The sequence below is a fragment of the Mesoplodon mirus genome (genome assembly GCF_964341445.2).
Source record: "Mesoplodon mirus genome assembly, chromosome: 9".
In the NCBI taxonomy this organism is placed as follows: domain Eukaryota; kingdom Metazoa; phylum Chordata; class Mammalia; order Artiodactyla; family Ziphiidae; genus Mesoplodon; species Mesoplodon mirus.
This window is the reverse complement of record NC_138985.1, coordinates 26,845,759-26,917,847: the sequence shown is the minus strand read 5'-3', so window position 1 is coordinate 26,917,847 and position 72,089 is coordinate 26,845,759. Positions and strand designations below refer to the sequence as shown.

Here is a 72,089-nt window from a genome sequence, read left to right as displayed (position 1 = left end):
AAGTAACAAATGACCGAGCTAAAAGTGACTTAACAAATAACGAAGTGTATGATCTTACTTCACAGGAAGTCTGGGCACTGGGTAATCCCAGGGAAGTTCAATGATGTCAGCTCTCTTGCAATAATCTGGGATTTTTCTTCTTCAAGGTCACAAGTTGACTGCACCCAGTATCACATCTGAGTGACATTCAGAGAGAGGAAAATAGGTATCTTTCATATTTCCATTTTCTTAAGGGCAAAGAAAACTTTTCCAGAAGTTCCAGACTTTACTTACTGGCTAGAATTGTGCACTGGGTCCATCCTTTGGTGAATCAGTGGTCCAGGAAACAGAATAACCCTAGTTAGCTTGGATCAGTCAGCACTGACCCCATGCAGTAGGAGGAAGTCTCAGCCTGTCCTGGAATACAGGGTGAACGTGAACAAAAATCAGGGTTCAGTGGGATAAAGGCGATGGTGACGGGTCTTGTGTAGGTGATGGGCAGTGTCTCTGGATTCCTCTCAAGCTCTGTTTGCATGTAACCGTGCACACAAGATTCACTCGCTTGTATGTTTCAGAGTAACCTGAAAGCACAGTAAATACCCCAAACGACAGATCATCCTATCCAACTAAATACAATCCCATGAGCTACTACACAGTTTAAAAACCCTTCTCTTTGAACATATTTGGAGTTTGTTCAAAGTACTTAGGAACATATATTACATTTCTCAAGCAGGATCTCCTAAACCTACTGAGTTTAATTGAATCCTTGTAACTAATGACTGAAAACACACGGCACTCCGTGATATAGATTATGGGGGAAAGCTGCTTCCTCATTACTGCCCAAACCTTACTACATGGTGATGGTTGGGGAGGGGAGAAGAGTGCAGTGTTGCTTCTAGAACCCATCATGGTCAAATCGTAAAGTTCACACAATCAGTTTTTACTGCTCTTGGTGTTGGATAATTTCCTTCCAGAAAGATCCAGAAGATTCCCTTTACCAGGTGTTTCCCACTCTTTCCATTTCAGGGAGCCTCTTCAGTTTAAGAGGGTTTTGTTCATGACCGACACGATGGTCTGTCTTCGCTTCTCTTCATGTGGATGATAACACAGATGAAACCAGGGATCACTTATGACGAGGACAAACGTCAGGAGGCTGCCACCCTTTATTTTCATCACTGCCACTCTCCAAACCCCAATAAATTGATGGTGTAAATGATATGGAAGACCATTTTTACCTCTGGCTTTACTCTATTGTCTGAAACTTTCCTGTTCCTGGGCATGGAGGGAAAATGGGGATTTTCTGCTGGAGTGGGGCTGGATTTCCTTCTCGTCCAAGTTCAACTGAGATGGAGGTGCAATGTGAAGTTCTAGGAGATAGTCACGGTACAAGAGCAACTGCACTCATAAATTATTAGAGCGGAGGCCCCAAATTCTAGAAGGAGAATCAGGATGTTCTCAGCAGTCAGAGGAGCAGGGTAGAGGTGGATGTCTGTTGGGAAATGGATCCAAAAATTCATAGCCAGGATATTATGAGCAAGAGAAAGCCCACCAGGATCTAAGAGCACAGGTAGAGAGGAGGGGACCCAGCAACTGATGCTCATGCAGGTGAGTCAGCCTGGCTTAACCAGGAGCAGTTTGGATAAACAGAGTCTTTCAGATCATTTACACCATCTATTTATTGGGGTTTTGAGAATGGCAGTGATGAAAATAAGAATGCATTTCAATAAAAAAAAAATTTAGAGGGGTTGCTTTGGGATCCAAAACTATTTACTCTCAGGGTAATCTGAGGCTCTGTCAACTCCTTTTTTTTCTCATATTTTAACCTCATCTTACTCAAGATTCTTTCTAGATTTGGGGATAATTACTCCACAGGCAGTTAAATTATGTCTTCGGGAATAATGAGTTGATGTGGAATTTCTTGTATTTGCCTACCTATTATTGCTATAGGTTTAGGTGTATATGTCTTGTAGAACATCACAAAGAAACAGTCTGAAGACACTATACATATTTTGAGTTCAGATTACAAATGTAGTCTATAGATTCACATCATATAGAGTGATTAAGCTGTATTTGCTTATATGTACCAGTATTGAAAAGAGTCAGAAGAGTTTTCAAGGGAGATACACACACACACATACACACAGAGTTTAGGTTGGTTTGTGGCTTCAAGTAATAGAACACTTGATTAATAGTGACTTAACCAAATAGAGACTTGTATTTTTCAGTTAACACTTCTCGAGACAGACAGTCCAAGCACTATTTTTTTATCTTTTAGTCTGCCATTCTCAGCATGATGGCTCATTGCCTCAATGTCAAAAGATGGCTGCTCTGGTTCAAACCATCTCTTCTGTGTTTGAGGCATGAGGTAAAGGAAATTGCTGGCACCATCTATCCTTTTATCAGGAAAGGACAGGTATTATTGACCAGAACAAAGTCACATGGACATTGCTAGCTGCAAAGAAAGCTGGGAAAGTGTGTATATTATTTTTCAGACTTAATGTAGGAGGTGGCTAAGGGAGAATGGGGTTAGGAAGGGACTTGGAATAAACCAGCTGATTATGACTGCCACACCTTGCTACAATAAAGGTCCCACACAGGGAAGCTATTGAGTTCTAAAGGCAAGTTTTTATTTAAACAAAACTTTGTCTGGCATGCCGTAACAGCCCTGAAAAAGAGGAGAAACTTAGAATTTCACAGACTGAATTTAGAAACAGTCTGAGAGCTGATGACTATGAATGTGAAAACGTTTTTAAAGTCTAATTTACTTACTTATTTGCCTTCTTATTTTTCTATACCTATACCTATCTCTTCATAAAAGAAGTTCAGGAATCTTATAAAAATACAGAAATTATTACAAAGTAATGCAAGTGAAAAATGGAGCAAAGGAATAAGAAGGAGAACAAATTGGAAGCAAGAATTTGACTAAAAATGCAGTCCTGGTGGAGGTCAACATACACTATGGGTGAACCCAAAATTTGCCTTTAATCTCTCTATCAGAAAGGAAAATCATAGCAGTTGATACATAGTTCACAGGGCATAGAAGGTAAAAACAAACAAATGTTTGGAGGAAGAAATGAAAATAGGGTACTCAAGCCAACTACTTCATTTACTTGCTTAATTTCTCTTCCTTGTTGTTTGCCCTATGTTTCCTCTAAAAGAGACTCTGTGGCGTTTTCTTCACCTGTAGTGGGCATGAACTCTTGCTGGGGTCTGGAGTAAAATCAGTGCAGAGAGTAAGCATCCATCCAAGGGTGAGCTTCTCCCTCTGAAGTCATTGCAGCCATTTCTTGGGACTGAGGTCTTCACAACTGGTTGGAAACATGGAGTGTGTTTTCAGTGCTTCCTTCATTTAGGGACATTTTATTGTTATTGTTGTTATGCACTTGATAAACAATTTTGCTTAATTTTCTTTCTTAGGAGAAAGGAGACAGATTTACTTTTTTGAGAACTTACACAGTGTCAAGTACTGTAGCTCATTCAATCTTCCTGCTGCCTTGGAAGTAGTCTCTTATGGCAGATAGAGAGGCTGAGGTTTAACAAAGTGAAATTATGTGCTCATGGTTAGACCTCATCAATGACAGAGATAGGATTCGAGCTTGGATTTGACTCTAAAGCCTAGGTTCGCCCATTGGACCACTTTAAAGGAACTGCATTTGTTCATAAAATCAAGGTCCACTGTCAGAGTTGGACATCTGAGGTTATGTCATTTACCCTAATTCTCTGCCCTGCAACCAACTTCTCTGAAGGCTGTTCTAGGAAGATTCCTGGACTTGGAATCAGAAGGCTTGCTTACTACTTCCTGATCTTTTACTTGATAGCTAGGGTAATTCACTGAAGCCTCCCAAAGCCTGGTTTACTTATTTGTGGAGTGAGGATGATGCTAGGACCCTACTCACTTCCTGGCAGTGGTGGTGAGAGGAGAGGGATTGGTGTAAAACGCACCCTAGATCCTCTGTGTTGTGCACGTTTTGGAAAAATTCTAAGCTTTAATCACATTCAATGCATTATTTTTTATTTATTACTGTGATCTCAAGATTTTCAAGGATAAATCATACCACATGGGGAATATAGCCAGTTTTTTACAATAACTATATATGGGGTATAACCTTGAAAACTGTGAATTACTATATTGTACACCTATGATTTATATAATATTACTGTAGATAGACTATACTTCAATAAAAAATAAAATTAAATAAAAATTCTTTTCACAAATTCTATTAAAAGATATTCTCTCATTTTGTTGAATTTTGCCTTTCTTTGATGATTAATTGGATTAAATAGTTTTTCATAAGTAAAGAAAAAAAAGAGATTTGTTATAGAGAAAATCTTACTTATCCTTTAGTTTTCCGGCTTCAGGTAACTTTTTAGGAAGGTCTGACCTTTCTGTCTAGGAAAACACTGACTTTGTGAACACACATCAGCTCTTGTTGTGTGAGAGGGGAGTTTGCCTGCTTTATTTGAAGCTCTGTTCCCTGCACCCACTACACTGGTTAATGGGTATCAACAGGGATTTGATGAATTTTAATGTCAAGGATACTGTCCTGTTGAGGAGTTACTTAGAAAATTCCTAAAAAGTGAAAGAGTGAATTTCTCTTACCCTATATCACCTGTCACTGGGGTCGTTCCTTTGGAAAGGGAAGGCTTTTCAGGTCATGCCAAAGGTAAATGGTTTTTGACTCAGACATCTCGCAAGGCTGATCCTATTCAGCTGTAAGAGGAAGAACTCATCCTGGAGAAGTAAGTACAGGAACTGCTAGATAATAGATCCTAATTGACATTTTAGTGCCCCCTTAAAACATGAATTGCCTGTGTGCTGCATTTATTCACACATAAGCACATGGGCACTCATGCCCCTCTGCATGGGCTCACGTGCATGAACATGTACCACTGCATCGGGCACCTCTGAAGAGCCTTCTCTGGGCAGAAGGGTGACTTGGGAAAGCCAGCCCATTCTCCTGTAGACCCCTTTGTTACTAGCAGCGAAGTCAGCCAACATGTAACCACAGAGTCAGGAAGTCTCTGGATCCAACCCTCTGGATTCCCAGTGTTCTGTCTCAGCATAATTCCCAAAATTTAGAAAAAAAAAAATTAGTGGAAAAAATTTTTTTTCTCATAATGAATGGATGCAAACCAAACTCAGCTTATACCTAGAATCCAGGATCATGTTCTTCAACTTGGTTACCTGGAAACAAGACATTTGAAGCAGGGTCCTCCCAGCATGACTGCCTAACCACCAACACAGTTCGGGTACATGTACAAGACAAGAAACACAGAATATGGAAACATTCAAGGGAGATGGTAGGAAAAATTTCTTTTGACTGTGCAGCCAGTCAAGCAATGGAATAAATTACTTGGGGAAACATTTGTGGCTCCCTAAATAGAGGCGTTCAGGAGAAAAGGGAGGTGGAACACACACCCCCATTGTCACTATTAAGCAGCATTTATTGAGTGTGGACAGGGTATAAGGTAGCTTTCCAAATGTGGAGGCACCCCCAGTTTCTGTGGTAGGTCTGGAGAAGAGCTGCATTTCGGGCAGCTCTGGGCTGCGGTGGAGCCCATGACTCATGAAGACCCTGCTGGCCAAATGTGCAGCTCTGTGGCAAGCTGACAAACTCTGAGATGCCTCCTGCTCAGAAAACCATGTCTCAGGCTGGCTATGAACACAGAAACATCAATTACTATCGTGATCATTAGTGGCAACTCTAACAATTAGTACGCTTAGAATTCTACGTGTCATTTGACTTGTTACCATGTTTTAAAACATTACTAATCCGACAAATCTTTGTCTTTATTTGATAGAGAAAATTGTGATTGGGAATAACACCCAAGTCGTGACATCAACTGCCTCTTTTAGAATAGAAACAGGCTGGTTAACAGAAAATGGCATGAATACAGGGAATCTGCTTTTCCTTAGAACCACTTCACTGATGGAAAATAGAGACATAGTTGAATTGATTCATTGTTTCACTGAAAAAAACATGCTCCTGATTCACTTTTTGGTTACCTTCAATACCAACAGACAACCAAACCGAGAATTTGGGGACCTGTTTCATTAACTCTGATTTCACTGGGGCCTGATTGGCCAAACTGTGCATTGATCCATGAAATAAAGAAGCACTTTTCATTGTATAGAAGAAAGGAAAACATTTATTCCTCCCCAGCATTTGATTACTGGCTAGTCAACTTAGCATCCCCACTTTCACTGCATAGGTAGGGCTTTCCAACAGGGCTAAAACATTGCTCTTTTCCCTTCTTTCCTCTACTTTTCTGTCCCTTTCACCTTTCTGCATCAATCTTGGGACTGTCACTTCCAGAGAACAAAGGGACAGATACTGACACATTGAATCCTGGAAATATCACCCCCTTGGTAAAGCTCTCCTGGTTAGAAGTGGAAGTAACTCTTCAAGGGTGTTTTGGGAATCATAGGTTTTCATATATGCCATTGGTACAGAATATCACAGAATCAGTCCTCTTAAGAAGAACACTTGCCAGTTTCTAGGAATCACTACAAACTTTCCTTCCAGGGTACTTCACCACATCACAGAAGTCAGAGAACAGAGCCAAAGAATCCACACACTCTGTCTGATTGCAAACATCAAATGTGATAGCTCTCTTTGCAATGGAAGAGGAAAAGGAAAAAAGAAAATACCAACATAAGAACTATGCAGTTGAAAAAAAGAAAAATGCCCATGCTATATAACATTCAATGGAAAAGTATTCTTCCTACAACTATTTACTAATAGAAGAACTTTTTAGAAATCTGGCATTCTAAAGCAGTCTAAGAAAAAGTAACCTGGAAAGAGAAGGCGATGTGACAAAAGGCAATAGATTAACTTACAAAGAAATAAAGGATGAAAAAATAGCTATGAGAGATAAAAAAGACTTGTAAAGAAAATAAAATTGCAATAACAGAATTAAAATCTGTACTAGAGACTATACAGAACACGATCCATATTAAATAAACTTTAACACTGATGTGAGTGACACACTACAGTAGCTCTTCCAGAAAGAAGAAACATACCAAGAGATGAACACTGAGAGAAGAAAGGTATGTGGCTCATAAGATGAAAAGCCAAGCTAAGAATTAAAGATGTCTCTGGAGAGGAAACCAGACAAATTATAAGAAAACGTTCTTGAGCTAAAAGAAACACCAGAGTATGCAGGTTGAAAAGTTCTAAACAGGCTTCAGGAAATATTAATAAAAGAATCATCTATCATTGCATCATGATGAGTTTTTGAGATATAAAGATAAAGAAAAACAAAATAGAACAGAGCTTATAAACACCCATGAAAATCAAGAAGATAGGAAAAATCTAACTTTGAGAACAACAAAAAAATCAAGTGGGCTTCAAACCTCTCCGGTAGCAAATAGAAGGCTATGAAGTAAGAACATCAGTAGAGTGTTAAGATTAAGAGATTATTGCCAGAGAATCTGATTCAATCAAGTTTTTATTCACACATGACAACCCAGAAAGACATTCTCTGATATGTGCTATGGTATGACTTATAGGTACATAATTATGGTGCATAGGTACAATTATGGTGCAATTATGAATGAACGCTGGTGATGAGTATATGTAAAACATATTGTTTTAAAAGTGATTGAAATAGCTTTTTAAGACATTTACTTAAATTCCCACAAAACCCTGGGAAACAAGAATTTGATGAGATTTACGGCCTCTATATTTAGAGAAACTAGGATCTAGCTAGATTAAGTAATGCCAATTAGAATCTCACTAATACAAATGTCATCAGGATTCCTATTTTCTGCTTCTTGATGCAGAGGGTACTAGTAATCAGAGTAGCATTACCTCTTTCTATTTTTGATTTAATTTTAGGAAGTTTCTGTAATAAGAACAAGAGAAAAAAGAAAATTGGCTTGAAAGGTTGACCATGCTTAAAATATGTTCCTCTTCTCTTTCCCAGGTTTAGGTTAGTGCCTATGTTTCATTAGATGCTTTCTTTAGATTCCAGTAACAATCTTGTCAACTACAAGAAGGAAACTCCTTCAGCAATGGTGGGTTCTTATTTTTAGGTCCTAAGTATGTGCCAGGCACTGTTCTGGGCACTAGGGCTTAAGAAACAGAGAACTAAACCAAACAAAACCACATGTTCATGTCTCTGACCGTCAAGAGTTAGAGGAGAGGCTTTTTGGAGAAACAGACCTGCCTAGACTACAGCCAAGGCACCCATTCCAGTCTGGTAATTAACATGCCAGCTGTGATCATTAACATAGTTCAACTTGAATATGAGGGTGTAACCCAGGATCACGAGGAATGAGGAAAGCCAAAGGTATGAAAGATGAACAAACAGAAAAACTGCTGATGGAGAATACAAATTATTCAGGGCACAGAACAAAAAGTGTCTTTTCTAAGGGCGCTTTTAAAAAGTGTCCTTAGGACTATTTTAATAGAAATTAAACCCAAAGACATAAAGGAAACAGAGACAATACAAAAGCTTTTACAAATTAAAAATATAAGTTAAACAAAAGTAAAGGAAGGGCTGGAAGATGAAGTTGAAGAAATCTCTAAGAACACAGAGCAAAGATATGGAAAATATGAAAGAAAAAAGAAAGAAGGAAACAATAGGAGCATTCACCCAAAAGATCCAACATCGGATTAATTAACAGTCATGGGCTGTGGTGGCACCATTTGTTTCTATTGTGGTGGTAGTGGATGTTATTGTTTATGTATTAATAAAAAAATAGCTAACATTTGTTGAGGGTTTTCATTGTGCTGGACCCTGGGCTAAGGTCCTAACACACAATGTCTTGTTTTATTATCCTACCAATTTTTTAATGGAACAGTGAGGCTAGAACAGAGAAGTATTTAGAAGGTAAATTATTATGATGAGGTTATTGATTATATTTAGTTGTGGGGAAGAGAAAATAGTCAAGGGGTAACTCTTGGGTGATTGGATGGCAACAACTGAGATCAGAAATGCAAAAGTAGTAACTGGTGTTGAGGACCAAGTAGATGTGTTCAATTTTAACACGTTGAGTTGAAGGTACCTAAAGGATATCCAAATGGGTATGATCTCTAGATGGTTGACTATGTGAGTCTGAGGTTCAGAGAGAGATTTAGGAATCACTTACATAAGAGTTAAAACCAGAGTGGATGCAATAACTCAAAGAGAGTCTGAGTGTAGACAGAGAAGAGCCAAAGGTCAAGGAGAAGGGAACCCAAGAGAGAGACTAGGAAGGAACATTTAGTGAATAGGGATCCTAGGACCAGAGTGTCAAATAGCCATGGGATTAGAGAGGTCTGGGGAGGGAGTGTCCAAGGACAGAAACATATGCACAGAAATTTTTGATGTAGAGGATTATTGGTAGGTAGTATTTGTCAGAACAGTTTTGATGGCATTCTGGGAACAAACCAGATCAGAGCTGAAGAATGAATAAGAAATAAGTTCATCAAGTTCTTTATCTTCTTCATGTGTGAATAAGGTCTATGGCAGCAGCTATTGTAGGACTAAGAGATAATGTCTGTAGAGTATTTAGCAAAGTGCCTGGCACATAGTACATGCTCAACAAATGCAGAAGATATGCATATATACATATATATATATTAATTTTTTAACCAGTGTGTTATAGTGATTGAGTGCATGAGTTTGGGATCTGGATAGACATGGGTTTATAGTCTACTCTGCCACTGTACAGCTGTGTAAACTTGGACCAGTCACTTTGTTTCTGTGGATGTCCTTTCTTTCACCTATAACAAGGGGGATGGAGAAGCATCTACCTTCTAAAATGATTTCTAGGTATTATCTATCACATTTTTCCTTTTAGTAGTGATACATTAATTTCTGAATATTTGTATTCTGTCATCAGGGTGAACTCTCCTATTAGTATGTGAATTGATATAATTAGGGTTTGTCTGGTTATATAAGCATGGATACAGTTTGGCTTAACATTGGTATGGGTTAGTTCTTCCTAGCCTTCTCTTTTCCCCACATGAAAGATAGAAAGCCAGGTCTTTTGTACATCTTTGCTCTGGGTACTTCTGCAGGGCAGACACTTCCTAAATTTGGAAAAGGCAGTGATGAGTATCCAGAATAGGAAGGGAAGAGAGGACATGGCAAAGGGCAGAGTAAGAGAAGTGGGTGGAGGCTGGCATTCACATTGCAGGACCAGTGGAGACTCACAGGAGGCTGGGTGGTGCACTGAGAGAGAGCAGCAAAGTCTCAGTCCTTCTGGGACCTTGTGGCCCAGATACTGGTATCTCAGCACTAGCCAGTGGGGACCTAAGGGCTCTTTCCTTTGGCTAAGGAAATAGAGAATGTCTATATGTAGTGGACTCCAGAGAAGCAGGGCCTGAGGAGGGAGCAGCCGGTCAAGGACTATGTCAGGGCTACTCTAGGAGAAGGGACCAACAAGGCAGGAGCAGTGGCCGGAAGAGGGCTGTGGCCCATACCATGATAACTGCAGATGGAAGGACTCAAAGATGACCTGAAAGCTCCCACAAGGGAATGGGTCAGGGTTAAATATCTGCCAAGCCCAGAGTTCATGAGGCCAGTTTAGTTTTCTCTCGCTAAGTTTTATTAGTGGTGGTACAGGCTCATCTCTAGAGATAGGAGGTGGAGGACTTGTCATAGGTGAGAAAAGAAAATAAGGAATAGTGTAACGGATGTGGGGGATGAAGAAGGGTAAAATACAGTTAAAAAGCAGTAAAAAAGATAAAGGCTGCACACTGTGTAGCATCTTTCTAACCCAGTTAATTCCAAAGCCAGGGAACAAACGGAAACCTAAGGGACATTCATCAAACAGAAAGGGATGTGCTTCCAGCTTAGCAGAATGGGCCCTGGCCTCAGGGTCACATTGACAGCTCCTGCCCATAGCTCCAGAAACCATCAGCACCTAACGCTCCAACTAAATGTCTAAGACTAAGATTGAAATAGTGTTCAGGGAAGTAGAGAGGAGGAGAAGTGAAAATTCACCTACTGTTTTGTGAGGAACCATGAAAGCCACGAAAGAGCCGAAGCACTCTTGAAAGAAGAACAAAGGTGGAGGCATCCCACTTCCTGATATCAAGCTATATTGCAAAGCTATAGTAATCAAAACAGTATGCTATTGGCATAAAAACAAACACATAGATCAATGGAACAGAATAGAGAGCCCAGAAATAAACCCACACATATATGGTCAATTAATTTACAACAAAGGAGCCAAAAATATACAATAGGGCAAGGACAGTTTCTTCAATAAATGATGTTGGGAAAACTGGACAGTCACATGCAAAAGAATGAAACCAGACCCCTATCTTACACTATATACAAAAATAAATCCAAAATGGGTTAAAGACTTGAACATAAGACTTGAAACCGTAAAACTCTGAGAAGAAAACATAGGTGGTAAGCTCCTTGACATCGTTCTTGGCAACGATTTCTTGGTATGACACCAAAAGTAAAGGCAACATAAGCAAAAATAAACAAGTAGGACTACATCAAACTAAAAAGCTTCTGCACAGCAAAGGAAGCAGTCAACAAAATGAAAAAGCAACCTATAACATGGGAGAAAATATTTTCAAATTATATATCTGATAAGGGGTTAATATCCAAAATATTTAAAGAACCCATACAACTCAATAACAACAATAAAAATCGGATTTAACATGGGCAGAAGAACTGAATAGATATTTTTCCAAAGAAGACATACAAATGGCCAACAGATTCATGAAAAGGTACTCAACGTCACTAATCATCAGGGAAATGCAAATCAAAACCACAATGAGATATTACCTCACACCTGTTAGAGTGTCTGTCATCAAACACAAAAACAAAAAAACAAGACATAACAAGCGTTGATGAGGACGTGGAGAAAAGGGAATCCTTGTGTACTGTCGGTGGGAATGTACAGCCACTATGGAATACAGTATGGAGGTTCCTCAAAAAATTAAAAATAAAATTACCATATGATCCAGAAATTCCACTTCTGGAATTTATATATACAAAGGAAACAAAATCACTATCTCAAAAAGATACACGCACTCCATGTTCATTGAAGCATTATTCACAATAGCCAAGACATGGAAACAACTTAAGTGTCTACTAACAGATGAATGGGTAAAGCCAATGTGGTATATATAAACAATGTAAAATTATTTTGCCGTAAAAAAAGGAAATTCTGCCATTTGCAACATATGGATGTCCTTGAGGACAACATGTTAAATGAAATAAGGCAGAGAAAGATAAATATTGTATGATCTCACTTATCTGTAAAATCCAAAAAATCACCCAAACTCATAGATACAGAGAGGAGATTGGTGGTTGCCAGAGGCGGGGTTGGGGATGGGTGAAATGAGTGAAGGGGGTCAAAAGGCACAAACTTCTGGTTATAAGATAAATAAGTTCTGGGGATGTAATATACAGCATGAAAATAAAAATAAAGTTAAAAGAACAACATTAAGTTGGATAAGGATATGAATGGAATAGAAAGCTCAGCAACAGATCACTGGAATTAAGTATAATGTTCATACCTGTACACGTTCAATATGTGATAAAAATGGCATTCCAAAAGGGCAAATGAATAAATGATACTGGTGAACGCTTTGGAAAAGAAATTTTAAGTTCTAGCTCTTCCTTCTATGTATGCCAAAATATATTCCAGATATTCTGGATTAAAGAATAAAATGCAAAACAAAACTTAGAGAAAAGTGTAGATAAATATCTACTTGATTTTCTGATGGAGAAGAAGCATCACCAAAAAGTAGAAGATTCCTAGATTAGTCTATGTAAAAATGCAAATTCTTTTTTGGTCAGAACACTATACAAAAAATTAAACAGCAAAGAACAAACAGGGAAAAATTAAAACAATGGGTTTAAGACAATGGGTTAGGGTCCTTAATATTGAGTTCTCATTAATACTAAAAATATTTTAAATACATACATATATATAAATTTAATACAATTAATTTTATTTAAAATATAAAACTATTGATATATGAGTTCTTATAGATAAAAAATATAAACAATAGGCAAAGGACATGAACAGCTACTTACTCGAAAGAAAATTGTGAGAATAGACAATAAAATGTTTTATTTTAACTAATAATTTAAAAAATTCAAGTTAAAACAAACCATATACCATATCTGGGCTGGGGGGAAAGACTACAATAACCTCCAGGCTAGATCATGGGGCAAGAGCTATGCCCTTACACTACTGGTTATAAATAAGTAAAACCCTTCAGGGGAGAAATTTGGCAAAATATATGACGATCTGAAATACATCTGTACTCTTAGATCCAATAACTGAACTTCTAGGAATTTATCCAAAGGAAATAATCAGAGACGCATTCAAAAATGTAAAAATATGTCTGTAATACTATTTATAATTGCAAAATTTTGTAAATGACTTCAATGAACAATAATAGTAGACTGGTTTAAAAATAAAGACACATCTCTATGCTAGATTACTCCCCAGCCATTAATATTTTTCAAGGACTAATTGGACCATTGAAAATAACAAATGAAAAACATCATCGTGCAAAATTATATTTACAATCTGATCTCAATTTTATCTTACACATATTCATGTGCATACTCTTGTGTTTATATATGTATATATGATATATACATATATAAACATATACATGAGTATGTGTAATCATATAGATATAGATATATAGGTATGTATGTATGTATAGCAACATTTTAATAATGGTTATTTCTGGTAGGGATGATTATATGTGATTTACATCTCTTATATTCATCTATCTTTTCCACATTTTATGCAAAGAATCTGTGTTACTTTTAAAATCAGGACCGATGCTATTCAAAAAGCACCAATTTTGGTATTGGGTTCCCCTTATTGGTACCTTCATGAGCTTTCTTTCTGTCCTGATGCACCAGAAGAGGGCGCCTCAGCCTCTTCCCACTTGCACAACAGCTGCATCACCTGGTAGGTCAGGGATGCTCCAGATTCTAACTTGAGGAGTCTCACTTTCCCTGGAGGTCACATTCCTTTTTCTGGGTCTCCCAGAAATTTGTATAGAAGAAGGAGATGTTGATTTGAATGCCCCCTGGTTTGTTACAAACATGACCCAGTGTTGATGACTTGTGCTTGTCACCCCTTTGCCCTAGTTCCACCGTGGCAGCTGCTAGAAATCAGGAGCCCCTCCTCACTAGGAGAAGATGGAGGCAAAGCATGACTCTATTCCATGGCTTTGCCTTCCCGGCCACAAACAGATCCGTGGAAGTGGCCAAATTCACACCTACAACCTAATAGACTTAACTCAGTACCTGACCCCTCCTTTCCTTCTTGAAAAGGACCTGCTATTCTTCATGGTATCAGTTAGGGGGCAGCAGATATCCTGGCATTCTTTGCTGTCGAAAGGAAGCTTCCAATTTGGAGATCCTAAAGTTGCTGTGTAATGTATGACTATTTTACCTATGGAATATGGTCTGGCAGTTCCTTCCTGCAACAGCTGATGGTCTTTGGGAGCCAAACCTCTCACCTATTAGAGTGCTTATAATTCAACACTGAGCAAAGGTGAACCCAAGTAATAAACTACCCAAGTAATAAAGTGTACTTACTACACTCCGCTTCATCGAGTCAGTTTCATCACTATCTAAATATTACAGAGCCCCAGCCTTCTCTTTTGGTCTATCATTCTGCCTGTCACACACGCCTAAGTCAGCTTTATTTGGACTCCTTAAAATACCCTCATTGGGCTTCCCTGGTGGCGCAGTGGTTGAGAGCCCGCCTGCCGATGCAGGGGACACGGGTTCGTGCCCCAGTCCGGGAGGATCCCACATGCCGCGTGGAGCGGCTGGGCCCGTGAGCCATGACCACTGAGCCTAGGCGTCCGGAGCCTGTGCTCCACAACGGGAGAGGCCACAACAGTGAGAGGCCTGCCTACCGCAAAAAAAAAAAAAAAAAAAAACCCTCAGGCTGGGACTGCAAGTAAAGGGAGGAGTGGAGACATTTATAAAATGCTTCTTCAGGGGCCCAAGTTTAAGAGGATGAAGTATAACGCGGCCCTGATAAAAACTTTTTTTTTCTGATGCATACACATCATGGAGATGCTCCTTTTTAACTTACGCAGAGACAGTGGGCACCACTTCCCAGCTTGATAAGTTTGTCTGTTCAAAACATTTTAAAGAAACCACAGTATCTTGAGCCTGAGGTCTTGAGCATCTTCAAACCAATGTCTCCTTTTGACTTTAGTCACGTGTCTTTTTCAGTTGTCAGAAGTTCCTTATCGGACAAATAAGACGTGGGGAAACCGGGCCACAGAGAGGCGGACTGACTAGTAATCGTCAAGCCAGTGATATGGCCCAAACGTGCAGTCGGGGCTCACCTGGACCAGTCTACCCTCTGCCTTCTCATAGCACATGTGCCCATTTTTCCAGTGGTCTACACGGCAGGATCCAGAAAGGTCAGTTCAGTCAGCAAAGCCTCTTAGAGAAAGGAGAAGTAACACTACTAAGTAGCACTTACTCTCTGCCGGGCACGTTCTCCATGCCTTGCAGGCATTAACTCACTGATTCCTCACAAGAATCCTATGAAGGAGATACTAATACTACCAGCGTTCATTGAGAACTGAGCTAGCGAGAGGTAACTTGTCTAGCATCCCGCGGCTCGAAAGTGTCGAAGGCTGACTTTGAACCCAGTCTGTCTAGCTGCAGGGCCCACACACTTAACCACCACCTTTGAGCACAGCTTCCAATGGTGCTTTTCACATTTCAGATCCTTGGGGCGCAGAGCCTATGCCCTTGGTTACCATGAGGCCATGGGGAGCTGCATCCACCCAGATCCTTCTGGTCCTCTTCAGGATGAGCTGTCCTCTGCTGTCAGAGGCTGGAATAAGCCAAGAGTTATTGGGATGCTGTGGTTCTAGAGACCACCCTCATCTGCATCTTAAGACCAGGAAGAGGTGTTTTGAGCAGGACCTTCCTCCTTGGGACAAGGACCCTGGGTGAGATCTGGCCTCTCTGTGCCTCCATCTGAGAGCTTAGCTTTTCTATGGGAGTTTGGATTTGAAGGTTAGGGATGATAGCTCAGAGGAGGAACGTGTGAAATGGTAATCTCTTTCACATGACACTTGAGAGATGTTATAATAAAGCTGAGTAAATCGGAACATGAGTTAGCCGGCCCTTTGCCTAATGATGTCACCCACTTTCTGCTTCCTCCAGCCTATGATTAATAAAAGGGGGATTATTACAGTAACTCACTCCTAGTGGGCAGTAGTGACTTCAGCACCAGCTGAGCAAACTGACTACATTTAGTCGTGCGTGTGCATGTGGGCATTTTTTTTTTCCCTGTGACTAACATGAAACTAACAGCATCTAATAAAACAAAAGCTCCTTGAAAGTTGGGGAACTTACTGGGTGAACTCTTTTCTACAGGGAGCACCATTTTATTTATCCTCATTTTATACTCAAAGGATGCAAAAGTACAGGATTGGCTTCGTGTTCCCATTCATTAAGTGATCACAAAATCACCCTGGCCTGTTGGGAGAGAGGTGTTCTGAAGCCTTTTTCCTTCCTTTTCCTTCCTTTCCTACAATGGCTCTTCCTTCCTCTATCATTCGATATCGTCTTTAAAGAGGAGCTCGATGAATATCAAAAAAAAGGGACAGTGGCCATAAGTTAAATTTTGAAAGTTTAAGGCTAGTTGTAGACTCCAGAGATTTCAGTGAAACTCTCCAAACACTGTGCTTAATTATAGTTTGCTTTTCCAAGCTGATAAAGACTAACAGAAGTCCTGCCTGCCAAGGCACCTTGCAAACTTGACCTTCCTAAAATTAGAGTGGGGCACCGGTAAATATTTACTAACCAAGCCAAGGCACTGCCAGAGCACACTGCCAGTTTCTATGAAAGAACACTGTGCCCAGAACAAGGGCATTCCCATCCTGCAGGCCTGGATGGGCCTTGGAGGTGCTCTGATAGAGGGGCAGAACCTTTGGACTCTTTCTATTAGCACACGAGGGAGGCGGCAATTCACTGATAAAAAGAAATACACACAGGACTGCCCCCAGCCTTTTCCGTGTCTTCCCTCCAAAGCTACAACTTGGGAGCAAGTTGTGGGGCATCTTTGTGGAGAGACGACACTGGATTAGGATCAAGATTTCTGCTTTTGTCAGTCCGATGGCATCCATAGGCTAAGCCTATATGTCCTCAAGTCAGCAACATGGAACTTTTAACCCAAGGGCATCCAGGTAAGAACCACGATTAGGACAATCTGTTATCCGTTCTCTTGTAAGTACTTTTCGTGGTCTTCTGGGGCAATAGGAAGATCAACCAGATGTTTCCTGATTGGATTAGAACTGAGTTTTGATAAACAATTTGGAAATATATGTTGGTCAGGAGGGCCTTTGAGGGCATGTTTATTCCATTTGCATTAGTGTTGGGTTTTTTTTTTTCCCTCTTTTTCAATATCTATTTTTCTCTAGAGGTTAAAAATGCTTATTTCTCTCTCTAGATTGAGTTTTTCACAAGTACTAAATGGGTACTTCTTGGGAAGAAATGCGGGCTTTTCTGAATCATTTGGTTTTTCTGAAGCATTTGGCCTTTGGTTCTAAAATAACCATTTACCTGAGGAGACTGTGATTCGGGCGTTGGAGTTGATGAGATGGCTTCCGAGTGTCTAAGACATTCCCCTCATGCTTTGTTCATCTCAGCGCAATCTCTTACGGACCCTCTCCTCTCTAGATGATCCAGGTCACTCAGGGACTAAACGATAAGCCTGGGAAATTGGCCTCATCATACGGACAACAGCATTTCACATCTAAGCTAGTTAGATCCAGGCAAATTCCCTTTTGTGGGTTTCACCAACATTTGTTGATGATGATGATTATTTTCCTTGATGTGGGATCCTTCACAACACTTCCCCCAACTCTCACAAGAAAGCAACACCTGAAGGGCCGTGGCCTTCCTAAGGAAGTCTGGAGAATATAATCTTGCTTGGAACATGCATTAGGATTTAGCAAAGCATTCTGTTTTCTCTCTGTGGATATTGATTGTGTGTCATTCCCCTGAGGTATTAAACAAATAAAATCAGCCACATCATATTTGTTTGCTCTGGGAGCAAGGCATGGTAATCTCACTTTTGCGAATTTAACTTCAGGGAATTCACTAGTGCATGGATTTCTCTGATACTGAATTGCTCAAATGAATAACTCATTCCTCATTCACTTTTTGTTTTCCATGATCTGTTGCCTCCTAACGACTTGGGTGGAGGCCAGCTCATCTCATTTTGTTGCTGGTCACCAAGATTCTGCTTTGGACTAGAACACAAAGCCACCAGGGAATACATGGAGGCCACACTGGAAAGTTGGTGAGGACGCCTGAGAGGTACCGTCACTGTGTCAGTATCTGCTGTGTGGTGTGGGCCTCCATTAATCAGGAAGCACAAGACACATGAGGAAGCAGAATCCCTTGAATTATTAGTCTCTTGCCTGGTTGCTAAGGCCCCTTGGGTCATGGATGGGAAGGAAAGTAGGTGAAACTTTTAAATGGTAACTCTAAACAAGGGTGTCTCAACCGCAAAGCAATTAACATTTGGGGCTAGTAATTCCTCTCTTGTGAGGGTTGTCTTGTGCATTGTTAGGATGTTTAGCAGTATCCCTGGCTTCTACCCAGTAGAGGCCAGTAGCATCTCCCTTCCCAGTTAGGCCAAGCAAAAATGTCTTCAGACATGGCCAAATGTCTCCTGGGGAGCAAAATCATCCCAGTTGAGAACCACTGTTGTAGATGGAGAGATAGCAGTTTGTTTACTGGGGTTTTTTGTTTTTGTTTTTGTTTTTGCTTTTCTTTCCTTAGTCATTTTAGTTCTAGCATCTGGGTTCCCTTGGTTCAGATAAGGCACTTCCAAATACTCTTAAAACAGAGCAGTTGCGCATAGCACAAAGCCTTGTGGGATATTCTGGTGGTTCTCAGAGAAGTGGGAGGCTTAGGAATAAGAGTTTTGGATTAACTATTTCTGACCCTGTTGTCTTCTAATGAATTTTGGAGGATTTTTAAAAATTGTACTTTACTGAGGTATAGTTGATTGACAGTTTCTGCTGTACAGCACAGTGATTCACTTACACGTATATATACATTCTTTTTTCATATTCTTTCCATTATAGTTTATCATAGGATATTGAAGTATACGGTTCCCTGTGCTATACAGTAGGACCTTGTTGTTTATCTATCCTATATATAATAGTCTGCATCTGCTCATCTCAAACTCCCAGTCCATCCCTTGGAGGAATTTTAATGTTTCCCTCTCTCTCTCTGTTTAGCTGTATTCATTCATTGATTTGACATAAAAGCAAACAGCTTCCTAACTCAGTTTGGAATGTGAAATGCTCATCCTTCATTGTCCCAAATCTCTCTACCTAACCTAGATCCCAGGCAATGGGCAGGCTCCAGCTGTCCAGGAAACAGGCAGGGGTTGCCAATCTTGTATTCAACCCAAACCATTTGATGAGACTCCAGAAATCTCGCTGCAGCAAATATCACTCTGGATCCCGCCCACGTTTTCTGGATCCCGAGCTGCCTCTCGAGGGAGTCCACTCCCCATCGGGGCAAGGTTTTCCTGCCTTGAGCCCAGAATAACACGTCAGCTGCTGAGAACACCTCGAGTCCTTTTGATTTCTCCTTCTAGTCACGTTTTATGTTCCGTTTCCCAGACGGGATGAACCAGAAATCATGCTTTTGGGGGAACAGATTTTTCACAGGAAGGAACTAAAACACCCTGAGTCGTCAGCAGCCTAGTCAGTGCTCTGAACCCCCCAGCCTCGTGCCATTTCAATTGAATCAGATGACAACTTCCCAGTCACCTGCTTGGGGCGTTCACGCCTCCTGGTGTTTTTTTTTTTTTTTTTTTTTTTTTTTAAACAGAATAACAGCAAGGCTAAAACCACAGAGCCATGAAAAACGGGCCCCTTTTCTAGGCCTGTCTCCTTGTTCCAGGAGTAGTGAGTAAAGAGACCAATTAATAGCATGGATGGAAGCCGAAGGACAGACGGTTTGCTTGAGAAGAAAAAATGAACATTCTCGCTCCTTGATCTATGCCAACTTTGTACGGGGACAGCTGTTGCCACGGGTAAACGCCACTATAGGTTAGCCGTGCCCCAAGGTGTGTGTCACCGCGGGCCCCAGGATGGCACCGGGACGCTGGTCTCTCCCCCGCTTACACCACTGAGCCCTTATCCTTAAAGGAACTTTGGTTTTTGACCAGCTCACTAATTGTGACTGAAAACACCAGCTTTCCCAGCAAGGCACAAGCCCTGGAGTTTCGCAGCAGCAAGACAGGCCCTAATTGCTCCATTTACATAAAAGTAGAAACATACAACTTCTAAATATACATCTCTGGCACATCGCGCCTTTTGCAATTACAGTAAAATAAGGTACCACAGTTTCCCTCCCGGCTCCTCGAAGCAAGCTGCTCCACCGGGTTCTCCAGGGGCCGCTCCTCCAGGCGAGAACAGAGCCCTGCAAAAGGCTCCAGCGAGGAGTCGGGGAGCTTTGTGAAGTCGCCAGTAAATCAGGCCGCCTGCACTAGGTGAAAAGCGCGGTGGCAGCGGGCCACCGCGCTCGCGCACTGGCTGGGAGGACCCGGCTCCGCGATCGGAAAGGGGACAGAGCTGGCGGGGCAGGAGCGCTCCCCGCGCGCGTCTGTCCGCCCCGGAGCCAGCCCGCAGGTCCCGGTCCCGGTCCCTGACATTGGCCGCGCTTTCAACCCTGGCCCTGATGGCTGGGTTCAGAGATTCCCAGCCGCCCTCACTGATCAGTGATTTTTCACCCCCTCCCTCTCTGAATTCTCTAGCTGCCAAAAGGGGGGAAAAAATCAAGAGCTGCTCTTAAAAGAAGTTGCCCTTGCTGGTGCTCGGGGTAAAAATAGAGGCGGCCGCTTGCGCACTGCTTGGCCCGGACTCCGGCCCCGCGAGCCGGGCCCGAGCAGCGGCCGCGATCCGGCGTGATCCCCGGGAGCTGCCAGCAGGTGTTGCTCAAGGTACAGTAGCAGGCCGAGCAGCGGGACCGCAGGGCCGGGGTCGGGGAGCCGCGGGGGGAGGGGGGCAGGAAGTGAAAGAGAAACCAAGCCGAGGAAGGAATGGGAGATGCGGATCAGGAGCTGGGCGAACCAGCTCCCCCGCCCCTGGGCCCTGGAGTCCGGGACGGAAAAGATCATTCCGCCATCCAGAATAGTCGACAGAAGTTATTTTAACCTGCCAACTTCCCCTCCCACTCCCACCTCATTTCCACTGAGTGAGGAGGCATTTCCAGCGTGGCTCAGCTCTGAGGCTGGGGATTCAGGTGGAGAATGACATCACAGCTGGTGGGCTGACCTAGGCAGGTGGGCCCTTCGGTGGCTTCCGTGGCCAACGCGATCTGAGTCACCCGAGAGAGGGTGTCTCCTCTGGTCGGGGTGCCGCAGATTCCTGTGACACATGTTCAGAGAGAGGCACCGGGGCATCTCAGAAATCGTATCACCTAGTATTTGCTGAGCACCGTGCTGGACCCTGCAGTGGAGTATTGTGGACCCCACTTTATAGATGAGGACACTGAGGCCTGATGTTCTTTGCTTAGTAAGCAGTGGCATCAGGGTCTCATCCGGGTTGGTTTGTGCCCCCAGACTCATAAACATGGTGGTATTTCCAGGACACCAACGTTCATGTTGGGGGGAGGGGTGCGTTTAGATGCCCGGCCGGACTCTGCTGTCCTGGACTGCTCATGCGAAAAGCATGGGGAAGTTCCTTTCTTATAGAGGGGCTGGGTCCGTCCAGTTTGAAACTGATGGGCAGCTTTGGAGTTAACCAACACTGATCCAGTTTCTATCTTTCCTTCTCAGATTCCCTCTGTTCCTGTACAACCTAAAGATTTTATTTCCTACTTCATTTCTGCATATGCAATTCTTATAATACTCCCCCCACCCCAATACCCAGATCAGCACCCACACTTTCTCTGTGTTTAGCCAAGACAGACCCCCTGAGACAGACTTCTGGTGTCCTAAAGGAACCTGCTTAAACTACACATCAGGAGGCCAGAGCCTCTATATTTTGCTTGTGGGCACAGTGAAAAGTTTATTTTATGCATGTTAAATCCTGCATACAAAACAGCATATCTGGTCATATGGCTTTCATTAGCTCCCAATTTTGCACATTTTATTCAACTTGTCATGAGTGCCCAGCTTAGGCTTCAGCTATACTCCTTCAAACAACCATTCCCCAGCATTCTTGTCTGAGGAGTCCTTTCTCCTGTGTTATTTCCCTGGCTTGCTAACACTGCCTTCTCCCTCCCCCCAAACACCCCGACCAACTTAACTCCTGTTTCAAGAAACGTTCACTTCTTTTCATTAATCTCATGTTATACTTGTAACAATTTAGAAATCATAGGACTTGACGTTCTGGTAAAGAAGAATGATGTAGTATTCTTTTTTTTTTTTTTTTTTTTTTTGCTAGTTAGACTGGGATTCTAAAGACTGGGAAGGATACACATAAAGTTCGCTAGCAGAGAATGACTATTTCCAAAGTTCTTGGTGATAAATGATTTATAAAGCAGGCATTCAATTTCAAGATGGAAAATAATAGTGTAAGTCAGCAGAGGGGAGATTATCAGCCTGTAAGTATACATATTTTCCTTTTCTTTTTCTCAATACAATATCTTATTTTTAAAAATTAAGTTATTCAAGATGGAAAATAATCATGTAACTCAGGGGAGGGGAGATCATCCCATATAGGTATACATATTTTCCTATTTTTCCCCCTTCCTGAACTATCTTATTTTAAAAAGTAAACTCGGAATCTCTCTGAAGAGCACTGTGAATTTTTCTTCCCTGTTAGGAACAATAAAATACTTTGTAAATAGAGGCAACTTCATGAAGTAACAGATGTTTTATGTGAAGATATAAAACCAAGCCTGAATATAATGAGAAGTGTGTGCATGATTGGTCAAAGAAAAGTTGAAAGTTGGAACCTCAGTGAGATAGAGCTGTTGGATTCCGGGATTTTTCTAAAAGGGAGTCCAGTCAGTCAGAGGTTTTTCACTGCCTCAGTGATCACCCAGTAGTGTCACAGCAGCCAAGAAAGGCTTTCCATTAGATAATGAGTTATGAAATATGTCTCACACTGGAAAAACCAGTCATCTGCTGATGTCATGTTGCTCCTAACCAATCCCAAACAAAGCCCCAGCCCTCTTCTGCTTGACTGGTACCCGTGTGTGACTGTACAAATAAGTAGTACAGTATAAAACTGCTCAGTGCCAATAGCATGAAGAGGAACTTGGACAGCTCTTACCACATGAGACAAGAGTCTGCTGGTGAGAGGACCGGAAAGGTAATGCTTTTTCACTCTTACTTCTGAGCTCTTTCCACGTTCATAGTCAGGATGGTGAGCAGGAATTTACAACTTACTGGCACTTCCATGCAGATTGTGGTCTGTACCTTTTTACATATTCAAGCCAGTTAGTAGAGCTTTTAATAGTAGAGCATGCAAATAGATTATGTGTTTCTACAACCCAGTTCAGCACCTCTATACAAGGACCTGTGCCAAAGAGAAAGCTGATTTTTAAGTTACATTCACAAACAGCAAATTCAGGGAACACACACAAACTCACATACAGAGAGAGTTCAAATGATGAGTTGCTCTTATCTAAATGCAGCTATTGGGACTCTCAAGTTGTTTGTCGTCATGAAACTTTGAGTTCTAGTTCAGCCTCTCTTGTAAAACTTAATTGGGCTACAAAATGCTTTGGGTATTGCATATGTGACGCCAAATAGGTAGATTATAAGTCTTCTATTTCCAGGGTATTTTATTAAGTGACGATTAACACAAATGCTTCCCCATTCTCTTTCACCATCCCCCAATTTAAAAAAAAATTAGACTCTTTAGGGAAGGTCAACAAAATCTTAACAATAATACCAGAGTGTAATTGATGGTAACAGAGAAGGTCTCGAAGGCAGATGCTTCAGCAAAGGGGGGCAGGGTATCCAATTCAGAAAAGCATTGTTACCTGTGCAAACTGTAATTGTAACTTAGTATCACACTGGCCTCACCCTCTTCCCCTTGCCCTCAGCTCTTATGCTTGCAAGTAATGCTGTTTATTAACTTTTCCCACCCAAAGTGCATTGCTTGACTCTAATGCTCTGAACACACTAGGTGTCAGATATAAGCTGACTGTATCTACAGAAACTGAGAGGGCTTATGTGTGGGGAAAAAAAAAAAAACAAAAAAACCCGAGAGGGAAGGAAAGCTTTAACAGATGGACCTCTTAAAGATACTTCTGCAAGATAAAAGCAATAAGACAGAAAATGAAAAAAAGGGGGGAGCAGGGGGGAGGAGAATTTTAAAAACTCAGAGAGGCATTGTTTAAAAATTCACATTTTTCTTTTTCCGTGAACACTGAAATCCATGATGATTTCATCTGTGCTGTTCCTCTGAGAGAAAAAGAAGCCATCAGGAGGCCAGTCCGTGAACAGACTGGTCCGGGATGGGGGTAGGGGCAGGCTGAACAAACTACCACATGACAGAGAAAATAATTTGCCAATATATTTTAGAGATTCTTTCCCCCTAGGACCAGTTATTCAAGTCACAGGAGTGCACTATTTGTATAAAATAATGTGGGAAAGGCCAACGGAATTTTGCATTTTGTCTGTGAAGTCAGGGCCAGCGGTGGTGAGCTGTCATCCGGGAGTGTGTGTGCGGGGCAGGAGGGGCGGGGGCTAAAGAGAGGGGGACAGAGCTTCACATGACAAGAGCATGTACCATGCTGCCTGCCTGCCTGTGGACCTTTCAGTGCCCGGCTGCATTTTGCAGTTGGGAAAAGTAGAGTGTATTATGTGACCCCAAACAAAAGTTCTATTGCACTCCCCTCTGATAGCCTGCCAGTGTTGACGGCCCTGAACGTTGAAATATGAATGAATGGGGGAAAAGGAGGGTCTGCAGGTTCCCTCTGGCCAGCACGATCAGCCTGCCCCCCAATGACCCCTCCTTCTGAGCCCCACCTTCCAGGCTGTGGCCGGGCAGGATGGAGGGGTGCTGGGGGCAGGCTGTTTCCGTCTGGTCCTCCCTGTCGATGGAGACAGGCCATTGATTGGGGCTTTGCTTTCCCCTGCAAAAGAGGAAGAAGGTGAAGCAAGGGGACTGGGCAGAGAAAGAAAGGGGCAAGAAGCAGCAGCAGCAAATCAGGAGAATTTCTTGCAGAAGGGAAAGTGGAACTCCAGAGGAGATCGGTGATATTTGAAGAGAGGTGTGTGTGAGGGAGCAGTGAGTAGAAGGCAGGCAGCCTGTCAGAAAGAGCTGTCCCTCCCCTTCCTAATCACAGCCTTTACTCACAGACAAACTCCCTCCCTCTCCCATTCACTCACTCACTTAGGGCCAATCACTCCCTCTCTCTCCCTCTCCCTCTCTCTCTCTCCCTCTCTCTCTTTCCCTCCTTCCCTCCCTCCCTCCCTCTCTCCCTCTCCCTCTACCCCTCCTCTCCCTCTCTCTTCTCTCCCCCTCTCTCCTCTTTCCCAGTCTCTCTTTCCCTCCCATCCATTCTCTGTCTCTGTCTGTCTCCCCCCCCACCCTGTCTCTCCCTCCCTCCCTCCATCCCTCCCTCCCTCCCTCCCTCCCTCCTTCTCTTTTACTGGGAGACAGTCAGAACTCTCCTCCCTGACAGCTACAAACCTACAGCACTGACTGCATTCAGAGAGGGAACCTGCAAACAAAACTTCACAGAAAACTTTTTGTTCTTGTTCCAGAGAATTGACTGAAGAGGAGAAAGAAAAAAAAAAAAACCCAAAAAGGAAAAAAAAAAAAAAAACCTGTGCGTGAGTAGGGGGGAGGAAAAGCAGAGCCTTTAAAAAGGGCAATCACAACAACTTTTGCTGCCAGGATGCCCTTGCTTTGGCTGCGAGGATTTTTGTTGGCCAGTTGCTGGATTATAGTGAGGAGTTCCCCCACCCCGGGATCCGAGGGGCACAGTGCAACCCCCGACTGCCCGTCCTGTGCGCTGGCCACCCTCCCAAAGGACGTACCCAACTCTCAGCCGGAGATGGTGGAGGCCGTCAAGAAGCACATTTTAAACATGCTGCACTTGAAGAAGAGACCCGATGTCACCCAGCCGGTACCCAAGGCGGCGCTTCTGAACGCGATCAGAAAGCTTCATGTGGGCAAAGTCGGGGAGAACGGGTACGTGGAGATAGAGGATGACATCGGCAGGAGGGCAGAAATGAATGAACTTATGGAGCAGACCTCGGAGATCATCACGTTCGCGGAGTCAGGTGGGTGCCGGCCCTGGGGGGATGGGGCGGGGGGGGGGGGTCACGTTGCTCTGACAGTCCTGGGAGCAACTTCTTGCCCTCCAGGGGTACCCTGCCGGGCAAGGTCAGGAGTTATTAGGGGACGGCAGGGGAGGGCGAGAGGACCGCACAGAGCTGGGCTCCTGGGCTGAGCCCCGGCAGGAGGTGGCTAGGTCACACTTGCGTATCTCAGCCCGTCGCCCCGTCGCCCCGGAGGAAGCTCTCGGCCGGATCTGGAGCAGGAAGCCGCTCTGAGAGAGGCTCCCTCGGCCTGCCGGGGAAACCAGATCAGAGCAGCCCGGAGGAAAGCCGGGGCAATTTTCGGGTGCTGGCCGGGGGGAGGGGGGGCGTCGGGGGGAGCCTGGAGGCTTCCGGACCCCATCCCAAGTTTTTACTGGGGGGAGGGGAGGGGCGGCGAGCGCGGGATCGGGGCGGCATGGCACAGATGAAGTCATTGTCTTAAAAACAACCCCTTTTCTTTAAAAAAAATCCAATCAGGGGCCACATCCGAGAAGCAGGGCATATTAGTGACAGTCATTTTGACCTTTAGAAATTTTGCCTGTAAGAGCACAAGCATCACAGTCTAGGCAGCGAAAAGCAACTTTGGGGGGCTGGGGGGTTAGGGAACAGATGACATTGAACCAGCAGTCCCTTTCGGAGCACTGACTTTTGCTCTCTGAACCAAAAAAAAAAAAGAAAAAAAAGAGTTTTGTTCTCTGTAAAGTTACTAAGAGCTCTCGGCCAAGGAATGCAACCTTGACAAAGTGTTCTCAGATACTAGCTGAGCGCTCCCTCAAACCTTAAGAGGAAGAACTTTAATAAATAGATTCTCATCGTTGGCTCAGGACCGAGCTAACCTGTTGCTGAAGAAAAAAATTACCTGTCAAAAGGGCGGGCTGGAGACCCTGGGGGTCAGGTTATTTTTACAGTTAGGTGACCCAGATCCTTTTGCCAGCCTACAAGCCCCTGCATGCAGCCCAGGCAAACAGATGTGTTAATTTCATGTTACTTTCATGGTAATGCCAGGCTAAAGAACGGTCTCCCTTGCCAAATCCATTTGAAAGGAATGCCATTGTTTTGTTTGGTGGAGCATATGGCCACTAAAGTATGTGCCGGGACTCCCAGCATTGCTGTTTAAAAGTTTGCCGCAGTAGTATAAACAATTAAGGCAACACTCAGAATTTCCAGTCCTGAAAACCTGTTGACTCAGATGTTATATTTCCAAGAAAACCATGAGAGACCTGGGCATCCTTCTGGGGGAGATAGCTTGCAGGCTTGCTGCCTTCCCCTCGTAGGAAAAGCCCTGGTGTCCTGCGGGTAGTTTAGCTGTCTCACCAGAAGCTTCTTTCTTTTCAAGAACGTCTGACTTCCTTCGCTTAAAGCTTTTTTTTTTTTTTTTTTTTTGATGCAGCTGCAAAGGACATGATACTTTTGACTTTACCTTGTGAAGCTTATTGAGTGAAAAAAGGCAGGTTGGAGTTTTTGAGTTGCCACCTAGTTTTTCTCAACCATTCCTGGTGTCCTGAGCAGGGAATGGATTCCAGTGGTCTAGGGACTGCTTCTTCTGCCACAGAGGGACCCTATATATGTTTCTATATACCAGTTGCCACACAGAATGGCCTTAATTGCAGCTCTTCCTCAATTGGCTTTTCCCACATCATATGACTAGGTAGACCTCTGCCTTTGGCCACTTTTAACTCTACGCCTGATGCTAGCAATATGCCCACTTTCTGACTTCTCTGACTTGTGTAGCAAATCACTCTCTTGGCATTGAGAGATTTTGCAGTAAAAGAATTTGACTTTTTACCTCCTTCCTTACTTATGGCCCTCATCTCAGTGCCAATCTTTTTCTCAGTTATATGAAATCTCGTCATTTTTCAAAAGATCTTTTCTGGTAGGTGTTTAGTTTGAAAGAAATTGAGCTACTTTTTGAAAAGGTGGATTCATTTGACTCACATGTTGACTAAAGTTTAAGGTCTGTAATGCAAACGTCCTCCTGGTTGAGTTTACAAGTTGACTTTGGGCGAGCCGCTGGATTCTTAGAAAAGGTTTATGATGCGCTTGCTCGTTCTTCTCGTTTGAGAAGTTTCACGCCTCAACTTTAAGTCGATTTTGTATGATTTCACAAAAACGACTGCTCTGTGGACAATCTACTCTCCAAATAGAGTAAGTACCATGTGAGTATTTTGCTGTTCTTTTGCTGACCCAGGGAAGAGATTTATCTTCGGGATGATTGTAGTGAATATACGAAAATGTCTTGTTACTTTGGGAACAGTTCAACCTTAGCAATGCTCAAACGACGTCAAACGTCAAGGTTCTGGGGGTTAGCAAAGGGCATGCATTTTTCTTTTCTTTAGAAACTGTTCTGTACAGCATAGAATCCAGTCAGTCAGTCATCTGTCACCTGCATGCATGTCACAGATGTTCACCCCTAGATGCATCCTTCAGCCTCAAGATTCCTCATTTGGGGATTCCTGTTTAATTGTGGCCTCTGCTCATCAGGATGGTTGAATAAGGCCAAGACATGGCCACTGCAGTTGAGGAACTCCAAAAACTCAAGTGCCAGGAACTTGCTGAACTGAGTCTGTCCCCTTGTGCTTAGGTGGAAAGCACCCCATCTTGGTAAAGCTGATATGAGTTGTTATTGACTAAGCAGCGGAAGCCTTGCCCTCAGGCTCTCTGACATGTATTCCCACAAACAAAAATGATTTTCAAGTCTGTCACCCCAGATTGCTCACCAGAGGTGACTGTATTCTTTGCAAGGCTGGCAACAGAATCCTTTGCTGTTTACTTTAACACCTTAAAGGAAAGGAGGAAGAGATGGGTAGGGCCAAGCCAACTATCACCATAATTGTCACTGAAGTCAAAATCAGTGGTCTTCTTGACCGCTATCTTAATTTCTCTCTCTTTTTTTTTTCATTTGTGACAATAGCTGGTCAAAGTACAATAACACTGTATCCTTGAGTCCTCCTAGGAGGCCAAATTTATACTCTGATTCTGGTAATGAAGTTAGCAATTGATAGCACTTGTTGAAGAACGGATAGGGGAAGAAAGACAAATCAAGCACCAAGAAATAGAAAATGCTTACATAGCCCAGCCATGTGGGTTTGAAAGCAACACATAAAGCTCCTCCCTTGGAAGATAACTAGGTACAGAAGATTTGAGTTAGAAATGTACACAAATGTTCCCAAACAGGGGTCGAAGGCAGCTTGCTGGGATGACTATTTTCCTCCACCCCAAGAAAGCCGTCTCAAGGTGGAGTTGACTCCCATTACCCCACGCCAGTCTTCTGAACTTGCCTGGGAATTCACCCTCACTGGAGGGTGTCTTTAGGGGTTACACACTTTCTTCGCTGAATAATGGGAAATGATCGGCCACAAGAGGGCGCATTCCAAAGACTTTTGCTCCGTAACCAGTTAATCTTTTAGGGAAACACAATTTCACCTACTGGAAGCCCTAGCCTGAATCGCCCTAATCTTGGTGATTATCAGCTACCCCCTCCTACTTATCATTCTGCAGGAAAAGTTAGGATTTTATGGGTTGGGAGGGACATGACTACTACCTGTAACATTTTAAATGAGACAGAAGGAAAGGAAATGGGAATTCTAGTGATACATGTGAACATTCCGGAGCTCTATGGAAGACAGAGGAATGATAAATTTCAGAAGCAAACAAAGCAGAGCGGGGAGAAATGTGACCATGAATCATCAGCAATACTGCTTTGCTCACACATCTCTCCCTAATACGGCCGCCTGGGCTTTTACAAAAAAAAAACCTCTTCCGTCTTCCCTGATGTGGTCGTCTAGTTGTCCTGTCTTATCAACGGTTTTCAACAGCGACAAATGACAAGTGACTTCGAACAGGGAGGAGAAAGTCTATTTATTTAACACCTTGTGGGAACAGAGCTTACGGCTTTGGAGGATGTGTTTGTTTCTGAACCGGGAGTGTTAGAGAGAAATGGTTAGGAAAAGATGTGAAAAGAGATGTGTTAGTGGTTTGGGCCCGTGGAGGAGGTGCACTGGAGTCTGGTTGTGGGTAGAGCGTCAGGGTAGAAATGCAGTTTTCATAGTTGGAGAAGCCAGGAATCGTACCTTCCCAGGACTTTTCCTGAAAACACGTATTCGTCTTGCCCCCTCTTCTGCTAAAATATACTCAGGCACGATCTCCTAGCTGTAGTTCAGCATGCTTCCTACCCAACTGATTCCTAGCTCCAAAAGCCATAGTGTAAGAGTTCTCAGGAACTTTGAAAGAAGTCTCTGAAAGACTGTGGGTTGAACCTTCCGAATTTTTTTCTACTTCTTTTAGGAAACTAAAATCCCTTTCTCTCTAAATATTTAAACTTTTTCATCACCCTTTAAATGAAAGATGCAGGAATGTGGCTGAGCATTTACAATTCAATAGCTCATCCTAAGAAAAGATATTCAGGCTAAAAAAATCAAAAGCTAATTTATAACCAAACTTGTAGTTCTGCTACAGGCAAGACCCTCTCCTGTAGGTTAAAGGAGGCATAACCTTTAAGGCCTTACTGGCTGCTTTTTGCAGAAACCCCTGGAAACAGTCCAAATGCAAAATTAGTGCTTCAGGGAACACACATGCTAGCTCTGTATTCTCCCACCAATGACTATACCACGCCTAGGCACAGGGAAACCTTGGTGAAGGACGGAAAATTAAAGTCATAGCCGCGTTTTACGCCGAGGCTTCCCTCCACCCGCCATGCCATGGTGACTTTAACTTTTCCATGAACAACAAGGCTCTTTACATTAACGTTAGGGGTTTAATCATTACCCACATGGAGACGGGCAGCAACTTTGAGCAGGACCCCGGTGAGGAAAACACCGTATCAAAAATGAAACACTGCTGCTTGTTACTATTGCTTATTTCATTGGAGTTGTTCAGGCACACCCGTGAACCTGAGATGCTGGAGGGGGGCTGTGGGGAGGATGAGCAGCTTTTTGTATCCTGATGTGGGCGGAGGGGAACAGTCAGGAGCTTGGCTGCTTAACCCTTGGCATGCCGGTTCAGTGAGTGAGTTCTTAAAAACACTTGAAAAATTCTGAAAGCACAAAAGCAAAGGAAAAAATGTGCTTTCAGGTGTTTTCCCTTCCAGCCTTCCAAAGTCTTTCCTCCCGTCCGGCAACATTTCTGAGGTGTTCCCTATGAGGTGCAGTAGTCATCCCTCCTACCCACTTTTAGGCCCTTTTTTTTCTCTCCCTTGGGTATGTGTCCACCTAGCTCAAGAGAGGTTTAAGTGATGAAATATTATCACCCACATGCGTTTGCGTGGGACTTTCTTAGTGAATTACTCAGGCGGATCAGGCTGTGATACAAGCCTTGCTCACAAGCCTCGGGAGAGAAAAAAATAGCAGAGGACGAAAAGAATATTATCAGAGAGTAGGTAATGAAAGGTTAGCAAAGCCTCCAGCTATATCTAGATAGGTAGGCAACAGTGTAGGAACCCAGTGCACACCTGTATAAACTGATGCTGTACCACAAAGCACTATGGGAAGACTTCCATTCCGAGATTTTATAGCAGGAGATATTTAAGTCAAACCTGAAACTGACTCGCAATTGATCCTAAACACCTCAGCCTTAGGCAACCTCCTTCCATTTTTCGAGTTGCTGTGCGTAGAGATTTGAGGATTGGAGCATCCTGAAAGCATCACTGCAGTATAGCCGTCTATCTCAGGTAAAACACAGATAAAGCAAATATAATCAAGTGACTACTTCTATTTCTCATGCCTAAGAAATTTGAGGGTTGTAATGTCTTTCTGAGACCTACAGCCCTGGTATATATGAATTCCATCCAGCGTCTAGCTGTCTCATTTTCCCCACCCCCTTCTGCAATGAAAGCTAGATGTAAAAGAAAAAAAAACTATGCACTGCTGAATAAGTCAGAATACAATAGAACTTTGAAAATGTACCTGCATGTAAGGTAGACATTAGGAAGCCTTGAATCTCTCTTCCCCCCGTTCTCCTGAGCATTATGGCAACAGCATGTTCGTGAAATTGGATCTCAGTTTTATTTTTTTTCCCTGATAAAACCTCATGCAATATACAAATAGCAGTTCCAGAAATGGACACCAGGAGAAGGAGGCGACAGGCATGTCAATTAGTAGGGGGAAAATCCAAATGTCAGAAATATGGGGGAGAGATCCGTACGCAGGCAGTGGAGGCAAACACAGGGAACCGAGTCTTTCTGCTCAGATCATTAAACCGATGCCTTTTTCAGCACGGTGCCTCTTCCCAGTACGCAGGCGATGCCATGCAGTTAATTACCAGCCAGGACCAGGATGAAAGTCATTTTAGGATGACTCTGTGATCCTAATATAACAGCACCTGACACATTGAGCCCCCTCTAATGAGGACTCTCTTTGTACAATCCTCTCTCAGGAACACTAAATCATTTGCTTCCAAGTACGGCTGCCTGTGAAGAAGGAGCGGAGGCATATCTTGCGTTAGAAACCAGCTCTTGTGAAATGAGGGGCCGCCCTGCAGGCTGTTCCTGGAAGCAAGGGGCCTCGGCCTCGCTGACCCTCCAAAGGCCATTTGCACGCGCTGTCGCTGGTACAGGTCGGCCAGTGAGCATCTCACCACCTCCTCCCAGCGTGTGTAGACTTCTCTGGATTTTATTCCAGGAGAGTCCGGTGTGGGTGGGTCCACCCTGCCGCCTGGACCCTCTCATTACCCGGGGACCATCTCCCTTCACCCTCAGCGCCCCACTGGCAAACATGAGTTACAGCAGAGCAGAGCCTGTGGGAATGAGTTACGTCAAACCCAGAGGGCTCTCCCAGCCTGGGGACGGACAGACTCTTCCGTTTCACACTTTTTCCTAGAAAAACAAAACAGAACCTTGTGGCCTCTGGCTTCTCTAATTTTGCAGCTACTACCTCTTTGTCTTTAGAGTGGCACCCTGTGCGGTTTAGGGTTTCAGAAGCCGGCCGGGGGGTGGGGTGGAGGCGGAAGCAGAAGGGAGAACAGCGGGGAGCTTGTTAACATCCTCCGTGGAGCAGGGCGGATGTGCCGGAGCTGGAGGGGACCACACTCTCCTCCGGGCCGGTTCGCAGAGCCTAGGGCAGCTTCCGGCAGCTTTTTCCTCCGGTCTCGACAGGACCCTACCACGTTAAGTCTACAGCCGACCGTCTTTTTAGATTTAAATGATGAAGCTCGGTCTCCTGCACTCTCCTCTTTTGCTTTCTTTCTTAGAAGACAAACAATAACGACCATCCCCCTCCCCCCAACCACCTCCCCACCCCGCCGTTTTTTTAGCAAAGGAGAGTACTGGATTCCCATTTTGGAAAAAAAAAAAGTCATCATGCTTCCTAAAAAAAGACAGTTTCCTCCTCTGACTGCTCCCCGCTCTGGTGATCTAATCATAAACCTAACTTCATGATTCATTTCAACTCCCGCCAGAGATGCGAGGTCTACCCCTCACCACCACCGCCATCAGGGCCAGTGTCCTCGCAAGTTTATACAGAGATGCCGGAGCACCTTTCCTATGCAAACCTTCTCGGCCCCGGCCTCCGTGAATTTACCACTAGCACAATCACACTGTGCAGAGTGTGTTAAATTAAGAACAGAATCTACAGCTCGCCATGCACAGAAGAGCCTGCTTTCTGCCGCAGAGAACTTGAAACCGGGCCTAAAATTTATAGTACCGTAAACATCTCAGGGCTGCGAGTGATAAGTATGGCTGGGTTTCCGTTCGCTATAGAAATCCAGGCAGGGAGACCCCACCACCACCACCACTCCCCAGGGAGCTGTGAGTTCTAAGATGAACTTTCAGATGGTTGTCAGATTTGGACCTCGGGATGCGTGTACTCAGAGTGGGAAGCAGGTACATGCCGGCAGTGGTCTGGGGAATGTCAGGGGTAGGAGATGGATCTCTTCATCTAACTCAGTGCTAAGGGCGCCTCCATGTGTTAATAAGGAAGCAAGTAATTGCCTACTTTCTGCTACATTCTGGGCTATGACAGTGAGGGACACAGACAGGACCTCAGACCTGGGGCGTCCTAAGCTAGACTGGCAGGGGGGTGTGGGTGGAGATGTCAGAGGTGGGCTTAGGAAGAGGGTCATCCGTCTGAAAACTGAAACCTTATTAAGGGCAGCCACTGAGGATGGTGTTTTGGGGGCAGGGGTCTTCTCGGCAGAAAGAACAGCAAGTGTCACTGCCTGGAGGTGAGAGATTGTATGAGATGCTCATGCTGCGTGGCTGTACCATGAGCATGGGGCAGTGGGAGACAGCTGAACTGGAAGGCAGGAGCCGCTCAGGCAGAGCCCAGAGTTCTGTGCAGTTTCTGTTTTATACTGAGGGCAACACGAACTCAGTAAAGGATTGGAAGGAACAAGTGATGCAAACAGATATACCTTTGGGAAAGATCTCTTTACCTGCTTAATGGAGAAATGATGGGAGAGGGGGCCTGACTCCATGCCGGCCTGGCTGCTTGCACATAAAAGAAAAGGCTGTTGCAGTGACCCGGGAAAGGAATGATGGGGTGTGGAGTGGGTTGTGGCCAAGGAGGAAGAGTAGGCTAGCTCTGTGGGTACACGCCATGCAGACTTACACAGCGGGGTGTGTGTGTGTGTGTGCATATTTGTGTTGGGGATAAGAGTATTTCCACAGCTTGCTAGAGTTTATAGTGTGTCTTCATCTATGTTATCCCACTGGGTCCTTCCAAACCTACGGGATAATGGGTCAAATGTCACTATGTCATTCCCATTTTATAAAAGATGAAACTGAGATTATGTTCGTTAGTTCACAGACCCAGTCTCCCAGACACACTCAGATCCAGACTCTCTTCTTTCTAGAGCAAGAGTTGACAAACTTTCTCTGGAAAGGCCAGAGAGTAAATCACTTAAGCTTTGTGGGCCAGACGGACACTGTCTGTCACGGCTCCTCAAACCCAAGTTCTAGTGCAAAAGCAGCTGTAGACAACCTATAAAGAAATGAGCCTAGCTGTGGGCCAGTAAAACTTTATGGGCACTGAAATTTAAATTTCATATAATTTTCACATGTCACAGCATCCTAGTTTTCTTCAACCGTTTAAAAATGTCAAAACCGTCCTTAAGACCTGTGGGCCTTCATTTCAGGAGCCCGGTTGGAGAGGGTCTGTAGCAGAGGCCCCCATGCTTGCCTGAAATTAGGGAGTGGCCATGAACCCCAGAACTAACCGTATCCCTGCTCTCTCTTGTGCTGTTTCGTCCTCAGGCACAGCCAGGAAGACGCTGCACTTTGAGATTTCCAAAGAAGGCAGTGACCTGTCCGTGGTGGAGCGTGCAGAAATATGGCTCTTCTTGAAAGTCCCCAAGGCCAACAGGACCCGGACCAAAGTCACCATCCATCTTTTTCAACAGCAGAAGCACCCGCAGGGCGGCTGGGACGCAGGGGAGGAGGCCGAGGAAGTGGGCTTAATGGGGGAGAGGAATGAAGTGTTGATATCAGAGAAGGTGGTGGATGCTCGGAAGAGCACCTGGCACATCTTCCCCGTCTCCAGCTGCATCCAGCGGTTGCTGGACCAGGGCAAGAGCTCCCTGGACATTCGGATTGCCTGTGATCAGTGCCACGAGACCGGCGCCAGCCTGGTGCTCCTGGGCAAGAAGAAGAAGAGAGAAGAGGAGGGGGAAGGGAAGAAGAGGGACGGAGAAGGAGGGGCGGGAGGGGACGAGGAGAAGGAACAGTCGCACAGACCATTCCTCATGCTGCAGGCCCGCCAGTCTGAAGACCACCCTCACCGGCGCCGGCGGCGGGGCTTGGAGTGTGACGGCAAGGTCAACATCTGCTGTAAGAAACAGTTCTTTGTTAGTTTCAAGGACATTGGCTGGAATGACTGGATCATCGCTCCTTCTGGCTATCACGCCAACTACTGCGAGGGTGAGTGCCCCAGCCACATAGCGGGAACGTCGGGCTCATCGCTCTCCTTTCACTCGACGGTCATCAACCACTACCGCATGCGAGGTCACAGCCCCTTTGCCAACCTCAAGTCGTGCTGTGTGCCCACCAAGCTGAGACCCATGTCCATGTTGTACTATGATGACGGTCAGAACATCATCAAAAAGGACATCCAGAACATGATCGTGGAGGAGTGTGGGTGCTCATAGAGCCCCAGCCCAGGGGGGACGGGAGCAAGATGGTCCGGAGAAGACAGTGGCGACATGAAGACATGTTTAAGGTTTCTGACTGAAACAACCGGAAGAATAGAAATTAAAAAAAAAAAAAAAAACTAAAAACTAAACCTGAAGCAGATGAAGGAAGATGTGGGGAAATTCCTTAGCCAGGGCTCAGAGATGAAACAGTGAAGGAGGTGGAAATGTGGGGGGAGAGGGAAAATGGGGTGCCCATCACTTCTCCCTCCAGCGTTCAAGGGGTGAGAGCAGTTGCTCAAATGGGAATATTGTCCTCTCCTTTTCGGTTCCCTTTCGGTATGAGCCTCGAAGTCAACCTGTCCGGTCTGCAGTAATGTGGGCTGACACAACCCAAATAGCATCTAGAAAGCCATGAGTTTGAAAGGGCCAGTTATAGGCACTTTCCCACCCAGTAACCCAGGTCGTAAGGTATGTCTGTGTGACCCTCTCTCTGTGTATATCAGCCCATGCACACACACAAAGACACAACCGCACACAAACACACACAGCCCACCACACACACGGATACACACACAGACACATACATCACACAGCACACACACATGCTGCACAAAGACATGCACACCCCCCACACATGGACACACACACCATACAGACACCACACACAGGCATTTCCACACCACACACACATTCTGGTAAAAGAACACTAGTGTGCAGGTGGTCACACCTTTTTCTGCACCACTTCCACAACAAAACAAAAACCAACATGAAAAAAAAAATTGAGAACAAGAATGGGAAGCGTGAAAGATCAAGGATAAAAGATACCAAGTTACATTTCGTTAAGGTGCTTATGATATTAGAACTATGCAACCTAATAGGTTTGAAACTGTTTACCTGAGAGAGAACAAAAAAGAGAGACTTTTTTGTATTGGAAGTAACCTGATTAATTTTTATTTTCTTCAAGGAGAGATACTTGAAAGGAATATGTTTGTCCATCTGTTGGATCCAAACATTTCTATATTTTGTAAATGTTGTGTTTTTTTTTTAATCGTTTACTATTTGCACTACAATGGTGTTCGACCTGTCTAATCCTTATTTAACAAGTATTTTCTTTGGGTGGGGCGGGGCGGGTTCTGAGCTGCACTTAATGTGAGCTATAAAAGAACTGCTACAGCACACAAAATAGCTATTTTTATTATTATAATTCTAATTATTATTATTATTTTGTACCTTAAAAAATAGACACATACACCAAAGACATTTGTGTGAGCCTTTAAACAGTCTGTCTGTGGTTGGTATCATTCACCGTCGATGAGTCAGGGGTTGGGATCCAAGGTTGAGTAAGGTGGATTGTGTTCAGGCTTGAAAGACCTGAGAAGTTTGGTTTTTTGACTCCTTTTACATCCATGAAACAGGACATTTCATACTGGATGTACAGTAGTTGTACACTGTTGGCTATCAAGTTCAATCAGATTCATGGAACGCTCCATGCTTGTATGTGTATATATACAGTGCTCGGGCACATGCATGTCTGTGTGTATGTATACATGTGGCGCATCGTGTCCATACACATTTTAAGCACTTCAGGCTGTCATTTTTTAATGTTCTTAAAGCAATGAATGTTTGTGTGCAAAACACAGTATTTTTAAGAAGGATAGGCTATCGTTTTTGCTTTTACTCTGAACTAGGTGGGCACATTTCAGAAATTTGGATGGGAAAAAGCCTCGGAATTCCAGTGAATATTCAACAAGACCCTCTTTCAATGTACAGGGATCCAATTCCCTCCTCTTTCTTGTCCTCCACCCCCATTCTACAAGTTATTTACTCCCCGCTGGGAAAACAAAACAGGAAACTCATGTTCAATCTAGGCTGATTATTTTTGGATAACATATATATTATCTGTTGGAATCAATCTTAAATCAGAAGCTTTTCAGACAGAAATTAACCTTTAGGTCAGGATAAAAGAGGTGGTTGTGTTTTGGTTTTTTTATTTATTTTTATTTTTTTTTATGATTAAGGCCTGGTTGTGAGAAATACTACCTGCACAGCTGGGCTCAATTATCATGTTGTAACTAGTAAAATGATAAATAATTTGGGGAAAGGTGTTTAAGAGAGTAGGAGTAAGGAAAAGAATGGAGAGCAGGGATGGGGGGGCAGTAGTCAAAATTGCGAATATTTTAATTTACAGCCAAAACTCTTGATGTATAGATAGGTATGCGTTGATTTGGATGCAAGAAGGAAAAAAACCAAAAAACAAAAACCACTTTGTTTTATAAATATCAAAGTACATGCTTAAAGCTAAATTGTTACCAATTTATTCTACAGTATTTAGCTTGCCTAGATCAGAAGCTATTCATTTATGTGCTTTTAAAAATACAGAACCTTATTTGTACTGACTTGTTTGAAGTTTGCAAAAATTGGAAAAACAAAGTCTAATTCAGAAAATTACATTATTAGCATTTTGCAAAATATTGAAGCTTTCAGCCCTATGTCAATTCATAGATTTTTAAAAAATATTAATAGTAGGAAAATAAAATATCCATGAGAAACCAAATATTACTCAAGGTGGTTTAGCTCTTCTTGAGAAATAGACCAGATCAGTCTGCTATCACACTAGGCTGTATGGAGGCAGATTTAATGTTATTACCTGGCTATATTTACTAAAGTCTAGAGGTTGGAGGGCTTTTTGAACTGCCTCTTTTTTTGGCACTGGAACTAATGGGAACCTGTAAATAGCCTGGGAAACCAAGTCGTAGTTCACTGTGTGATAACAGAGCTGGCCCAGGCAACGGCCAAAGCAAAAAGAGGTTCAAAAAACAGCTGATCCCCCTTTGTGGCTTCCATTCGTCTCAAATACGTATGCCATCTACTAAAGCCTTTAAGTCCTGGACCTACTGAAGGTACGATGGAGTTTGATGAGTGGCCACAGTAATTAGAAGCAGAGCTAAATGATATTCCATATGACAATATTTTAATGGGAAGATTTCATTTATATTAAATTACACATCTTTGAACTTTAACCAAAATATTTCATTAAGTGTATACGGTCTTGAAATAAAATGATAAATTACTACTATCTTTAATAATCTTGGAAGTTATGCAGCTCTGCGAACAGCCACACTTTTCATGGAATAACGTGAGGTCAAAAGAAAAAGCTTTTAAATTCTACCAGATTGGGTCTTCCTTGTCTGCTTTCCTAAAACAAGTGTGGCTTCATCTGATCTTTGCATCTCTCTACTCTTTCTGTAGGGCCATCTCTAGGCTTTTAAAAATCTACCTACACCAATCTTCAAAGCTCTAAAAAGCCTTTATTACCAAATATTTTTTTAAGAATGATAAATATGTTGTAGATTGGATTAACATTTTCTTTTCTTTTCTTTTCCAAAAAGTAAGGTGACTTCTGGCACACTGAGTTGGGATTTTCTTGTCCCTGAAGATCAACCAATTTCATACTTATTTAAGATTGATTCCACACTCTGATTTTAAGGAGAGTACCTACCTTCTCCTCTTAGATAGAGCAAGTGAATTTTTTGTCACCCTCGTGGGATTGGACATCAAGATGACTCTAAAAATCAGAGAAGGTATTAAGCTTAGATTCAAATTATCATGTTCACTTGATAAAATGATTTCCTGTGGGCCTTTTGGCGACTTCCCTTTTCAAGGTGGAGAAAACTTAGTCACCCTGAAAACCTACACAATAAATGGAACTTGTAGAAGTGGGCAGAAGTCTTGGGGGTGGACACTGTGTGTGTTTAAATTAAACCCTTTATCACTGAGAAGCTGTTGTATGGGTCAGAGAAAAATTAATGCTTAGAAGCTGTTCACATCTTCAAGAGCAGAAGCAAACCACATGTCTCAGCTACATTATTATTTATTTTTTATGCATAAAGTGAATCATTTCTTCTGTATTAATTTCCGATGGGGTTTACCCTCTATTTAAATGCTTTGAAAAACAGTGCATTGACAATGGGTTGATATTTTTCTTTAAAAGAAAAATATAATTATGAAAGCCAAGATAATCTGAAGCCTGTTTTGTTTTAAAACCTTTTATGTTCTGTGGTTTATGTTGTTTGTTTGTTTGTTTGTTTTATTTTGATTTTGATTTTGGGTGTTTTTTTTGGTTTTTTTTTTTGGCATACTACATGCAGTTCTTTAACCAATGTCTGTTTGGCTAATGTAATTAAAGTTGTTAATTTATATGAGTGCATTTCAACTATGTCAATGGTTTCTTAATATTTATTGTGTAGAAGTACTGGTAATTTTTTTATTTACAATATGTTTAAAGAGATAACAGTTTGATATGTTTTCATGTGTTTATAGCAGAAGTTATTTATTTCTATGGCATTCCAGCGGATATTTTGGTGTTTGCGAGGCATGCAGTCAATATTTTGTACAGTTAGTGGACAGTATTCAGCAACGCCTGATAGCTTCTTTGGCCTTATGTTAAATAAAAAGACCTGATTGGGATTTATTATTTTTATTTTTTTGTCTTATTGGTTTCCCAAGATCAACCTTGCACACATATTGCCACGTCATTTGCTGGGTGATCATTTCATTTCTACTGTAATTATCTGGAAGAGTATGAGAAAAATCAAATGGGTGAGAGAGAACAAGAGCTGAATTGAGAGAGCGCATATAGAAAAAGAATATATATTTCTGTGGCAGAGGTTTGTAATGGGCTGCAGGTACTTGGACCAGCAATATTTATATTCGATTCATTTTTTTAAATTTCCCATTTCTCAATGGGAAAATTCTTGTAGTGGCAAGTAACATGAAATAAAGAGACATTCCCTCTTTCCCTCCCTCCCTCCCACTTTCCTCCTTCCCTCCATCCCTCCTTCTTCCTTCTCTCTCTTTTTTCTTCCTTCTTTTCTTTCTGGATAAAAAACTGGAATTGCATGGAACAACCAGGGCTCAAGAACTACATACATAGGAAAGAAAAGTACTGGGACCAACCAGACCAATTTGGAATCACACAAGTACAGTCCAGAATGAATTGATTGTATGCCCTTTTCTTCTATAGGTTTTTCTTTATTATCTGTGCCCATCCCAGGGGTTATATGGAGAAACTAACTTCCATAAATGCCCATATGAACAAGCATGTCTCCATTCATCATCTTATTTGCTGTTCCCACATTGTTGTTTCAGCCAACCAGCACAGTAGATATTGACAAGCCTGCTTTTACAGATGAATCTAAGGCATGATTAAGTAACAGTAATTGGAACTAGGATTCCAAGCCAAGTCTGTATTCAAGTCTCAAGTTAATTTCTTTTTTTGCTGTTCCATACTTCCATTTTTTTTGTTAGTTTCCTTATGTTCCAAAGAAAAAAAAGGTGGTGGTGGAGATGAGGGTTGAGTGTTGAACACACTTCTAACTTTTTAACACAGGTACTTTATTTATACTCACCAGACAGTTTACTTCTCTCCAAGTGAAATGCCCGGTTTATGTAAATTCATACCAAATCTTCTTATCTGTTTTAGGTAGGAAAGTTACAATTTTTTCAAATTAGAAAAAGAGAATTGTTATAGTTTTGCTTTATATTTATTAATTTGTCTTTTTTATACTTATATTTTGCTAGAGGAATCCTTTCGTCTGAAGCTTTTTACTTTATGGGCTCAGTGATGTGTGTGTGTGTGTAATTGTGTGTATGTGCACACATTAGCACATGCATTAGCCTTCATTTCCTGTCAAGTTTAATAATGAATGTATATTAGGAACTAAGTAAAAACCCCACTGAATTACAAATGAGTAACATTATTATGAAATTTATATGGATGTTATCATAAGTAAGAAAAATAACTAAAAGAAAAAAGTCAGTTATAGAAAAAAATATAAATATGTGTACATGTAAAAACACATATATGTACATGTAATACATATATTACACATCTAACATATGTGATGTATATATACATATATATGGGGCAGAGAGAGAGAGAGAGAGAGAGAGAATTTGTCATCATTTAAAGGAACCATCTAAATCCATTTCATTTAGAGGTTTGATCCTTTCTCAGAAATCAGTTGTCTGAGGATGTGTTCAAACAAAAGGGAAGAGAGCAGTGCAGTAATTCCTTCCTGCATCAAGTCAAGTGTCTTCTCCCTTAAAAGAATTTTGGTGTTTCTTCTATGATCTGATGTTTTCTTCTCTTTGGTCCATGAAAAGGCAGGATCCAAAGAAATTCTCCATAACTCCCTTTCAGGGTTTCTTTAATTGCCATGTCACCAGTGCCTACAGTAAGAAAAAATAAGGAGGACAAATTGTTTATCCGCAAACAAGGCTCACAGAGTTGTTTCAAGACTTCTTAGATCTAGACGATTGCCCCACTTGACTGTGTCCACTTTTGAGAAGAGCCTGTCATCCTAGGAATCCTACCACGCCTTCAATTCACTAGAGGGATACCAGAGAAGTACTTTTCTTGCAGAAGACTTGGCAGATAACATCTGAAAGCAGTTTTAGGAAATATTAGGCCAACTGATTGAATAAAAACGATGAAGGATCGTCTTTTTGAGAAACTGATTTCTGCTCGGGAAGCAGTTAGAGGAAGTGTTGAGAGAAGGTCTAATCACTGTCAGAAAAGAGCATCGAAAGAGCCATCCAGGGCAAGAGTTAATTTGCTACTGTCATTCTGACTGTCATGGTGGTGGTGGTGCCCTCATCATTGTCATGTGGGGGACACAGTGTTTTAAGACAAATACAATAATGTGGCAACAAAGACCCCAGGGAATATGCCTTTCATTAATGAAGTTGTCCACACAGTTCAGGACCATAGCTTAAGCTGTTTGAAAAGCTTGGTACTCACATGGGAGAAAAACATTCATTATGGGGAAACTCTTCCATTGTGAAAGAGAGAAAGAAAGAAATAGCAAACACTGCTAATCTATGCCAGAAAGGGCAGGCCTGAGGCAGGGGAATGACAAAGCATTGGGCTTCAAAGTGTTTATTGTCCTAGAGTTGCCAAGCACTTTGAAGACAATCATCAAACCCTTCTAAATGGAACCAGGGAGGCTTCTCACCATTGATCTCAATAACAAATGTTTGTGTTTCATGGTCAATTTTTTTTTTAATCCTTCAAAGACTCTTAAGTAAAATTGTCATTAAATAGGTTATTTTAGACGGTAAAACTAATTTTCCATCTGAGTAATCATATCCCAAATATGATCAAATTGCCAACTAGATGAAATGGCTTGAAATGGTATCGCAACAATACACTTAGTAGCTATTTTTATGCCAAATTATTATGGGGGTTCACAATCCTGAAATCACCTAACCCTTATGAAATCAACTAACTAAATCACCAGTCTCCATAAGATCATGGACAGGCCCATGTTGCCAGGCAGTTACTACTAATGGCCTCAGATTAAAAACATGGAGCAAGCAAATACAGCCTCTTCCTTTTGGACTTGGGGTAAGACTTGAATTACATTGAAGATTCTAGCTAATTTGGTTGATTTAATCATTCCTTTAGCTGCTTTACAAAAGCAGTCTGAGCAGAGGACTCAAAAGAGTTTTCTCCAAGTTAAGTGTTGCCCAGTAGGTAGGATGGCCCTGTGACTCCTTGAAAGCAAATGCTCGATGGCTCCATCAGTGTCCCAGCAAGTCAAGTGTCAACAGGGTACAGAGAATCAGGATAAGCATGGCTTCCTTTTCCCAAGAGAGCTTGTTCTCACACCTGTACCTGGGGCCCCTCCAGATCACTCCTGCAACCAGACATCATAGGGTGAAGGTGAGCAGCTTTTATCTTTGGGCTTTAACCACTTCACAAGACAGGAAATGTAATGTGAACCCATTTTATAAGGAACAAGTACCCAATTATGCTTCTGATTCGATCCATCCATCATTTGGAAAACTGATATTCAAAGTAGTCACCCCAGAACTGGGAGAACATGGATTAAGCCCTGGAAGTACATTCTATGGAAATCCCTGTAAAAAACACCTTTCAGATGATCAAAAAATGGTGGGTGGTGGGTGGGGAAAGGAGATAAAACCCAGGGCTGGTAAGGATCAGTTCAACTGTGACTTAGCCTCACCAGGAAGTGATCTGATCAGTATATGTGCTGACCCCTAGGAATCAGATTGCCTGAGGGTTTTTTTTTTTGACATTTTCCTGAAGGAGGAATAGGTGCCCAGGGGAAAGTAGGGTGGGGAAAGCTGCACCCTCCACCTGTCAGACTTCCAGGACTTGGGTCTAGACCAGTGGAGAGGAGAAGCTGCAGGCAGAAAAGGAAGAAGCCTTTACATCAATGACTCCATGTAAAGGGGCCATTCCTTTGGTACCCAAGAAACAAACTGTGATACTCTATGGAAAAGAGGACCATATTCCCAAATTATGCATTGAAAATAGCACTATGGGTGATGCATAGAAAATGGTCCAACAGCTTTGGGAGCTGTGAGAGATAGGACATTCACCAGACTTTGGCATTGTCAAAGTGGCCTCTGGAAGCAGTGGCATTATGATGGATCCCCACTGGAGGTATGGAAGAACCTGAGAGAGACCTTGTAGGAACTGAAGCTGACTGGATGGTTTATGGGCACATGTGAAACACCTGAGCTTTTCTAGGCAGAACTGGATAAAATTTAGGGATGGGCTATGGACTTGACTCAGTTCCATCTTTGAAAAGGTGGGGCAAGAGCTGATGAAATTCAGCCTGTTTTATTCAATGCTACCATCTCTGCTTCTACAGATTTGTAAGGGTGGAGGCAACTGGGTTTACATTGGCATTATATATGGTGACACAGAAAAGTGTGGTAGGTCCTCAGGAAATATTTTTGAACCCAAATTCAAACAAATCACAAAGGTATTTTTCTTATTAATGAAAGTCTTTAAAAGCAACTCCTTATAAGAACTCTAGGAGGTGGGACTTCCTTTTCAAAGATGGACCATAGCCACCATTTTGCAGGTGAGAAAACTGTGGCACAGAACAGTTAAATAACCCATTCAAGGTGAAACACCTAGCATGTGACAAGAAGTAGGGTTTCAACCCAAGGAAGCCTCGAACCCACCATTGCACCCTCAGCCATATGCTTTATTGCCTTTCCACCAAGAGCATGATTGCTCTTACCCTATGATTCTGCTGATTACACACAACTGCCTTATTCTACTTCTGCTTGTGGATTGTGTATTTATAGATGATACAACCAACTACTTCTTCAGTTGGTAACCTGCGGAGCAGAGACATTTTAGTGAGGAGAAATAAAATGCTGGAGCATGAGTCAGGAAATCCAAGCTTTAGACAGCCTCTGTCATGAAATAGCTCTGTCTTGTTCAGTCCCATTCACATCTTTGGGTTTCAAATTGTACTTGTCTATAAAAAGAACTGAGTTAGAATCTCCTCAAGTGCATTTCAGCCTCAAGATTCTAACATCCAAACTGTCCAGATCTGGGTTAGACACATATCTTTTGGCCAAAGGACCTGCTTCCCCCTTTGTAACAGATATTACCCCCAAGGACCTACCTAATTATGAGATATACTTTTAAATTGATTGTCATTCTGTTTTTGATGTCCCATTCAGTGCTTTTGTTGTAACAGGAACAACAGTGAAACATTTGGCTTAATTACTTCTTGTGGAAAAAAATAATTGTCAGAAACACTCAACCAAATTGGCTAGAAGAGTTGTTTCAGAATTACTCATGTTGCTTTGAAAGAAGAGGTCAAAGCAAAGAGATGAAGTTTGGCTACACGGCAGATGTATTTATGTACAACTTAATGTTCTTTTTAGCCTATCTGGCTGTTTCTTGAATGCATTTATATATTTCTGGACTGTGTTTCACTCTGCACATCGCTGGATTTCTACCTCTTTTCTCTTTCACTATAAAGAGAGTGTAAGTTTTTGCTTCTGTGTTTTTATTTTCAATCATTCTTTATTTCTTTAGAGTATTCTTCTGGCTTTTTCTGAAAGCCAAGGTAAGGTCATAAAGAGTAAAACATTTAGGCAGAGAAAGTTTCAAATGGGGCTTCATGCCCAGGGCCAGAAATTCTCCAACTTTAATGTACACAATCACCTGGAAACCTTCTCAAAAATACATATTTCCATGCTCCACTCACCGAGATTTTTGAGACCATGGGTCTGGACTAGGACCCAGGAATCTATTTTATAAAAGTTCTGGAGTAGTAGCTTGCTGCTTTCCACTTTTTTTTTTTTTTTTTTTTTTTTTGTTACGCAGGCCTCTCACTGTTGTGGCCTCTCCCGTTGCGGAGCACAGGCTCCAGATGCGCAGGCTCAGCGGCCATGTCACGTGCCCAGCCACTGCGTGGCATGTGGGATCCTCCTGGACCGGGGCACGAACCTGTGTCCCCTGCATTGGCAGGCGGACTCTCAACCACTGCGCCACCTGGGAAGCCCCCACTTTTTAAATTATTCAACAAGTCAATACAGGGGAGGGGCTCAGTGAGGATGAAGTTGTATTGGTTTGGTTTTGGCTTTGGTGTGTTTCCAAGTGAATGGAAGTAGCCAAAGTAGAAAAGTTGGGACCTGCCATACTGTATTGGTGACCCTGAATTCCTCTCTGGGAGCAAGTAGTAGGTGGTGTGGCTAAACATTATACCTGCCCGGTCTGGGTTTTTTTTCTCTGTTCCAACAGTCTTTTCCAGAAATGTGGGTAGGAAATGTGAGCCCATGGTGTAATGACTGAGGAAGTAGACACTTTCTTCAAAAGATTATTAGTAGTTGTTATCTACTTAGAGATGGATAAGGTTTTAAACTGTATATATAGGGCTTAGTGGTATAGTCCTACCTCCTTGTTTTCCCTTTAGATTTAATATGAAGGCAATTTTAATAATCATATACATTCATATCTGAAAAAAATCAACCTGGTTTCACACTGCATTCACCTTGCTGGAAATTGTGTATGCATGGAGAAATGGAAGATCAGTGGGTCATGAAGTGAACACTAAATGTATTTGGTCCAGGCTCTCCTTGGACTTGGTGATGTGACCAGATGTTTGCATTCTAGATTTATTCTTCTGTGTGTGGGAGCTGGTGATACCTATTCTGCTTATGTTCCTGAGGTGCTAGAAGAGTGAGCTTATGTCAAAGTGCTCTTTCCATTTTCTTTGGTCAATAAATACAATCTCCCAAGGCATCCATTTTTTTCTAACCTTTATTTTTTTTCATTCAATAACTTAATGTCATAACTAAACCACTCAGCACACCACTGTGAGATGAGTGGATGAAAAAGCACAATCTGTTTGAATATAGTTTTTAAAGAATGATAGTGACTAACCTTCATCAAGCTGGAGTTTTGAGAGTAGTTTTTTTCTCAACTTGAAAAGCTATTTCTCCATAAAATAGTAGAACCAGTCTCAGAAGCTCTTTGGACTGATGTGCTATACCTTTACCATCTCACTCCAAGGTAAATTCACTGCAAACGCATTTATTGTACCACTTTCCAGAAACCCACAACAGAAAGCTCTTTTATTTGAAAGGGCAGAAGGACCCCTTTGGCCCATTGAGAGGGTACAAAGGAAGCTGAGTTAACTGTCAGTAAAAGAAAGTGTTGGAAGATATTTCTAATCATTATAGTTATGCATGCCCTGTAATACTTGGCTTCCAAGTTTTTTCTTTCTTTCTTTCTTTTTTAGCTTTTGAGTTAAAGAAATGAATTCAATTAAACATATAACATAGTGGTGAAGAGAATGACTTCTAGGTTAGGTAACAGAAATTTTAGGTCGGCTATTTAGTGGTACTGTGACGTTGGGCAAATTATTTAACTTCAATAACCATGTTTCTTTCTCCCCTTTACTTTAGGATGAAAGTAATATTAGGTAGATATTTTTCAACTGGAAAGACATCTGGATGGTAGAGCTCAGTGTCTGGTGTGGTGAGTTTACCATTGACCCCTGCTAGAAATATCTAATTATATTTTTTGACTCCACCCTCCAAGAGTGAGCAGAAACACGTCCTTCAGTTAGACCCTTGGCCTATGCATTCTAGAACGTGAGTTCTGACAGTTTCCCCACAGGGTATTTTGAGAGTTGATGTTGTTGCCTGCTATGATGTCAAACATAGAGGTTTATTGCTTTTGACCCAAAGGGCTTTCTTTAATAAGCCTGTTATAACTATCTTTTTCAGCTTAGCCTACCTCTTGAGGTAACAAATTCTATTAGTTTAATATATAAATTAAAGTAATACCTAGTTTTGTTGAATTGATAGAAATGGAAGTGCCCCCTATAGAGAATTATTTTTCATAATTGAAGAAGAGTCTTTTAAATACTGAAAAAGAAATTAGGGCAGGTTTGGATATAAGGAGTAGACATGTGACCAAACAAGTTTAAATAATAAGGACATTTGTTGCTCATGTAACTTGGAACCAAGTTTTCTGGCATAGGGTGATCATGGCTCGATTTTTTTTATAATTCTCTAATCATTTCTCTCATCGGTATTTTGACTTTGTCATCAGGTTCATGGTCTCAACAAAGCCCTTAGGAAAAACCTGGGCATTATTCATCTTCATTTGCATTCAGCATAGAATGCTTCCTATGGCTTTGTTTTAAAAGCAATGAAGAAATTTCAGAGGAATTAGGGTCAGTAAATCTTTCCTGGTGACTTTCTGGCCCAAGTGGGCACAGGCCAATCACAAGGACAGGAGACTATGATCGACTAAGACAAATCAGAACCAACTTTCTGAGAATGGAACAGTTCCCTAAATTGCATTGCTGCTGTGTATGTTGGGTTCCTAAGGTGAATGGTAGAGACTCACACATCACACGTACCAAACTTTTATTTCCATGTTCTGGATGGAAACCTTTATACCGTGTCCCCACTCTCCATATCCTGAAATAGACTACACTGATCATAATTTAGCCTTTTTTTTCCAGATGAAGAGGTAGAGATTATTATTCAGTGATAATCTCATCAACTACTATTTAGGTGGGCAGAGCTGGTTTGCTCTTTAACTAGTTCACGGTTCTTTTGGAATTTTATGGCTGCTCTTCTGAATATTTTGTCTCTTCAGGTCCTGTGATGCTAACAACTTAAGTTCTTGGGGCAGATGGCCATCCTTTCCCAACTTTACTCTTTTTTTAAATAATTAATTGATTGATTTTTGGCTGCGTTGGGTCTTTGTTGCTGCACGTGGGCTTTCTCTAGTTGCGGCGAGTGGGGGCTGCTCTTCATTGAGGTGCGCGGGCTTCTCATTGCGGTGGCTTCTCTTGTTGCAGAGCAAGAGAGCTGTAGTTGTGGCGCATGGGCTTAGTTGCTCCACGGCATGTAGCATCTTCCCAGACCAGGGATCGAACTCCTGTCCGCGTTGGCAGGCGGATTCTTAACCACTGCACCACCAGGGAAGTCCCTACTTTACTCTTTCTACGAAAAGAAATAACATGGAAAATCTTTTAATGGATTCCACTTAACTGACTCTGGGATTGAAAGATGATCCCGATTTCTTGCATAAAATACATTGTCTGATATCCTCAGAATATTGAGTACTTATAGCTCATGGGTCACTCTGTACATTACCTGTGCAATATTTGCTCTCACTGGTTGAGTTGTATGCTTACAAACTTGTGTTTGTTCCCAAATCTGTTTATGACAGTTGTAGTTGTGATTGTATTACATAAAAACTTGAACTTAACTATACAGTTAAAGGAAAATCACTAAAAACATGTTGTGGCTAAATTAGCCATGGGAGAGACAGCTGCAGAAGAATGAAGAAAAATGACAAAATATGAAAAGATTCTACAGTCATAAAATTGTGCAGGGACCTTTAAGTTAAGTTCTTATTCTACTTTAAAGACTCCCAAACTGGAAATGGTAGAAGACGCATTATAAATGCAATTCATACAAGAAGATGATGGCAACCTCTGATCAGCAGATCCACTTGCAAAAAAAAAGACCTTGGCTGTGTATCAAAAGCTTGGGGAATTCAGGTACAATGACATACTTTAAGTTAAAACCAAATGTTAAAAGTACATATCCTTTTGTGTAATTACTCTCTTTAACCAGCTTCTTCTGTTAACCAACCAACTCCACATCAGGCAAGAAGCTTTTACGGTCTATTGGAGAGATGAAATTGTGGAGGTATGCATATGTGCACGGTGGGGTAGGAGGGCGGCCGTTGGGTTACGGGGGTAAGAACGCTACGTCCTCACCCAAAGTAGCAAGACAATCTCTAGAGGTAATCACAAATCATATAAATGTATGTTGTGTATCACCTTAGAATAACTACTCAAAAAAAGCTAACAATGTTGAAAAGCATGTATCTTTGGACAGTAGGATTGTAACAGTTGGTGAGGAGGGGGCTACCTACAGGGAACTGATGCTTGCGTTATACACTTATTCTGATTTTTTAATGGCATGCAAATTTTACTCTTATGAATATAAAAATATTAACCAGGAACATCTGCCCGTCCTGATATTGTTGATGTGGCAGCCAACTTCCAATATTACCCCCAGTGACCCTTGCTTCTTGGTATTCTCACGCTTGTGTAATCCCCTCCCACATGCCACATTGTACCAGGGTTGATCTGTGTGATCAGTAGGATACTGCAGAGGTGATGGTATGTCACTTTGGAGATCAGTTATAAAAGGGCCTTTGGCTTCTATCTCTCTATCTCTGTCTCCCTCTTCCTTTCTGTCTGTCTCAGATCACACACTTTGGGGGAAGCCAGCTTCCATGTCAAGAGAAGCCCCATGGAGAGGCATGGGTTGTCAGGAACCAAAGCCTCCTGACAACCTCTTTAAGTCTCATTCCTTTTTTATAAGTTTAGATAATCATACCTTCCTCTTGAGTCATTGTGGAGTATAGATATAAAATATACAAAGTTCAAAACAAGAAATAGACCCTCAATCATAGCTGACTTTATCATTAATATTACTGGTATATTTATTAAACTTACCCAAGTCATTCAGCTTGTATGTGGCAGAGATAGGATTCCAGAACAGTTATATCTGCATCCTCAACCCTGTCCACTGTACACTAGTGTCAACTGATGCCCATAAGAAATTTGGGTACATTTTTCTTTTTTTTGTTATACATTTGTGTGGATTACAGATATCCCTATAATTCTCCTCCAGTGACTCCTGCAAAACAGGGACCTCCAGTTGGGTCAAGGGGATGCAGGAGAACATAGGAGCAGAGTACTAAAGGACAGGGAAACTTCTGTGGTTACATACTCATAAGAAGAAAGAGAGAAAAGAAAAGAAATATGGTACATGTCAACTCAGAGCGAAGAGAATGAAGGAAGCACCATGTTAGAAAGCTTTTGAATAAAGAAGCAGGGGGTGGAATGATGGGGGGTAGGTGAACAGTTGCAAGGAGAGAGAAGCTAGATGTGCTGTTCTGGGGGAGTGGTTCTGATTATCAATATGGATAAAGATCTTCTTTAAAAAATTTATTGGATTATAGTTGATTTACAATGTTGTATTAGTTTCAGGTGTACATCAAAGTGATTCAGTTATACATATACATATATTCATTCTTTTTCAGATTTTTTTCTCATATAGTTTATCACAGAATATTGAGTAGTGTTCTCTGTGCTATACAGTAGGTCCTTGTTAGTTATCTATCTTATATATTGTAGTGTCTGTATGTTAATCCCAATCTCCTGATTGATCCCTCCCTTCCACGTTTCCTCTTTGGTAACCGTAAGTTTGTTTCTGATATCTGTAAATCTGTTTCTGCTTTGTAAATAAGTTCATTTTTTAAGATAGCTTCCACATATGAGTGATATCATATGATATTTGTCTTTCTCTGTTTGACTTACTTCACTTAGTATGATCATCTCTAGGTCCATCCATGCTGCTGTAAATGGCATTATTTGGTTCTTTTTTATGGCTGAGTAACATTCCATTGTATATATGTACCACATCTTCTTTATCTATTCCTCAGTCAATGGACAAGTTCTTGATGTACATCACTAGGAGAAAGATCAACCAGAGTGAATTCCTTCCTGTGGATTTGAACCCAGAGTGTGGGTGGTGGCCAGGTTTGCAGTGAGGAGGTTAGGGCTAGAAAAGTTGTTAAAATTGAGCCAAAAACACATGACCAGTGTTGATAGGAAGACGGAAGAGCTCATCTTAGCTGGGAGGTGGAAATAAGGTGAGTGGAGCAAATGAGCAGTGCTCCCAACAGGGAGAGATCAGAGGAAAGGCTGAAAGAAACAGAAGGATGAGACAACGTGAAAAGCCCACGAGGAGCTGCTAAATAATTATACTTGGTGTTGTGAGCTGAGTCTCAGGAGACTGGTTGTTTTATTTTGGTTTTAAGGAACATATACCTAAATATGATTTAAAAAAATAAATTAAGTTGTGTGCTTAAACTATTGGTTGAGCTGAATGGGATAAGATACCCCTCAAGACTTGAGGTAGAGGCATCTGATGTCAGTGGTACAGAATCTGGGAGAGGTCCATTTTTTCCTCCCCTGTACTTGGTCAGCAACCACAGTTCACGCTGGTGTCCTGAGGGTTAGAAGACAGCCCACAGGGGAAGACAGCTGTACCTGGTGGGAATGGTCCTCTCTGGGAGGACCTGGCAGGATAGGTAACAGGGAGACACTTTGGTGAGATATTGAAGAAGAAGAGAGAGTGCAAAGATTTTCATAAGCCCAACTGAGAAGCAGAAATGACATGCAATAAATGCTGTATCCACTCCAGAGTATGAGCTTCCTGATGACAGGAGCTCTGTCCACCTGGCCCTAACATCGAAGAGTGTCTGACACAAAAAGCCCAATAAATACTTGAATTAATTAATTAATTAATTAATTAATAGCACATTTTTGAATCTGTCCAATATGGAGTTGGATACGTATGTCTAATCACAAGAGAAAGAGATCTTGGTTCAGTGTAGATGTGGGAGTCATTAAATCAAGGCTTTGAAAACAATTCCAAGGACAGACTGAAAGACAGGAAGCTACAGGGCATCAAAATTCAAGGAGTGAGCGGAAAAGAGAGGACATGGAGGGTCTAAGGATGTGGCTGTAGAAGCAGGAATAGTGCTAGGAAAGAATGGTGGAGAAATCATGTGTAGAAGGAAGGAGTGCTCAAAAGGGACAAATGCCCCACTAATAAAAAGACCAAGGAAGATACTGACTGAAAAATATCTGTTGGATTTAGCAACAGGGAGGTCATCTGTAACTTTGGGGAGAGCCATTTCATTGGAGTAATGGAAGCAGAAATCAGATTATTCTGACTTAAGAAGGCAATGGAAAATGAAGAAGTGAATATAGTGAAAGTATTATTTTAATGAGCTTAACTGTAAAGGGAAGGAAAGCCACCAGACAGTCCTAAGAGAGGAGCAGAAAATGAGAGATAGCTTTTTTTTTCATCTTTATTAGAGTATAATTGTTTTACAATGGTGTGTTAGTTTCTGCTTTATAACAAAGTGAATCAGTTATACATATACATACGTTCCCATATCTCTTCCCTCTTGTGTCTCCCTCCCTCCCACCCTCCCTATAGCTTTTTAAATGAAAGATTTCAGCCTGTTTGAAATTTTAACCCAAATTTCAAATTGGACTTCCCAGACTCTTTTTTTTTCCCCCGTGACTCTTGTGTTCAAAACAAGATTGACTTGAAGTCCATCCTCAAGTAGTTGTTGTGGTTACTACTTGGGGTGGGGATTATTGATTGCTTATTTTCTTATGGTCTGACCTCATTTTTTTTCTCAGCTTCCTCAGTTATCAGTGAATTGACCAGACTGGAAACTTAGCCCTTCCTCAAGTTTGTTAAAATCTATACAAGTTGGCAATTTGGGGACATTTAAGGGGTATTGCTGAATGTAAGCTATTATCCATTTTATACTTCCAAAATAAGCTTAAGTTCTACTTTCTAAGAGTCTCTTTCTTTCTTTAGCTATTTCTTGGCTCTATGCACTAAAGAAAAATCCTTGCTCAGTCATCTTTGGGTTTGATCATACATGACCTTATTATTATAATAATAATTAATATTATGAACATAAGATCCTTCTCTTCCAATAGCCCCTTGAATAATGGTTCTTCTCAGTTGGCCATGTTTGCCTTCTGTTTTATGCTCCTTACCAGAGACTTGTAAACCATCACCATGTAGATCATATCCAGGTAATTCAACATTTTTCTTGACCTGCACAGTATGTTTTAAATTAAAGTTTTAAATTTGAGATATTCATAGATTCACATGCTGTTGTAAGAAATCGTACAGAGATCTCATGTACCTTTTACCCATGTTCTCCCAAGGGTATGCACAACTCTGGACAATAGCACAATCAGGATATGGACATGGATACAGTCAAGATACAGAAAAATTCTCTCACAAAAAGATCCCTTCTGTTGCTCTTTTATAGTGCCACCCACTTCCCTTCCATTCCTGTCCCTCCTTAACCTCTGGCAACCATTAGCCCATTCTCTATTTCTGTAGTTTTGTCATTTCAAGAATGTTATATGAATGGAATCACACAGGATGTAACCCTTTGAGGTTGGCTTTTGTTCACTCAGTATTATTCTCTGAAGTTTCATTCAGATTCTTCTGGGTATCAATAGTTCATCCTTTTTTTTATTGCTGAGGACTATTTCATTGCATAAATGTACCACAATTTGTTTAGTCATTCACCCAGTGAAGCACAACTGAATTGTTGCTAGATTTTGGCTATTACGAATAAAATTGCAATAAATGTTCATTTTGTAGGAATATAAACCTTCATTTCCCTGAAATAAATGACCAAGAGAGCAATTGTGGGTCATGTGGTATTTGCTTGTTTAAGTTTATAAGAAATTGCCAAACTGTACCATTTTGCATTTCTACCAGAAGTATATGAGTGATCCAGGTTCCCTGCATCCCCACTAGCATTTGGTGTTGTCATTTTTCTATTTTAGCCATACTGATAGATTGGTAGTGGTATCTCATTGTAGTTTTAATTTGCTTTTTCTTGATACCTAATGATGTTGAATATCTTTCAATGTGCTTTTTTGCTATGGATATACCTGCTTTGATGAAATGTCTCTTTATGTCTTTTGATTGTATTATTAGCTTTTTCACTTTTGAGTTTTGAGGGCCCTTTGCCAGATACATGGTTTGCAAATATTTTCTCTCACTTTGTAGCTTGTCTTTTCATCCTCTTAATGGGTTCTTTCACAGAACAAAAGCTTTTACTTTTGATAAAGCCCAAGATATCAAATTTCCCTTTTATGGATCATGGTTTTAGTGTCAAGTCTAAGAATTCTTTAGCCCTAGATCCTGAAGACTTCCTCTTATATTTTTTTCTAAAAATTTTCTAATTATGCATTGTACACTTAAGTTCACTATCCATTTGAAATTAATTATAGTATAACACACAATACTTAGGTTGAGTAGTGCCTGTGTTCGTGTCCCAGCACCATTTGTTGTAAAGGTTAACTACCCTCCATTGAATTACTTTTGCATCTTTGTCAAAAATCAGTTGGGCATATTTTTGTGGGTCTATTCTGTGTTCTCTGTTATGTTCCATTGGTCTATGTGTCTTTCCTTCTGCAAATACCTCCCAGTCTTCTTTACTGTAGTTACATTGTATATCTTAAGACTGAATTGACTGAGTCATTTTATTCTTTTCTAAAACTGTTTTAGAAATTCTAGTTTCTTTGCATCTCATATAAGTTTTAGAATAATCTTATTTATATCTACAAAAAATCTTATTTGGATTTTTTAAGTATAGCATTAAGCTTGTATATCAATTTGTGGACAATTGGCATCTTTACTCTGTTGAGTCTTCCAATCCATGAACACAATTTGTTTCTCCATTCATTAGATTTTCTTTGATTTCTTTCAGCATACAAGTACTGTGCAGGTTTTGTTAGATTTTATCTAATATTTTATTTTTTGAGTGACTGTAAGTGGTTTTGTATTTTTAATTTCATTGTCCACATATTTATTGCTACTACATAGAAACACAATTGATGTTTGAATATTTATCTTGTATCCTGTGATGTTGATGAGCATACATTTTAGTTCTAAGAATATTTTGGTAGATTCCTTGGGATTTTCTACATATACAGGCATGTAATCTGCAAATAAAGACAGTTTTCCCCCCTTCCTTTATGATATGTATGCTTTTATTTCCTTTTCTTGCCTATTGCACTGGCAAGAGTATGCTAGTTGGGGCTTCCCTGGTGGCGCAGTGGTTGAGAGTCCACCTGCCAATGCAGGGGACGTGGGTTCGTGCCCCAGTCCAGGAAGATCCCACATGCCACAGAGCGGCTGGGCCCGTGAGCCATGGTCACTAAACCTGCACGTCCGGAGCCTGTGCTCCACAACGGGAGAGGCCACAACAGTGAGAGGACTGCGTACTGCAAAAAAAAAAAAAAGAGTATGCTAGTTGAGTTAGAGTCAAATAAAAGCAAACATTTGTATCTTGTTACTGATCTTAGGGGAAAGCATTCACTCACCATTAAAATTATAATGTTAACTATAGGTTTTTTTTTCATATGCTTCATCAAGTTAAGAAAGTTCCCCCCCCACACACTTCTATTTTTTCAGAGAGCTTTTATCCTGAATGAGTATCGAATTTTGTCAGATGCTTATCTGACATAGCTTCTTTAAAATCTTTGTCAGGTCATTCTAACATGTCTGCCATCTTGATGTTAGCATATATTGATTGCCTTTTTTTCATTGAGTTTGAGCTTTTCCTGGTTCTTGGTTTGATGAGTGGTTTTCAATTGAAATGTGGACATTTTTATATTGTCTTATAAGACTCTGGATATTAAACCTTCTGCTTTTGCTGGCTTCCACGGACACTCGTTCTGCAGGAGAGGAAGGGGAGCCACCTTGTTACTGCCAGGTGGATGTGTGAGTCCAGGTTCTCCAGTCAGCCTGATACCCAAGGTGGAAATTCCTTGTTATTCCTGGGTGGGGTGACAGCTCCATCTCTGCATGTACTCTCCACTAAGACTCTACTGCATGGTGGCCTTATTACTGTTGGGTGACAGTGACAGTCCTCACTCTCTACGAGGCTTCCTATGACACCACCCTATATCAGGGAAGGGGAGGAGTGCCTCATTGCTGCCCAGTGGGGTTGGATGTCCAGGATCCCCATGTGATGTCCACTGATACAACAGGACTGGATGGAGCTCACTGTTGGTTGGTGGGGATGAAAGTCCTAGCTCCCTACTTGGCCTTCTCTGATCCCACCCTGTCAAAGTCTTGAGGCACCTTGTTACAACTTCATGAAAGTAAATGTCTAGGCTCTCCACTTGGCTTTAGCTAGTGTGGGTTGGGGAGGGGCTATAGTTTTTTCTGTGGTACTTTACTAGATGCAGTAGACCAGTCATTGTCTAAAATTTTCTGACTTGATAGGCTTCCCCTTTCCTGCTCCTTTGATTGGAAAGAGCAGGCTTTGTTGGGCTCTTTTGTCTGTGTCTCTTGTTGTTTCCAGGTGGCCAACTTTTTCAGCCCCAAGTCTGAGATATATGAGAACAAAGAAAACCCTGGAAACTTCCCAACATATTTCTCCTCTCATTCTAAGGTCCTGATAGATCTGCCTTCTTCCTTCTACCTCTAAGAATCTTCCTAAGTTTGTTTTATAAATAATGTACTGGGTTTTTAGCTCTACTTAGTGTAGGAATAAGGAAAGGTATGTCTACTCCATCTTCCCAGAAGTGGAACTCTGCTCCCCTTAACAGTGTTTTAAATTCTTGTTGCTATTCCCAAATCTAGATCGCTCAACTAGACCCATCCACTGAGCTCCAGGCAGGTGAGTTCACCTTTCTGAATGTTTTCACCTGTATATCCCATGAGAAACCCAAATTCAACATGAATATATGGGCTCCCCCGTGGTTGCTCAATGCTTCTCCTTCTCAATAACTCATCCTGGTTATTATCACCATATGGCCATCCAAGCCAGAAACCAGAAATCATTCCTACATGGCTTTCTTTTCCTCATCTGCCATGTCTTATCCAACCAAATATTTAGCTCACGCCTGCCTTTCTCACCCTGTACTTCTGTGGATGTCTCTTTATTCAGGCTCCAGTAAAACTTAAAATTTATAATGTCCAAAAATGATCAATTCACATCATCTTCTGTTCTAATCATGCTTCTCTTCCTTGTTCAATTTTAATTAATGCTTCCCTCATTTTCCTATTCCCTATAGGTAAAAATTTTACTGCATTTTCTACTCAAGTTTGCCCTGTATCCAATATTTCCAAATTTTGTCAATTCTATGGTGTTGATACCTCTCCCATCGGCACCTTCCTATATATTTCCACTGTCATCATCCAACGCCTAAATTTTAGTGGAACTATGTTTATGTCCAGTTCTACATCCCATCTCATCTATATTATTGCAGTTGCCTCCTAACTGGTCTCTCCTCCAGTCTATGGCAATCCTTCAGGTACAATGCAAGTAGGTTAATTTTCCTGAAGCTCTGTTTCTTAACTTGATTCTCTTGCTTCAAGACCTCCAATGACTCTCTATTGAATCATGCCAGGGGTTTTGGTTTGATGTTCAGGATCCACCACACTCACTTCTTTTATTCTGAGTTTCTTCTCTGGGTTTTGTTTATTTCTCTCCCCTGGACCTGGTAGGTCCCCTGCAGCAAATCCAGGCAGGTTATGAATGATCAGCTTAGCCAGTACCATTGCTTTAATTCAACAGCAGCACAGATCACGTTGTTTGGTTTATTACTTCTGGCCTTTGCTACAAGAAATGTGAGGTGAAAGGGGGAAGAAAATATAACAAAGCAAAGATGAGTGACATGAGAAGATGTGGATACAAAAAATCAACTCTGTGTTGAAGCGATCCTCATGTAAACAAGAGTGCTGTGTAGTTATTCTTCACAAGAAGAGGAGGAAAGTATAGGCTTACAGTGAGCCATGCATATGACTTCAAAGATAGGAACACATCAGTTGGCAATAAATATTTATAAAATGAGACTTAGGTATTTAGACCATTAGCCTACCACATACTTCTTTCACACAATGAAATATGAAGCTTGAATCATGATAAAGACAGGCAGAACAAATAATAGAGGACCTAAATTTAGGCTTGGGCAAATATTCAGGTTTATTTTAAAATATGGATCTACGCACACAGGCATTATAGACAAAACCAGATTTTCAAATGGCCGCCCTGTTTTTCATTCATTTCCCTTTGTTTTTACTATATTTTTATGAACGGAAAACATTTTCTCTCAATTCATAGTATCTTTTCTTTTGTCTTATCACACTTCATCGTATCCATTATGACTAGGACATTCTTGCCTTGTCAAGTCATGAGATTCGTTTGTTAAAATAAAGGAAAGAAGAACTTGAGGCTGATTTCATCCAAACCAAATTTTCAGACTTTCTTCAAAGTCTGTACTAAGTGATTCCCAGCTAAATGTCTAATGTAGAGTCTTCTTTCTCCACTGATCTTCCTATAACTTCATCTATCGCAACCATGAAATAATAAGCTTTAGGAGTGAACGTAGGATCTTGTTTAACAGAAGGGGTTGGGTGAAGTTCAGAACTTATTTAAAATTCTGGCCTTTTTGAACTTCTTACTGATTAAAAACTAAATGTCTCATTCTCTTTCCTTTGAGACAGTGGGAAGCAACCACCTAATGAGACAAACCATTTAAGTGAAGCAGCTAAAGAAGAGCTAAATTAGCTAAGAGGTTTAATGATGTGCTGTCTGTTCCAAATGAAAGGAATTAGTTTTCTGAGACCTTCAAGGTCTCCAACGCTGAGGCCTGGCTGTGGTGGAGGGTGATCTCCCAGTCTGAGGCACTGCCTAAACCCTGTCACTTAAATGAGGATGTCTACTCATAGCTGTGCAGAATAAACCACTATCATCTCCAGTGTTACGGTGCGGAAGTCGAGCATATAGTTTAGAGCTAGGTGATACAAGATTGAGTCTCACCTACGTGATCTTGAACCATGTATGTGAGATTTCTGGCCTTTAGTTCTCTCACCTAGAACATGGGAATGATGTCAGGTTCCCTGGTTTTGTGAGGATTAATTGAGGAGGCTCTCTGCACACTTATGATGACTGTTGTTATTGCAGGTAGGAACAGCAAGAGCGATAGGGGACTAACTGACCAAGCTCGTCCACTGAAGAGAAGGACAAGTTCAAAACACTGATTTTTGTGTTCTATGAATTCCTACTATGATGTTATTCAATACATTTATTACCAGGTTTTTGAAAACATTTTCTCATCTCCCATCTCACTGTATCCTTTCAACTGCCTGGTGAGGCCAGGTAAAAGTATTATGATCAGTCCCCTGTGACTGAAGCAAAATATTATATATACGGAAAAGAGATGCCCAAATCCATACTGCTATTTTGTTTATAGCCAAGTCAAGAACCTTCCTTATACTGTATATATAGTGGTTAAGTTCTATAGAATCACAGATTCTATTGGCAAAGTCCTTTTCAATTGAACAAGAGGAATTAAGCAAATCCCAGGAAAGAAACTTTTGACTATGGCACCCATGAGCCCTTCATAGCCCTCATCTGAAGTTTACTGGGTACGATTTCTGCACATCTACAGTGGATCATTGTAAAATCCTTGAAAACGTAGATATTAAGTATGAATATGATTAAAAGCTGTTTTTTCTGCCGTTCTCCTTCCTGCTGTACTTTAAGCATCATTACCAATTTACAAATGCACAGATTAAAGCAGGAGTTACATAACTGGGGCTGAAGCTTGCCTGCCATAGTGAGAAAAAAAAAGGACTTGGGAGCACATGACGTAGTTCTGAATTCTGCCTTTGGCACTCCCCAGCTCTGTGACCTTGGTCTGGTTAGCGACCTCATGAGCCTCAATTTCCTAATATATAAAGTTGGTGATAGATTGAGGAGATGATAACTACTTTCTAGGAATATTGAGAAAATTAAAGGAAGTAGTGTTTGAAAATTGCTAGCCCACTGTCAGAGGCATAATAAACACTCAATAAACATTGTTTGCTTATTTCCTTTCCTCCCACACATTGTCTTCAGTACATCTTTCTTGGGCTGAAATCAATATACCGAATCTCAGTTTTGGTGGAATCTTAGGAAGCATGGGTTTCCTCCTTATGAAGTAGGATTTTATCTAGACTAACCTGTTTGCATCTAGCATTCAATGAATACACAAGTCACTTAGCTGAGTGAAAAATTTGCTGTGACCATTCCTTATAAGAATGTCTTTAACATTTTTGAGGTTTTTAGAGCATTGATGAGCTTTTGGAAGAGGGCTTAGTTAGTTTGTTGCTTTCTTTTTAAAACAATCTTATTAATGAGATCTGTAAAGACAGCTAGGCTATCCTAGAGACAACCCAAGAATGGGAAAAACAGATCCACTGAAAGTCTGACCTGAAATCCAAGGAGCTGAACTAAAGAGGCCTTCTGGTAAGAAATCAAATGTGTTGAGAACTACAATGGTTATTTTTTCATGCTCTATTAGAGGGGAAAAAATGTGTCCTACCTCTGGAGTAGCCAACAATTTAGTAAGATGGGGATAGCTGAAAATCAAAATAAAAAGTACTTTTATGGAAAATATTTCATGTTCCTAAATATCCACTGAAGTTTATAAAAAAAAAAACACATATGTAGAAGGCACCCTAGACTTCTAGATCCCAAGAATTTTGAAGATGGGAAAGAAAACAAGCCAGCAGTTCTTGCTTCCAATCAGTAAAAATTTAAATTTACCTTTGGGGCATATAGTTTGTTTTTTAAACAACACTAGGGTATATTTATTTTGGGGATTGACTATGGCTTTGAAGAAGGCTGAAGATCGGCAGTTAAGCATTCTACTTAACAATTTAAACTGAGAGCAAGAGTCATGTGAATGACATCCTCATAGAATAATACTACTTTTATGGGATAACCATTATTTTTCTCTATGTAGATTTAGACTCCTCTATGCCTATATAGTTATTACATGTCCTGGTGGAGTTGTGTATTCACTCACTCAAAAAAATTCATTAAATTCTTACTACGTATTCACTACTATTCTAGACACAAGAGATACAGCCATGAAAAAAAGTCTAAAAATCTTTGCCCTCAAGGAAATTGTACTCTACCATAGAAAATAGTCATATATGAAGACATAATATTTACTAGTTAGTATATTAATATGGAATATGAGTATATCGTTATTGGCAGGATTGAATATCTTCAAGAGTTGAAAATGGGCAAAAGAGATCACTGAGTGTCCTTTCAGTGGAAAATCTTGTCTAAGAGATCCTCAGGGGATGATATGAATCTATAAGGTGTGCACCTTGATTGTCTTTGATAGACTAGACTATCTTACAACTCTGTAGGGATAGAATTTAAGTTGTAGAAACTGATACAATTATAAGTTTCCTACCTATAGCAATGAAAATGCTTCCTGTGCATGGCAATGCAAATGAATTTTGGTAAGTAAAGGATATAAATCTGCAAGATGAATTCTCAGTGAACCAGTTTTAAAATCTTACTGATTCATTCACTAGAACTAAATAAAATCTTTGATTTGTTTTCATTTTATATTTGTATGAGAATTATGATTTTACCTTTTAAAAAATTATACATTAGCATAATCTGTATATACAGTTATATAAAATATTATGGTAGTATATAATGTGGAATATGATAAGGTGATCTGTGCTATGAAGAAAAGTAATCCAGGAAAAGAGATGGAGGGAGGAGAATTCCAGGCACAGGGAACCACCAGTGCAAAGGCCCAGAAAAGCAAACCCCTCTAAGTGTCCCAGGAACCACTCAAGGGCGTGGACCAGATGAACTTGGAGAGGTAGTGGGGGAGGCAGGTGTCGTATAACCTTGGAGGACTTCAAAAGATTTTGGCTTTTCTCTGAGTGACATGAGAAGAGCAGGCCAGCCTCTCACAGTTCTGGGGCCAGGGAAAGAGGACAAATGAAAGTCCACAGTCACACCCTCGACCCCACCTCTTGGCCATCCTTCAAGCTTAGAGGTGTGCGTGGGTCCTGCATACTATATCCTAGAGATGATAGACAGAGTAGTAGTCTGGGGCTATTTGGTCAGAGGATTCCTGTTCAGGGTACTCAGATTACAGTGATTATGGGGGTGGGGGAGGGGAGGGGAGAGGAGGGGCTCTGTGTGGTTACCTTTTTTGGGCCCCTGAAAATAGCTGTCAACCAGAACTGGCGGGTGGAGGGGAGCTTGAACATGTGGGGACCAGGGCACAAGCTCTAAGACTGGTCACTGGAAAAGGCTTGGAGGGTTCTGAGCAGACCTAAATGGTAACAGAGTCCCTTTAAACTATTGAGTGGAGAATATACTGTTAGGGATGGGAGAAGCAAGGTACAAAAATGGGGGTGAGGTAGGAGCCTCCTTCATTAACCCAGGAAAAAGATAATGGGTGTTTGGAGCAAGTGAGAATGGTGGAGGTTGTGAGAAGAGTCCAGATTCTGGATATATACTGAAAGTAGAACTAACAAGATTTATGGATGCATTGGTTATAGGTTCTGAGAGAAAGGGATAGTTGAGAGAAGACTCCAGGCTTCTGGCCTGATAACCTGGAAAGAGGGAGGAGTTGCCACAGAATTAACTTGAACTAAATTTTGTTTTTCTTTTGATGTATTTTTTGCCATCTTTCTCAAGAGGCTGGGGCAGAGAGGACTAGGATGACTTGATTGAGGTATTCTTAATTCTTTGGAGCCTGGTTTTTGAGACCAGAGTTCAAGAGAAATTCTTAGGGGGAGGCAACTAGCCTATTCAAGATGATGGAAACCTGCAAGTGAAGCAGTGATGTCACCCTTATTGGTCCAGGAGCCCCTGGTCATAGTCATAAGTTGTTTGCTGAGTCTTTATTCCTTTCAATTATTCCCCAAATTCCAGCAGTCTCTGAGAGGTTGGAGCCCAGTCTTCATATTACTCTGGGAAACTGAGGCAGAGCCTGTGCTCAGACTTTAGACAAAACCACACAGAAAATAATAACACCATCTTGAAGGAATCCAGGCTCCAGGCAACAAGAGGTGTCCTGCCATGACCTTCTCATGAGAAGACTAGATCATTGATTTGAAGCAAGATGTCTCCTCAAGATGAAAATGGCAGCAAGATGGAACCACAGTTCGTTCTTGGAGAGGGAAGCCCCAGGTAGAGCCTGGAAATCCCACAGTCCTTTTGAAGGGAAGCTGGTGTTTTTATACCTCGAGTGGTGAGTTCTCACAGAATAGTACAGTCAAGAAGACACCTGACCTATTTCACAACTAGTGAGAAATAACAGTACGCAACCCCAAATAAAACGACTTGAATTAAAAATCTCAATATTTCTAAAAATTAATGGGAACAATACAAACAATAAAATACATGGTGAGCTTTGGAGTATTGTGCCAACTTTGGTAGACGACACAAAGTGCAGTCTGTGAGGAGATGCAAAAGGGATCAAGTGACAGGGAAAGTGTATGTCCATCTAAGGAAACCCTGTCTGAGGACAAAATCAAGACACACTGGGGGACCCTCAGCTCCTTCTCATACTTTCTTGGAGATGTGCTATTTATTCAGTCTTATATCTGAAGATTTTTCTCTTTGCAGTTTTTTTTTTTAAATCACAACCCAAAATGTATTAAAAATTATTCTGACCTGATGATTGAATATGTCTAACTTATTATGTTAAACTTCCTTCCATGTCAGTTATCTTTCCTCTCCAGGTGTCAATATGTCATTTTGATTTTGAAATGGGACAGCTTATCATACCATCAATTTTATATCATTCAACAAAATTCTCCTCTTTCCAGCCTCACACCTATACCCAGGCTTTGCTTTTTCCCTCCTAAAATGAAAGGTAACATTTATGGACCCTTAAATGATCCTATATTTTTATCTGCTGTTTCAGAGGGATAGCAAATCACACTATATTCGTTTCCTAGGGCTGCTGTAACAATTTATCACAAACTTGGTGACTTAAGAGAAATGTATTCTGTCACAGTTCTGGAGACCAGATGTCCCAAATCAAGGTGTCAACAGGGCTTTGCTCCCTCTGAACACTCAAGAGTAAAATGCTTCCAGTCTCTGGCAGCTTCTGGTGGCTTCAGGCATTTCTTAGTTTGTGGTGCATGATTCCAATCTTTGACCCCATCTTCCCATGGCCTTTTGCTCTGTGTCTGTGTCATCTATCTTAAATCTCCCTCTGCCTTTCTCTTAAAAGAGCACTTGTCACTGGACTTAGGACCCACCCTGATAATCCAGGATGAACTCATCTCAGGGTCATTAATTAGATTCGCAAAGATCCTTTTTTCAAATAAAGTCACGTTCATACATTTCAGGGATTAGGACATGGACATATCTCTTCAAAGGCCACAATTCAACTCACCACACTTGGTCATGGGGGACTGTTCTCTACTCAGAGGTCTTTGTTACCACAGTGGTTGTTGGTTATCAAAAGTGATGTTGCCAATGTGAATTTCATCAAGAAACAGACTTCATTGGGTTCCAGGATGAGCAGTTGTGGTATGAGTCTGTTCTTCACTAAGTATTTAAACCATCTTAAGCCAAACACAAATATTCTTTCATTGTAAAATTATAGACCAACGGCATATAGTGTGCTAAATAGTTCACTTAAGAGTGATACCAACTCCTGAGTAGACTCCCCTTTTTACATTTCCTATTTTATAAGAGCAGAAAACACTTGAAATTTCAACATTGTACAACAGGTGGTCAGATTTAGCAGGTGTCCAAGGGAATGTGAAACTGCTTTGAAAGTAAATATTTTCTGGTTGGATGTCTTCAATACTTCAAAGAAGGATTGTAACTAGGCACATCATGGCTATAGAATACAACGGCATGGTGACCATAAACTGAAATTGATTCAGACTGAAAACTTCCAAGGAACAGAAAGCCACAGGTTGAAATGAGGAACAGTAAATGAATCTATTAGTTAAGATAGAGATTCTGTAAGTAAATATAACAATATGAGATTGCCATTTTGAATAAGCTTTATTAATTATGTGAATTAGTACAGGCAGCCCTCAAATGCAAATCTATAACTTTCATTGGCCAGATGGGTTATGGTCCCAATAACAGACATTGACTCAAAGTATGTTCATGTGTGTCTGTGTGCTAACATATGCTCATCATTTAGCCATGTGCAATGCACTCCTTCTTCTGTAAGAAATAACTTTTGAGTGGCCAAAATTTGAAGCACATGTTGTTGCCATAATAAGATAGGGTACCAAGGAAGAATTCACTAATGCGATTAGCAAAGATCTAGGAGTTTCTAAGCAATTTTATTATAGGTAGACATTCTGGTACAAGGACAGGAAAATTGATGACTGTTTTTGATTTAGAAGTATAATACTCTAATTACAGTGCAGGCACAACTTATAAATCTATTAAGAATTAGAAATGGCAGAATGAGTGGGATTTTGAGATGTCTCAATGACACTTAAACATAGTGGATTAGGGATGTTCTACAAGGGACTAGAAACCTATCTAGTTCAAGAAATGAGATTTGGAGTACTCCCCTCCCATCCATGTGAATTAATTCTGACCAATATTTTTGACTGTGTTCAGTCGCACTGATTTAGGTCTGAGTTACAATGAAAAATGTTTTCATTTAAACCTCACTTAGTAACTAAATCCTTGTGGCATTGCCTGAAATTTCCCATGTCAGTGCAATAGAAAGCTGCCGACCATTTTTCCCTTTGTTTGGAATTTAGACAACAAGTGGTCGCTTTATGAGGCTGGGCACAGCTTCCAAAGAGAATGCAAAGACGGGAATTTGGTGATGGTGGCGGGGTTCTTTCAGAAACCAGACATATAAAAACAACCCACAGACCATCTCTTAATAAAGCAAGTTGAAGACTGAGGCAAGGGTAGAACTCTGGGGGTTTGGATTCATTGGTTCTTATGCTTTTCCCTGCAAAGTTACTAAAATAGCTAAAATTATTTCCACTGACTGTTATGCCTCTCCAAGAGAGGCAAGGAAATTGACACCATGCTGGTTGCCTGGGTTAATACACTCTTGTACCTGGATGTTATGGGGGATGAGAGAGAAATTGATAGGTGAATTAAGCCTTCCAATTTTTTTTCACTTGACCTAAAGGAATGCCAAGGAAGCCCCATCATGGATGTTATCTCAAGGATAAGGTTAAATGGCCACCATAAGTTATGACCATTTAGAAGGTTGTTTGCAAACGACTTCATGCCCCAGAAGCCAAATATTTTATGGGAACCACTTATATTTACAGTGGGAACTGTTTTTTGAGAGGTAATGGAGCCCTGGACCTGGAAACTCATTCCTCTTATCCTCCACACAAGTTCTACCTCCCTTGGGGTCCCCTGAGGCAGAATTTTAAGACTACATGAAACAATTGTTTGAAACATTGTTTAAAAAAATCACTCATCTACCATGAAGATCAGGGAAGCGCTGCTTTAGGCCCAGGAAATGATTTCTTATCATATTTTCCTTCTGTTCTGCTGTCACTCTTTCATTTTCTTTCCCTTCTTTCTTTCCTTTTTTTTTTATTCACTTTAATTTTACAGGTTTGGTGTGTCATTTTTCCCTAAATTACATAATCTTAATGATTCTACTATTAAGGTTAGCTCAGTCTCACCCTTGGGAGAAATAGTTACGTGTTTCTGTTGTTTACCCACCCATAATTTACATCATCAGAGAGTTTGCTCCATAACCTATTATCACCTCTTCATCTCATTTTTTTTCCCACTGTAAAACCAATTTTCCGTTGTCTTGACCATGAAGACATCCTAGCTCATTCATGAAAGATCGTCTTCTGTCTCTGTCTTACTGGAATTAAAACCCTTTGTTTCCCTGCTCGGACTCTTGGGTTCAACCTCCTCTTGGCCTCCTGGACCCTTTTTCTAAGGAGGGGGCTTCTCTCTCTCAAGCGGGGTAGTCCTCATGCACTCCTCCATTCTGAAATGGCAAAACCACCTGCCTGGTCCACCAGACTGGCTAAATGAAAGCTGACCTTTGATAAAGTGGACATCAAGATTGTCCACGTAGGGGGTGAGCCCAAAAAAGAATTGTCCACACATCTGTGCACACCGACTTGCCCATAACATCGTGGTGGGGAGGAAATTCATTGTGGGAATAGAATTTTGATTGAGGAGATCGCTCTCTGTTTCATATGAGTTTTCTAAAGATCTCTCTCTCTCTTTCTCCAATGGTTGATGTAGAATCTGATGCAGAACCTACTACTTATTACTAACTACTTAATACTTTCAAAAGCAAAATTCTTACAAAATAAAATAAGCTGAGGAGTGGTTGAGAAATCTAAGCCCAAATAAATGTAAAATATTAACAGGTAGCTTGCATGACCTCTTTTGCTCTCAGTCACTATTTCCTTTCAACAGGAAGTGAAATCACAAATGGTAGATCATAGAAGTTTGCCCATCATGTCTCCGCAGAAAGCTTGTTTCTTGAGAGCAGGGAGTCTAGGAAGGTTTCATTAGCATATTCTACTATATACGCCTAAGTGCATAAGGCTCAGTCCGATTGAATGAACGTGTGTGTTGAGCCAGATCCCTACCAGGCTCTGGCTGGAAGCTGAGCCCTGGGTTATAGTCTGTACAGATGGGGTAAACACACCCTTGCTACTTGCAGAGAACCTCAGTATCATTTTCCTTCTGGAGAGCCTTATCTTCTTCATTTCACCTGGGCAAACCCATAGATTAAAACCGCCGTAGTGATTCTTTTTCTTCATCACATAACCTGAGTTTGTTATCTGCTGAGTAAGTACCAGTAGTAGGGAAGGCAGTCACTCCTCAGGCCTCCCTCAGGCAAGATGGTCTCTGCCCATATGACTCTCTCTTCCCAACCTGCATTCCCCTGTAGGAAAAGAATGCAACACTGATGCTCTTCTGTGGTTTGATACACATGCTCTAGATGAATTGGGACCCTCTTGTCTATCTACATTTAAGTCTGGAAGGTCTAAAATATATCCAAGGAAAATTCCTCTTCAAACTTCTTAGGTTGGTGGCTAGTGCCTCCTGAAAGAATAATGGAGAAACTGTTCATTAATTGTCTGGTATGCTCCTAGGAACTGGCTCTGGTTCCATGGAATGGGCTGGGGGCAGGGGAAAAGCCATAGTTCTCTCTGCCAAGGAGCACACATGGCTGGCCTTTCCACTGGGCTGATGTACCAGCTGCCAGCAGCTCCGCCCAACTGCCAGCCCCAGTTTCAGAAATGGCACCGTTAGAAATTAATTCCTTTGGGTCCAGAAGCCTTAATCTGCAAAGACTCTGTATTACCTTCTTCCCACAATAAAATGTAGATATGTCGATTCTCTTGAGATTGGTCAGTTCAGTGAAATCAAAGACCAATAGAAATGAAATTTAGGATTCCTAAGTTATGGATGAGTCAGTGTTTTTTTTTTACTTTTTTTAAAGTAAATATTCTGAGTTTATCTAGTTAAGTATGAATTTTAAAATGTTATCTTCTATAAGGCAGGGTGTTTATTTCTTTTATTTGTACAGTAGCCAGAATAAGAATGTTCACAAGACACTATGTAACTATAAGTGACTCTTGGAACCCTAGAGATGTAAAGTTTTATGAAAAGGCTGTAAATACCTTCTAATAATTATCTATGTCTGGAGTACACTAAAATTCATTCAAAAGTCCAGAAGTTCTTCTGATTTAAAAAATTATTTTGGCAATTTTGTTTCATATGGTAAATCTAATTTCAAATTAAAATTAAAGTGTGTGAGCTCCATGGACGTGGTCCCAAATATGGTCAAAATCCATAAACACATTAGAAAGCTATCTCAGAATAGAAACAGAAGGAAACAAACACTAATGTTAAATGATTGGAGTAAAATGGAGGCTTTCTCTTGTTGAATCAATGATAGAGTGGTTTAAAAAAATAAAACTAGCTTTGCAGAAATAAATACAGTGTTTATCTTATTCTTATTCTTTGGCTCAGTTTGTCTTAAGTATTTGAAGCTTATTACCTATCTGTTGGAAGTTCCAATAAACTCTTCACATTATTGATACTGTGTTTGAAATATGATTGATGTTCAATGTTAGACATTGGCCAGAGATCCTGAATATGGGATATGAGGAAGCACCAGTAATCTGCCTACCCTGCCTACTTTTCTTCTCTAGTAAATGCTTTGTGCTTTTAGCCAGGAGGGGCCACTTCCGGTGACCTACTTCTACATTTGGAATGTGTTAGGAAATGAAGGCCAACCACCCTGCTGACCAAAGCTGGAAGATACACAAATCCAGAGGACTCTTTGGCAGTATTGGGCATATAAGACATGCCTTAAGGAAGTACCTGCCAGAATAAGAGGACATTATTGGTGGTTATTCTCCGGCCATCGGACATGGTCTTTCTTGAATGTGTCTACAATTTAGAGAAACTGCAGCTGCAACTGGAACCCTGAATTCACTCAAGAAATGTGGCAGGGATGTGTGAGACATATTTCTGATCCTGAGCCAGCTTCGTGGGCACAGTAATGCCAGGGACGTAAAAGATGGAAATGTGGTTTCAATAAGAATGCTCTCAAGGAAATGTGTGCATTGGAGATAACTTAGATCTAAGTGGAGACTTGCACAGACCTCTGCAAAGCCCTAAGATGAATATCTGAGATCTGCGTAATGTAAAACAGTAAATTTAGAAAAAAAAGCTCATCTTCCTTCCGAGACCATCTCCTTCTTTTCTCAGCATGACACGCTGCCAGATAGCATGGTTTCTTTGGAAAATCTTGTTTTTACTAAGTGTTTGCCTAGGACAAATTATAATACAGTTATCAAAAATTGAATCATGAAATTTTTGAGTATGTGGAGTATATGTAGATCACAAGTTATTTTACTATGTAGGGTGTATGTCGATCACAAGTAATTTTATACCCACGTACTTCACTTATAAAATATGAATTGATAACCTCATCTGCTAGAAATAATAATAAAAATCAGCCTAAATCTTCTAGGGGAAAAGTAGAAATTTCTGTATGTAAAGGATAATGGGCATAGAGGCCATTTTTAGTTTGCCTAGCTCTACTACCTGTAAAAGCATGAAAACAAAACAAAAACAGACAAACAATGCCTCCAGATATTTTTTAAGGTATGTATGCTGCAAAGCAGAGCAGGTAATTAACAATCTCAATGCAGGTGAGGTCCAGACTTATACTCTGTCAACTTTCTTGCCATTTTATGTGAGTTTAGGTTTGGCTCAGTTGATTAGAGTTCAATGCCTTTGTGGGGGGAAGGGAGGTGAGGGTGGTGGTAGAGAGTCTGGTTGGAGCTAGGAGTTTGGCTCCAGAGCAATTAGATGTGTTGAACCTCAGAAAAGTTCAGACAGTAAGATTAGTTCCTCTGCAAGCATTCAAAGGTTTATGGACACAAAGCTCATATGAACCCTCTAAACCTATGGAGTCGGCCAAGTTGGCTAGAATCACTGACAGGATTGGGCTCTTTCCCAAGCCTTCCATCACTTCCACTCTGATCCCTGCCAGAAATCAAACAAGAAAAAGCCTTTCTTGTCGTGTTTTGACACCCCCAGCTTTAGTCTTTGCTATAAACTCCGCATCCAAATATTTCAGCATATCAACCGAAGGTTGATAATATACATGGGCAAAGGTTCAAAGGGTGGCTAAGAGCCTGAAAAAGGGTCACTCAATGTTACATAAATAATGTGCTCCTAGGATAAATTAAAAAGTGACTGATTATGGGTCTAGCCATGTGAGCATAGACATTTCCTATTGCCTGGCTGTCCCCAGTAGCATGGCACTGGGTGTGTGGTTTGGTTCAATAGGCATGATACTCCAAGGCTACAAAAAATGTCAGTTGTGGGCTTCCCTGGTGGCGCAATGGTTGAGAGTCTGCCTGCCGGTGCAGGGGACACAGGTTCGTGCCCAGGTCCGGGAAGATCCCACACGCCACGGAGCGGCTGGGCCCGTGAGCCATGGCCTCTGAGCCTGTGCGTCCAGAACCTGTGCTCCACAACGGGAGAGGCCACAACAGTGAGAGGCCCGCGTACCGCAAAAAAAAAAAAAAA

At 41.4% G+C, this 72,089-nt stretch overlaps 1 protein-coding gene and 1 long non-coding RNA gene across 5 annotated transcripts; one reads left to right on the top strand and one right to left on the bottom strand.

Annotated features, from left to right (window-relative positions):
- Positions 1-64: 64 nt before the first annotated feature.
- LOC309810426 lies at positions 65-3,259 on the bottom strand. Its single transcript, XR_014294979.1, has 3 exons — positions 3,161-3,259; positions 274-396; positions 65-176 (listed from the first exon to the last, which is right to left on the bottom strand). It is a non-coding gene; the product is annotated as an uncharacterized lncRNA (long non-coding RNA).
- Positions 3,260-16,989: 13,730 nt separating this feature from the next.
- On the top strand, positions 16,990-40,739 carry INHBA (inhibin subunit beta A). 4 transcript variants are annotated; one of them, XM_082632424.1, is made up of 3 exons: positions 16,990-17,138; positions 25,649-26,170; positions 35,394-40,739. In XM_082632424.1, the coding sequence occupies exons 2-3, from the start codon at positions 25,783-25,785 to the stop codon at positions 36,281-36,283; spliced, it is 1,278 nt and encodes a 425-aa protein (XP_082488550.1). In that variant the 5' UTR covers positions 16,990-17,138; positions 25,649-25,782; the 3' UTR covers positions 36,284-40,739. The 4 variants fall into 4 exon arrangements, with proteins under 4 accessions (XP_082488550.1, XP_082488548.1, XP_082488547.1 ...); XM_082632422.1 differs by having other exon boundaries at positions 16,990-20,920; XM_082632421.1 differs by lacking the exon at positions 16,990-17,138 and adding an exon at positions 23,137-23,240.
- Positions 40,740-72,089: the final 31,350 nt, after the last annotated feature.

What these genes read in the sequence shown, in the direction of transcription:
- INHBA (XM_082632424.1), top strand. Translation starts at nt 25,783, where the DNA reads ATGCCCTTGCTTTGGCTGCGAGGATTTTTGTTGGCCAGTTGCTGGATT. An exon ending in CATCACGTTCGCGGAGTCAG is followed by an intron (nt 26,171 to 35,393) that starts GTGGGTGCCGGC and finishes TTTCGTCCTCAG; the next exon opens with GCACAGCCAGGAAGACGCTG.